A 72,089-nucleotide genomic window follows, 5' to 3' on the forward strand; every position below is an offset into this window, starting at 1 on the left:
ACATGACATTTTATGCACTTGCCTAAAGAAAGGAGTTTGCTTTTCACAAAACCATTTTTACTATGATTTGCTTGGTCTATTGCATACAAATTCCACACCACTTTGTCCGGATATGACTGCATGAAACAGGAAATATCCGGTTTTGTTTTGGCTAACTCAATCCCAGATATTGCCACAGCCCCTGTGTTTGTGTTTTCTGGATATTATCAATGGTCATTATTGTTTTGAACGTTTTTTTTTAATCAGGGAGCATTTAATTTTGTACAGGGAAACAATCACTGGTTCCACATGCAGAAACCAGTTCTTCCTATTCGTGTATTCTAGGGAGAAAACTAGAGGAACTGCGGCAAACAAACATGATATTTCTGTTTGTATACATGACATTTTATGCACTTGCCTAAAGAAAGGACTTTGCTTTTCTCCAAAACCATTTTTACTATGATTTGCTTGGTCTATTGCATACAAATTCCACACCACTTTGTCCGGATATGACTGCATGAAACCGGAAATATCCGGTTTTCTTTTGGCTAACTCAATCCCAGATATTGCCACAGCCCTGTGTTTGTGTTTTCTGGATATTATCAATGGTCATTATTGTTTGGAACGTTTTTTTTTTAATCAGGGAGCATTTAATTTTGTACAGGGAAACAATCACTGGTTCCACATGCAGAAACCAGTTCTTCCTATTCGTGTATTCTTGGGAGAAAACTAGAGGAACTGCGGCAAGCAAACATGATATTTCTGTTTGTATACATGACATTTTATGCACTTGCCTAAAGAAAGGAGTTTGCTTTTCTCCAAAACCATTTTTACTATGATTTGCTTGGTCTATTGCATACAAATTCCACACCACTTTGTCCGGATATGACTGCATGAAACAGGAAATATCCGGTTTTGTTTTGGCTAACTCAATCCCAGATATTGCCACAGCCCCTGTGTTTGTGTTTTCTGGATATTATCAAAGGACTTTATTGTTTTGAAACATTTTTTTTTATCAGGGAACATTTAATTTTGTACTGGGAAACCCTCAGTGGTTCCACATGGAGAAACCAGCTCTAAACATTTGTAAATTATACGGAGAATGCTAGAGGAACTGCAGCAAACAAACATGATAATTCTGTTTGTATACATGACATTTTATGCACCTGCCTAATGAAATGACTTTGCTTTTCTCCAAAACCATTTTACTATGATTTGCTTGGTCTATTGCATACAAATTCCACACCACTTTGTCCGGATATGACTGGATGAAAGGGGAAATATCCGCTTTTGTTTTGGCTAACTCAATCCCAGATATTGCGACAGCCTCTGTGTTTGTGTTTTCTGGATATTATCAAAGGACTTTATTGTTTTGAATGTTTTTTATCAGGGAACATTTAATTTTGTACTGCGAAACTCTAATTGGTTCCACATGCAGAAACCAGTTCTTCCTATTCGTGTATTCTTGGGAGAAAACTAGAGGAACTGCGGCAAGCAAACATGATATTTCTGTTTGTATACATGACATTTTATGCACTTGCCTAAAGAAAGGAGTTTGCTTTTCTCCAAAACCATTTTTACTATGATTTGCTTGGTCTATTGCATACAAATTCCACACCACTTTGTCCGGATATGACTGCATGAAACCGGAAATATCCGGTTTTTTTTTGGCTAAATCAATCCCAGATATTGCCACAGCCCTGTGTTTGTGTTTTCTGGATATTATCAATGGTCATTGTTGTTTGGAACGATTTTTTTTTTTAAATCAGGGAGCATTTAATTTTCTACTGGGAAACAATCACTGGTTCCAAATGCAGAAACCAGTTCTTCCTATTCGTGTATTCTAGGGAGAAAACTAGAGGAACTGCGGCAAGCAAACATGATATTTCTGTTTGTATACATGACATTTTATGCACTTTGCTAAAGAAAGGACTTTGCTTTTCTCCAAAACCATTTTTACTATGATTTGCTTGGTTTATTGCATACAAATTCCACACCACTTTGTCCGGATATGACTGCATGAAACCGGAAATATCCGGTTTTTTTTTTTGCTAAATGAATCCCAGATATTGCCACAGCCCCTGTGTTTGTGTTTTCTGGATATTATCAATGGTCATTATTGTTTTGAACGTTTTTTTTAATCAGGGAGCATTTAATTTTGTACAGGGAAACAATCACTGGTTCCACATGCAGAACCAGTTCTTCCTATTTGGGTATTCTAGGGAGAAAACTAGAGGAACTGCGGCAAACAAACATGATATCTCTGTTTGTATACATGACATTTTATGCACTTGCCTAAAGAAAGGACTTTGCTTTTCTCCAAAACCATTTTACTATGATTTGCTTGGTCTATTGCATACAAATTCCACACCACTTTGTCCGGATATGACTGCATGAAACCGGAAATATCCGGTTTTGTTTTGGCTAACTCAATTCCAGATATTGCCACAGCCTCTGTGTTTGTGTTTTCTGGATATTATCAATGGTCATTATTGTTTGGAACGTTTTTTTTAAATCAGGGAGCACTTAATTTTCTACTGGGAAACAATCACTGGTTCCACATGCAGAAACCAGTTCTTCCTATTCGTGTATTCTAGGGAGAAAACTAGAGGAACTGCGGCAAACAAACATGATATCTCTGTTTGTATACATGACATTTTATGCACTTGCCTAAAGAAAGGACTTTGCTTTTCTCCAAAACCATTTTACTATGATTTGCTTGGTCTATTGCATACAAATTCCACACCACTTTGTCCGGATATGACTGGATGAAAGGGGAAATATCCGCTTTTGTTTTGGCTAACTCAATCCCAGATTGCCACAGCCTCTGTGTTTGTGTTTTCTGGATATTATCAAAGGACTTTATTGTTTTGAATGTTTTTTATCAGGGAACATTTAATTTTGTACTGGGAAACTCTAATTGGTTCCACATGGAGACACCAGCTCTACACATTCGTTTTTTCTAGGAGAAAGCTAGAAGAACTGCGGCAAACAAACATGATATTTCTGTTTGTATACATGACATTTTATGCACTTGTCCAACGAAAAGACTTTGCTTTTCTCCAAAACCATTTTTACTATGATTTGCTTGGTCTATTGCATACAAATTCCACACCACTTTGTCCGGATATGACTGCATGAAACTGGAAATATCCGGTTTTGTTTTGGCTAACTCAATCCCAGATTGCCACAGCCTCTGTGTTTGTGTTTTCTGGATATTACCAATGGTCATTATTGTTTTGAACGTTTTTTTTTTATCAGTGAGCATTTAATTTTGCACAGGGAAAGAATCACTGGTTCCACATGCAGAAACCAGTTCTTCCTATTCGTGTATTCTAGGGAAAAAACTAGAGGAACTGCGGCAAACAAACATGATATTTCTGTTTGTATACATGACATTTTATGCACTTGCCTAAAGAAAGGAGTTTGCTTTTCACAAAACCATTTTTACTATGATTTGCTTGGTCTATTGCATACAAATTCCACACCACTTTGTCCGGATATGACTGCATGAAACCGGAAATATCCGGTTTTGTTTTGGCTAACTCAATCCCAGATTGCCACAGCCTCTGTGTTTGTGTTTTCTGGATATTACCAATGGTCATTATTGTTTTGAATGTTTTTTTTTAATCAGTGAGCATTTAATTTTGCACAGGGAAAGAATCACTGGTTCCACATGCAGAAACCAGTTCTTCCTATTCGGGTATTCTTGGGAAAAAACTAGAGGAACTGCGGCAAACAAACATGATATTTCTGTTTGTATACATGACATTTTATGCACTTGCCTAAAGAAAGGAGTTTGCTTTTCTCCAAAACCATTTTTACTATGATTTGCTTGGTCTATTGCATACAAATTCCACACCACTTTGTCCAGATATGACTGCATGAAACCGGAAATATCCGGTTTTGTTTTGGCTAACTCAATCCCAGATTGCCACAGCCTCTGTGTTTGTGTTTTCTGGATATTATCAATGGTCATTATTGTTTTGAACGTTTTTTTTTTAATCAGGGAGCATTTAATTTTGTACAGGGAAACAATCACTGGTTCCACATGCAGAAACCAGTTCTTCCTATTCGTGTATTCTAGCGAGAAAACTAGAGGAACTGCGGCAAACAAACATGATATTTCTGTTTGTATACATGACATTTTATGCACTTGCCTAAAGAAAGGACTTTGCTTTTCTCCAAAACCATTTTTACTATGATTTGCTTGGTCTATTGCATACAAATTCCACACCACTTTGTCCAGATATGACTGCATGAAACAGGAAATATCCGGTTTTCTTTTGGCTAACTCAATCCCAGATATTGCCACAGCCCCTGTGTTTGTGTTTTCTGGATATTATCAAAGGACTTTATTGTTTTGAAACATTTTTTTTTATCAGGGAACATTTAATTTTGTACTGGGAAACACTCAGTGGTTCCACATGGAGAAACCAGCTCTAAACATTTGTAAATTATACGGAGAATGCTAGAGGAACTGCGGCAAACAAACATGATAATTCTGTTTGTATACATGACATTTTATGCACCTGCCTAATGAAATGACTTTTCTTTTCTCCAAAACCATTTTACAATGATTTGCTTGGTCTATTGCATACAAATTCCACACCACTTTGTCCGGATATGACTGGATGAAAGGGGAAATATCCGCTTTTGTTTTGGCTAACTCAATCCCAGATATTGCGACAGCCTCTGTGTTTGTGTTTTCTGGATATTATCAAAGGACTTTATTGTTTTGAATGTTTTTTATCAGGGAACATTTAATTTTGTACTGCGAAACTCTAATTGGTTCCACATGGAGACACCAGCTCTACACATTCGTATTTTCTATCAGAAAGCTAGAAGAACTGCGGCAAACAAACATGATATTTCTGTTTGTATACATGACATTTTATGCACTTGCCTAAAGAAAGGAGTTTGCTTTTCTCCAAAACCATTTTTACTATGATTTGCTTGGTCTATTGCATACAAATTCCACACCACTTTGTCCGGATATGACTGCATGAACCCGGAAATATCCGGTTTTGTTTTGGCTAAATCAATCCCAGATATTGCCACAGCCCCTGTGTTTGTGTTTTCTGGATATTATCAAAGGACTTTATTGTTTTGAAACATTTTTTTTAATCAGGGAACATTTAATTTTGTACTGGGAAACCCTCAGTGGTTCCACATGGAGAAACCAGCTCTAAACATTTGTAATTTATACGGAGAATGCTAGAGGAACTGCAGCAAACAAACATGATAATTCTGTTTGTATACATGACATTTTATGCACTTGCCTAATGAAATGACTTTGCTTTTCTCCAAAACCATTTTTACTATGATTTGCTTGGTCTATTGCATACAAATTCCACACCACTTTGTCCGGATATGACTGGATGAAAGGGGAAATATCCGCTTTTGTTTTGGCTAACTCAATCCCAGATATTGCGACAGCCTCTGTGTTTGTTTTTTCTGGATATTATCAAAGGACTTTATTGTTTTGAATGTTTTTTATCAGGGAACATTTAATTTTGTACTGGGAAACTCTAATTGGTTCCCCATGGAGACACCAGCTCTACACATTCGTATTTTCTAGGAGAAAGCTAGAAGAACTGCGGCAAACAAACATGATATTTCTGTTTGTATACATGATATTTTATGCACTTGCCTAAAGAAAGTAGTTTGCTTTTCACAAAACCATTTTTACTATGATTTGCTTGGTCTATTGCATACAAATTCCACACCTCTTTGTCCGGATATGACTGCATGAAACCGGAAATATCCGGTTTTGTTTTGGCTAACTCAATCCCAGATTGCCACAGCCTCTGTGTTTGTGTTTTCTGGATATTACCAATGGTCATTGTTGTTTTGAATGTTTTTTTTTAATCAGTGTGCATTTAATTTTGAACAGGGAAAGAATCACTGGTTCCACATGCAGAAACCAGTTCTTTCTAATCGTGTATTCTAGGGAAAAAACTAGAGGAACTGCGGCAAACAAACATGATATTTCTGTTTGTATACATGACATTTTATGCACTTGCCTAAAGAAAGGATTTTGCTTTTCTCCAAAACCATTTTTACTATGATTTGCTTGGTCTATTGCATACAAATTCCACAACACTTTGTCCGGATATGACTGCATGAAACCGGAAATATCCGGTTTTGTTTTGGCTAACTCAATCCCAGATTGCCACAGCCTCTGTGTTTGTGTTTTCTGGATATTATCAATGGACATTATTGTTTTGAATTTTTTTTAATCAGGGAGCATTTAATTTTGTACTGGGAAACAATCACTGGTTCCACATGCAGAAACCTGTTCTTCCTATTCGTGTATTCTAGGGAGAAAACTAGAGGAACTGCGGCAAACAAACATGATATCTCTGTTTGTATACATGACATTTTATGCACTTGCATAAAGAAAGGACTTTGCTTTTTTCCAAAACCATTTTAATATGATATGCTTGGTCTATTGCATACAAATTCCACACCACTTTGTCCAGATATGACTGGATGAAAGGGGAAATATCCGCTGATGTTCTGGCTAACTCAATCACAGATATTGCGACAGCCTCTGTGTTTGTGTTTTCTGGATATTATCAAAGGACTTTATTGTTTTGAATGTTCTTTATGAGGGAACATTTAATTTTGTACTGGGAAACTCTAATTGGTTCCACATGGAGACACCAGCTCTACACATTCGTATTTTCTAAGCGAGAAACTAGAGGAACTGCGGCAAACAAACATGATATTTCTGTTTGTATACATGTCATTTTATGCACTTGTCTAAAGAAAGGAGTTTGCTTTTCTCCAAAACCATTTTTACTATGATTTGCTTGGTCTATTGCATACAAATTCCACACCACTTTGCCCGGATATGACTGCATGAAACTGGAAATATCCGGTTTTGTTTTGGCTAACTCAATCCCAGATATTGCCACAGCCCCTGTGTTTGTGTTTTCTGGATATTATCAAAGGACTTTATTGTTTTCAAACATTTTTTAATCAGGGAACATTTAATTTTGTACTGGGAAACCCTCAGTGGTTCCACATGGAGAAACCAGCTCTAAACTTTTGTAAATTATACGGAGAATGCTAGAGAGACTGCAGCAAACAAACATCATAATTCTGTTTGTATACATGACATTTTATGCACCTGCCTAATGAAATGACTTTGCTTTTCTCCAAAACCATTTTTACTATGATTTGCTTGGTCTATTGCATACAAATTCCACACCACTTTGTCCGGATATGACTGGATGAAAGGGGAAATATCCGCTGATGTTCTGGCTAACTCAATCACAGATATTGCGACAGCCTCTGTGTTTGTGTTTTCTGGATATTATCAAAGGACTTTATTGTTTTGAATGTTCTTTATGAGGGAACATTTAATTTTGTACTGGGAAACTCTAATTGGTTCCACATGGAGACACCAGCTCTACACATTCGTATTTTCTAAGCGAGAAACTAGAGGAACTGCGGCAAACAAACATGATATTTCTGTTTGTATACATGTCATTTTATGCACTTGTCTAAAGAAAGGAGTTTGCTTTTCTCCAAAACCATTTTTACTATGATTTGCTTGGTCTATTGCATACAAATTCCACACCACTTTGCCCGGATATGACTGCATGAAACTGGAAATATCCGGTTTTGTTTTGGCTAACTCAATCCCAGATATTGCCACAGCCCCTGTGTTTGTGTTTTCTGGATATTATCAAAGGACTTTATTGTTTTCAAACATTTTTTAATCAGGGAACATTTAATTTTGTACTGGGAAACCCTCAGTGGTTCCACATGGAGAAACCAGCTCTAAACTTTTGTAAATTATACGGAGAATGCTAGAGAGACTGCAGCAAACAAACATCATAATTCTGTTTGTATACATGACATTTTATGCACCTGCCTAATGAAATGACTTTGCTTTTCTCCAAAACCATTTTTACTATGATTTGCTTGGTCTATTGCATACAAATTCCACACCACTTTGTCCGGATATGACTGGACGAAAGGGGAAATATCCGCTGATGTTCTGGCTAACTCAATCACAGATATTGCGACAGCCTCTGTGTTTGTGTTTTCTGGATATTATCAAAGGACTTTATTGTTTTGAATGTTCTTTATGAGGGAACATTTAATTTTGTACTGGGAAACTCTAATTGGTTCCACATGGAGACACAAGCTCTACACATTCGTATTTTCTAGGAGAATGCTAGAAGAACTGCGGCAAACAAACATGATATTTCTGTTTGTATACATGACATTTTATGCACTTTGCTAAAGAAAGGACTTTGCTTTTCTCCAAAACCATTTTTACTATGATTTGCTTGGTCTATTGCATACAAATTCCACACCACTTTGTCCGGATATGACTGCATGAAACTGGAAATATCCGGTTTTGTTTTGGCTAACTCACTCCCAGATTGCCACAGCCTCTGTGTTTGTGTTTTCTGGATATTACCAATGGTCATTATTGTTTTGAATGTTTTTTTTTTAATCAGTGAGCATTTAATTTTGCACAGGGAAAGAATCACTGGTTCCACATGCAGAGACCAGTTCTTCCTATTCGTGTATTCTAGGGAAAAAACTAGAGGAACTGCGGCAAACAAACATGATATTTCTGTTTGTATACATGACATTTTATGCACTTGCCTAAAGAAAGGATTTTGCTTTTCTCCAAAACCATTTTTACTATGATTTGCTTGGTCTATTGCATACAAATTCCACACCACTTTGTCTGGATATGACTGCATGAATCCGGAAATATCCGGTTTTGTTTTGGCTTACTCAATCCCAGATTGCCACAGCCTCTGTGTTTGTGTTTTCTGGATATTATCCATGATCATTATTGTTTTGAAAGTTTTTTTTTTATCAGGGAACATTTAATTTTGTACTGGGAAACACTCAGTGGTTCCACATGGAGACACCAGCTCTACACATTCGTATTTTCTAAGCGAGAAACTAGAGGAACTGCGGCAAACAAACATGATATTTCTGTTTGTATACATGTCATTTTATGCACATGTCTAAAGAAAGGAGTTTGTTTTTCTCCAAAACCATTTTACTATGATTTGCTTGGTCTATTTCATACAAATTCCACACCACTTTGCCCGGATATGACTGCATGAAACTGGAAATACCCGGTTTTGTTTTGGCTAAATCAATCCCAGATATTGCCACAGCCCCTGTGTTTGTGTTTTCTGGATATTATCAATGGTCATTATTGTTTTGAACGTTTTTTTTAATCAGGGAGCATTTAATTTTGTACAGGGAAACAATCACTGGTTCCACATGCAGAAACCAGTTCTTCCTATTTGGGTATTCTAGGGAGAAAACTAGAGGAACTGCGGCAAACAAACATGATATCTCTGTTTGTATACATGACATTTTATGCACTTGCCTAAAGAAAGGACTTTGCTTTTCTCCAAAACCATTTTACTATGATTTGCTTGGTCTATTGCATACAAATTCCACACCACTTTGTCCGGATATGACTGCATGAAACCGGAAATATCCGGTTTTGTTTTGGCTAACTCAATTCCAGATATTGCCACAGCCTCTGTGTTTGTGTTTTCTGGATATTATCAATGGTCATTATTGTTTGGAACGTTTTTTTTAAATCAGGGAGCACTTAATTTTCTACTGGGAAACAATCACTGGTTCCACATGCAGAAACCAGTTCTTCCTATTCGTGTATTCTAGGGAGAAAACTAGAGGAACTGCGGCAAACAAACATGATATCTCTGTTTGTATACATGACATTTTATGCACTTGCCTAAAGAAAGGACTTTGCTTTTCTCCAAAACCATTTTACTATGATTTGCTTGGTCTATTGCATACAAATTCCACACCACTTTGTCCGGATATGACTGGATGAAAGGGGAAATATCCGCTTTTGTTTTGGCTAACTCAATCCCAGATTGCCACAGCCTCTGTGTTTGTGTTTTCTGGATATTATCAAAGGACTTTATTGTTTTGAATGTTTTTTATCAGGGAACATTTAATTTTGTACTGGGAAACTCTAATTGGTTCCACATGGAGACACCAGCTCTACACATTCGTTTTTTCTAGGAGAAAGCTAGAAGAACTGCGGCAAACAAACATGATATTTCTGTTTGTATACATGACATTTTATGCACTTGTCCAACGAAAAGACTTTGCTTTTCTCCAAAACCATTTTTACTATGATTTGCTTGGTCTATTGCATACAAATTCCACACCACTTTGTCCGGATATGACTGCATGAAACTGGAAATATCCGGTTTTGTTTTGGCTAACTCAATCCCAGATATTGCCACAGCCCCTGTGTTTGTGTTTTCTGGATATTATCAAAGGACTTTATTGTTTTGAAACATTTTTTTTTATCAGGGAACATTTAATTTTGTACTGGGAAACACTCAGTGGTTCCACATGGAGAAACCAGCTCTAAACATTTGTAAATTATACGGAGAATGCTAGAGGAACTGCGGCAAACAAACATGATAATTCTGTTTGTATACATGACATTTTATGCACCTGCCTAATGAAATGACTTTTCTTTTCTCCAAAACCATTTTACAATGATTTGCTTGGTCTATTGCATACAAATTCCACACCACTTTGTCCGGATATGACTGGATGAAAGGGGAAATATCCGCTTTTGTTTTGGCTAACTCAATCCCAGATATTGCGACAGCCTCTGTGTTTGTGTTTTCTGGATATTATCAAAGGACTTTATTGTTTTGAATGTTTTTTATCAGGGAACATTTAATTTTGTACTGCGAAACTCTAATTGGTTCCACATGGAGACACCAGCTCTACACATTCGTATTTTCTATCAGAAAGCTAGAAGAACTGCGGCAAACAAACATGATATTTCTGTTTGTATACATGACATTTTATGCACTTGCCTAAAGAAAGGAGTTTGCTTTTCTCCAAAACCATTTTTACTATGATTTGCTTGGTCTATTGCATACAAATTCCACACCACTTTGTCCGGATATGACTGCATGAACCCGGAAATATCCGGTTTTGTTTTGGCTAAATCAATCCCAGATATTGCCACAGCCCCTGTGTTTGTGTTTTCTGGATATTATCAAAGGACTTTATTGTTTTGAAACATTTTTTTTAATCAGGGAACATTTAATTTTGTACTGGGAAACCCTCAGTGGTTCCACATGGAGAAACCAGCTCTAAACATTTGTAATTTATACGGAGAATGCTAGAGGAACTGCAGCAAACAAACATGATAATTCTGTTTGTATACATGACATTTTATGCACTTGCCTAATGAAATGACTTTGCTTTTCTCCAAAACCATTTTTACTATGATTTGCTTGGTCTATTGCATACAAATTCCACACCACTTTGTCCGGATATGACTGGATGAAAGGGGAAATATCCGCTTTTGTTTTGGCTAACTCAATCCCAGATATTGCGACAGCCTCTGTGTTTGTTTTTTCTGGATATTATCAAAGGACTTTATTGTTTTGAATGTTTTTTATCAGGGAACATTTAATTTTGTACTGGGAAACTCTAATTGGTTCCCCATGGAGACACCAGCTCTACACATTCGTATTTTCTAGGAGAAAGCTAGAAGAACTGCGGCAAACAAACATGATATTTCTGTTTGTATACATGATATTTTATGCACTTGCCTAAAGAAAGTAGTTCGCTTTTCACAAAACCATTTTTACTATGATTTGCTTGGTCTATTGCATACAAATTCCACACCACTTTGTCCGGATATGACTGCATGAAACCGGAAATATCCGGTTTTGTTTTGGCTAACTCAATCCCAGATTGCCACAGCCTCTGTGTTTGTGTTTTCTGGATATTACCAATGGTCATTGTTGTTTTGAATGTTTTTTTTTAATCAGTGTGCATTTAATTTTGCACAGGGAAAGAATCACTGGTTCCACATGCAGAAACCAGTTCTTTCTATTCGTGTATTCTAGGGAAAAAACTAGAGGAACTGCGGCAAACAAACATGATATTTCTGTTTGTATACATGACATTTTATGCACTTGCCTAAAGAAAGGACTTTGCTTTTCTCCAAAACCATTTTTACTATGATTTGCTTGGTCTATTGCATACAAATTCCACACCACTTTGTCCGGATATGACTGCATGAAACCGGAAATATCCGCTTTTGTTTTGGCTAACTCAATCCCAGATTGCCACAGCCTCTGTGTTTGTGTTTTCTGGATATTATCAATGGACATTATTGTTTTGAATTTTTTTTAATCAGGGAGCATTTAATTTTGTACTGGGAAACAATCACTGGTTCCACATGCAGAAACCTGTTCTTCCTATTCGTGTATTCTAGGGAGAAAACTAGAGGAACTGCGGCAAACAAACATGATATCTCTGTTTGTATACATGACATTTTATGCACTTGCATAAAGAAAGGACTTTGCTTTTCTCCAAAACCATTTTAATATGATATGCTTGGTCTATTGCATACAAATTCCACACCACTTTGTCCGGATATGACTGGATGAAAGGGGAAATATCCGCTTTTGTTTTGGCTAACTCAATCACAGATATTGCGACAGCCTCTGTGTTTGTGTTTTCTGGATATTATCAAAGGACTTTATTCTTTTGAATGTTTTTTATCAGGGAACATTTAATTTTGTTCTGGGAAACTCTAACTGGTTCCACATGGAGACACCAGCTCTACACATTCGTATTTTCTAGGAGAATGCTAGAAGAACTGCGGCAAACAAACATGATATTTCTGTTTGTATACATGACATTTTATGCACTTGTCCAACGAAAAGACTTTGCTTTTCTCCAAAACCATTTTTACTATGATTTGCTTGGTCTATTGCATACAAATTCCACACCACTTTGTCCGGATATGACTGCATGAAACCGGAAATATCCGGTTTTTTTTTGGCTAACTCAATCCAAGATATTGCCACAGCCCCTGTGTTTGTGTTTTCTGGATATTATCAATGGTCATTATTGTTTGGAACATTTTTTTTAAATCAGGGAGCATTTAATTTTCTACTGGGAAACAATCACTGGTTCCAAATGCAGAAACCAGTTCTTCCTATTCGAGTATTCTAGGGAGAAAACTAGAGGAACTGCGGCAAGCAAACATGATATTTCTGTTTGTATACATGACATTTTATGCACTTTGCTAAAGAAAGGACTTTGCTTTTCTCCAAAACCATTTTTACTATGATTTGCTTGGTCTATTGCATACAAATTCCACACCACTTTGTCCGGATATGACTGCATGAAACCGGAAATATCCGGTTTTGTTTTGGCTAAATCAATCCCAGATATTGCCACAGCCTCTGTGTTTGTGTTTTCTGGATATTATCAATGGTCATTATTGTTTTGAACGTTTTTTTTAAATCAGGGAGCATTTAATTTTGTACAGGGAAACAATCACTGGTTCCACATGCAGAAACCAGTTCTTCCTATTCGTGTATTCTTGGGAGAAAACTAGAGAAACTGTGGCAAACAAACATGATATCTCTGTTTGTATACATGACATTTTATGCACTTGCCTAAAGAAAGGACTTTGCTTTTCACAAAACCATTTTTACTATGATTTGCTTGGTCTATTGCATACAAATTCCACACCACTTTGTCCGGATATGACTGGATGAAAGGGGAAATATCCGCTTTTGTTTTGACTAACTCAATCACAGATATTGCGACAGCCTCTGTGTTTGTTTTTTCTGCATATTATCAAAGGACTTTATAGTTTTGAATGTGTTTTATCAGGGAACATTTAATTTTGTACTGGGAAACTCTAATTGGTTCCAGATGGACACACCAGCTCTACACATTCTTATTTTCTAGGAGAAAGCTAGAAGAACTGCGGCAAACAAACATGATATTTCTGTTTGTATACATGACATTTTATGCACTTTGCTAAAGAAAGGACTTTGCTTTTCTCAAAAACCATTTTTACTATGATTTCCTTGGTCTATTGCATACAAATTCCACACCACTTTGTCCGGATATGACTGCATGAAACCGGAAATATCCGGTTTTGTTTTGGCTAACTCAATCCCAGATATTGCCACAGCCTCTGTGTTTGTGTTTTCTGGATATTACCAATGGTCATGATTGTTTTGAAAGTTTTTATTTTTTTTATCAGGGAACATTTAATTTTGTACTGGGAAACTCTAATTGGTTCCACATGGAGACACCAGCTCTACACATTCGTATTTTCTAGGAGAAAGCTAGAAGTACTGCGGCAAACAAACATGATATTTCTGTTTGTATACATGACATTTTATGCACTTGTCCAACGAAAAGACTTTGCTTTTCTCCAAAACCATTTTTACTATGATTTGCTTGGTCTATTGCATACAAATTCCAGACCACTTTGTCCGGATATGACTGCATGAAACCGGAAATATCCGGTTTTGTTTTGGCTAACTCAATCCCAGATATTGCCACAGCCTCTGTGTTTGTGTTTTCTGGATATTACCAATGGTCATTATTGTTTTGAAAGTTTTTTTTTTTTTTTCATCAGGGAACATTTAATTTTGTACTGGGAAACACTCACTGGTTCCACATGGAGACACCAGCTCTACACATTCGTATATTCTAAGCAAGAAACTAGAGGAACTGCAGCAAAAAACATGATATTTCTGTTTGTATACATGACATTTTATGCACTTGCCTAAAGAAAGCACTTTGCTTTTCTCCAAAACCATTTTTACTATGATTTGCTTGGTCTATTGCATACAAATTCCACACCACTTTGTCCGGATATGACTGGATGAAAGGGGAAATATCCGCTTTTGTTTTGGCTAACTCAATCACAGATATTGCGACAGCCTCTGTGTTTGTGTTTTCTGGATATTATCAAAGGACTTTATTGTTTTGAATGTTTTTTATCAGGGAACATTTAATTTTGTACTGGGAAACTCTAATTGGTTCCACATGGAGACACCAGCTCTACACATTCTTATTTTCTAGGAGAAAGCTAGAAGAACTGCGGCAAACAAACATGATATTTCTGTTTGTATACATGACATTTTATGCACTTTGCTAAAGAAAGGACTTTGCTTTTCTCAAAAACCATTTTTACTATGATTTCCTTGGTCTATTGCATACAAATTCCACACCACTTTGTCCGGATATGACTGCATGAAACCGGAAATATCCGGTTTTGTTTTGGCTATCTCAATCCCAGATATTGCGACAGCCTCTGTGTTTGTGTTTTCTGGATATTACCAATGGTCATGATTGTTTTGAAAGTTTTTATTTTTTTTATCAGGGAACATTTAATTTTGTACTGGGAAACACTCAGTGGTTCCACATGGAGACACCAGCTCTACACATTCGTATATTCTAAGCGAGAAACTAGAGGAACTGCAGCAAAAAACATGATATTTCTGTTTGTATACATGACATTTTATGCACTTGCCTAAAGAAAGCACTTGGCTTTTCTCCAAAACCATTTTTACTATGATTTGCTTGGTCTATTGCATACAAATTCCACACCACTTTGTCCGCATATGACTGCATGAAACCGGAAATATCCGGTTTTGTTTTGCTAACTCAATCCCAGATATTGCCACAGCCCCTGTGTTTGTGTTTTCTGGATATTATCAATGGTCATTATTGTTTGGAACGTTTTTTTTATCAGGGAGCATTTAATTTTGTACAGGGAAACAATCACTGGATCCACATGCAGAAACCAGTTCTTCCTATTCGAGTATTCTAGGGAGAAAACTAGAGGAACTGCGGCAAACAAACATGATATTTCTGTTTGTATACATGACATTTTATGCACTTGCCTAAAGAAAGGACTTTGCTTTTCTCCAAAACCATTTTTACTGTGATTTTCTCGGTTCATTGCATGTTAATTCCACACCACTTTTTCCGGATATGACTGGATGAAACCGGAAATATCCTGTTTTGTTTTGGCTAACTCAATCCAAGCTATTGCCACAGCCCCTGTGTTTGTGTTTTCTGGATATTATCAAAGGACTTTATTGTTTTGAAACTTTTTTTTTATCAGGGAACATTTAATTTTGTACTGGGAAACCCTCAGTGGTTCCACATGGAGAAACCAGCTCTAAACATTTGTAATTTATACGGAGAATGCTAGAGGAACTGCAGCAAACAAACATGATAATTCTGTTTGTATACATGAGATTTTATGCACCTGCCTAATGAAATGACTTTGCTTTTCACAAAACCATTTTTACTATGATTTGCTTGGTCTATTGCATACAAATTCCACACCACTTTGTCCGGATATGACTGGATGAAAGGGGAAATATCCGCTTTTGTTTTGACTAACTCAATCACAGATATTGCGACAGCCTCTGTGTTTGTGTTTTCTGGATATTATCAAAGGACTTTATTGTTTTGAATTTTTCTTTATCAGGGAACATTTAATTTTGTACTGGGAATCTCTAATTGGTTCCACATGGAGACACCAGCTCTACATATTCGTATTTTCTAAGCGAGAAACTAGAGGAACTGCGGCAAACAAACATCATATTTCTGTTTGTATAGATGGAATTTTATGCACTTGTCCAACGAAAAGACTTTGCTTTTCTCCAAAACCAATTTTGCTATGATTTGCTTGGTCTATTGCATACAAATTCCACACCACTTTGTCCGGACATGACTGCATGAAACCGGAAATATCCGGTTTTTTTTGGCTAACTCAATCCCAGATTGCCACAGCCTCTGTGTTTGTGTTTTCTGGATATTATCAATGGTCATTATTGTTTTGAATTTTTTTTATCAGGGAACATTTAATTTTGTACTGGGAAACTCTAATTGGTTCCACATGGAGACACCAGCTCTACACATTCGTATTTTCTAAGCGAGAAACTAGAGAAACTGCGGCAAACAAACATGATATTTCTGTTTGTATACATGACATTTTATGCACCTGCCTAAAGAAAGGACTTTGCTTTTCTCCAAAACCATTTTTACTATGATTTGCTTGGTCTATTGCATACAAATTCCACACCACTTTGTCCGGATATGACTGCATGAAACCGGAAATATCCGGTTTTGTTTTGGCTAAATCAATCCCAGATATTGCCACAGCCCCTGTGTTTGTGTTTTCTGGATATTATCAATGGTCATTATTGTTTTGAACGTTTTTTTTTAATCAGGGAGCATTTAATTTTGTACAGGGAAACAATAACTTGTTCCACATGCAGAAACCAGTTCTTCCTATTCGTGTATTCTAGGGAGAAAACTAGAGGAACTGAGGCACACAAACATGATATTTCTGTTTGTATCCATGACATTTTATGCACTTGCCTAAAGAAAGGACTTTGCTTTTCTCCAAAACCATTTTTACTATGATTTTCTCAGTTCATTGCATAGGAATTCCACACCACTTTGTCCGGATATGACTGCATGAAACCGGAAATATCCGGTTTTGTTTTGGCTAACTCAATCCCAGATATTGCCACAGCCCCTGTGTTTGTGTTTTCTGGATATTATCAAAGGACTTTATTGTTTTGAAACATTTTTTTTTATCAGGGAACATTTAATTTTGTACTGGGAAACCCTCAGTGGTTCCAGATGGAGAAACCAGTTCTAAACATTTGTAATTTATACGGAGAATGCTAGAGGAACTGCAGCAAAAAAACATGATATTTCTGTTTGTATACATGGCATTTTATGCACCTGCCTAATGAAATGACTTTGCTTTTCTCCAAAACCATTTTACTATGATTTGCTTGGTCTATTGCATACAAATTCCACACCACTTTGTCCGGATATGACTGGATGAAAGAGGAAATATCCGGTTTTGTTTTGGCTAACTCAATCCCAGATATTGCGACAGCCTCTGTGTTTGTGTTTTCTGGATATTATCAAAGGACTTTATTGTTTTGAATATTTTTTATCAGGGAACATTTAATTTTCTACTGGGAAACGCTAATTGGTTCCACATGGAGACACCAGCTCTACACATTCGTATTTTCTAAGAGAAAGCTAGAAGAACAGCGGCAAACAAACATGATATTTCTGTTTGTATACATGACATTTTATGCACTTGCCTAAAGAAGGAGTTTGCTTTTCTCCAAAACCATTTTTACTATGATTTGCTTGGTCTATTGCATACAAATTCCACACCACTTTCTCTGGATATGACTGCATGAAACCGGAAATATCAGGTTTTGTTTTGGCTAACTCAATCCCAGATTGCCACAGCCTCTGTGTTTGTGTTTTCTGGATATTATCAATGGTCATTATTGTTTTGATTTTTTTTTATCAGGGAACATTTAATTTTGTACTGGGAAACTCTAATTGGTTCCACATGGAGACAACAGCTCTACGCATTCGTATTTTCTAAGCGAGAAACTAGAGGAACTGCGGCAAACAAACATGATATTTCTGTTTGTATACATGACATTTTATGCACTTGCCTAAAGAAAGGACTTTGCTTTTCTCCAAAACCATTTTACTATGATTTACTTGGTCTATTGCATACAAATTCCACAACACTTTGCCCGGATATGACTGCATGAAACCGGAAATATCCGGTTTTGTTTTGGCTAACTCAATCCCAGATATTGCCAAAGGCCCTGTGTTTGTATTTTCTGGATATTATCAAAGGACTTTATTGTTTTGAAACATTTTTTTTATCAGGGAACATTTAATTTTGTACTGGGAAACCCTCAGTGGTTCCACATGGAGAAACCAGCTCTAAACATTTGTAAATTATACGGAGAATGCTAGAGGAACTGCAGCAAACAAACATGATAATTCTGTTTGTATACATGACATTTTATGCACCTGCCTAATGAAATGACTTTGCTTTTCTCCAAAACCATTTTTACTATGATTTGCTTGGTCTATTGCATAGAAATTCCACACCACTTTGTCCGGATATGACTGGATGAAAGGGGAAATATCCGCTTTTGTTTTGGCTAACTCAATCCCAGATATTGCGACAGCCTCTGTGTTTGTGTTTTCTGGATATTATAAAAGGACTTTATTGTTTTGAATGTTTTTTATCAGGGAACATTTAATTTTGTACTGGGAAACTCTAATTGGTTCCACATGGAGACACCAGCTCTACACATTCGTATTTTCTAGGAGAAAGCTAGAAGAACTGCGGCAAACAAACATGATATTTCTGTTTGTATACATGACATTTTATGCACTTGTCCAAGGAAAAGACTTTGCTTTTCTCCAAAACCATTTTTACTATGATTTGCTTGGTCTATTGCATACAAATTCCACACCACTTTGTCCGGATATGACTGCATGAAACCGGAAATATCCGGTTTTGTTTTGGCTAACTCAATCCCAGATTGCCACAGCCTCTGTGTTTGTGTTTTCTGGATATTACCAATGGTCATTATTGTTTTGAATGTTTTTTTTTAATCAGTGAGCATTTAATTTTGCACAGGGAAAGAATCACTGGTTCCACATGCAGAAACCAGTTCTTCCTATTCGTGTATTCTAGGGAAAAAACTAGAGGAACTGCGGCAAACGAACATGATATTTCTGTTTGTATACATGACATTTTATGCACTTGTCCAACGAAAAGACTTTGCTTTTCTCCAAAAACATTTTTACTATGATTTTCTTGGTCTATTGCATACAAATTGCACACCACTTTGTCCGGATATGACTGCATGAAACCGGAAATATCCGGTTTTGTTTTGGCTAAATCAATCCCAGATATTGCCACAGCCCCTGTGTTTGGGTTTTCTGGATATTATCAATGGTCATTATTGTTTTGAACGTTTTTTTTTAATCAGGGAGCATTTAATTTTGTACTGGGAAACAATCACTGGTTCCACATGCAGAAATCAGTTCTTCCTATTCGTGTATTCTAGGGAGAAAACTAGAGGAACTGCGGCAAACAAACATGATATTTCTGTTTGTATACATGACATTTTATGCACTTGCCTAATGAAAGGAGTTTGCTTTTCACAAAACCATTTTTAGTATGAATTGCTTGGTCTATTGCATACAAATTCCACACCACTTTGTCCGGATATGACTGCATGAAACCGGAAATATCCGGTTTTGTTTTGGCTAAATCAATCCCAGATATTGCCACAGCCTCTGTGTTTGTGTTTTCTGGATATTACCAATGGTCATGATTGTTTTGAAACATTTTTTTATCAGGGAACATTTAATTTTGTACTGGGAAACCCTCAGTGGTTCCAGATGGAGAAACCAGTTCTAAACATTTGTAATTTATACGGAGAATGCTAGAGGAACTGCAGCAAAAAAACATGATATTTCTGTTTGTATACATGGCATTTTATGCACCTGCCTAATGAAATGACTTTGCTTTTCTCCAAAACCATTTTACTATGATTTGCTTGGTCTATTGCATACAAATTCCACACCACTTTGTCCGGATATGACTGGATGAAAGGGGAAATATCCGGTTTTGTTTTGGCTAACTCAATCCCAGATATTGCGACAGCCTCTGTGTTTGTGTTTTCTGGATATTATCAAAGGACTTTATTGTTTTGAATATTTTTTATCAGGGAACATTTAATTTTGTACTGGGAAACTCTAATTGGTTCCACATGGAGACACCAGCTCTACACATTCGTATTTTCTAGGAGAAAGCTAGAAGAACTGCGGCAAACAAACATGATATTTCTGTTTGTATACATGACATTTTATGCACTTGTCCAACGAAAAGACTTTGCTTTTCTCCAAAACCATTTTTACTATGATTTGCTTGGTCTATTGCATACAAATTCCACACCACTTTGTCCGGATATGACTGGATGAAAGGGGAAATATCCGGTTTTGTTTTGGCTAACTCAATCCCAGATATTGCGACAGCCTCTGTGTTTGTGTTTTCTGGATATTATCAAAGGACTTTATTGTTTTGAATATTTTTTATCAGGGAACATTTAATTTTGTACTGGGAAACTCTAATTGGTTCCACATGGAGACACCAGCTCTACACATTCGTATTTTCTAGGAGAAAGCTAGAAGAACTGCGGCAAACAAACATGATATCTCTGTTTGTATACATGATATTTTATGCACTTGCCTAAAGAAAGGACTTGCTTTTCTCCAAAACCATTTTTACTATGATTCTCTCGGTCCATTACATAGGATTTCTCACCACTATGTCCGGATATGACTGCATGAAACCGGAAATATCCGGTTTTGTTTTGCTAACTCAATCCCAGACACTGCCACAGCCCCTGTGTTTGTGTTTTCTGGATATTATCAATGGTCATTATTGTTTTGAACGTTTTTTTTATCAGGGAGCATTTAATTTTGTACAGGGAAACAATCACTGGATCCACATGCATAAACCAGTTCTTCCTATTCGGGTATTCTAGGGAGAAAACTAGAGGAACTGCGGCAAACAAACATGATATTTCTGTTTGTATACATGACATTTTATGCACTTGCCTAAAGAAAGGACTTTGCTTTTCTCCAAAACCATTTTTACTGTGATTTTCTCGGTTCATTGCATAGGAATTCCACACGACTTTTTCCGGATATGACTGGATGAAACCGGAAATATCCGGTTTTGTTTTGGCTAACTCAATCCAAGCTATTGCCACAGCCCCTGTGTTTGTGTTTTCTGGATATTATCAAAGGACTTTATTGTTTTGAAACTTTTTTTTTATCAGGGAACATTTAATTTTGTACTAGGAAACCCTCAGTGGTTCCACATGGAGAAACCAGCTCTAAACATTTGTAATTTATACGGAGAATGCTAGAGGAACTGCAGCAAACAAACATGATAATTCTGTTTGTATACATGAGATTTTATGCACCTGCCTAATGAAATGACTTTGCTTTTCTCCAAAACCATTTTACTATGATTTGCTTGGTCTATTGCATACAAATTCCACACCACTTTGTCCGGATATGACTGGATGAAAGGGGAACTATCCGGTTTTGTTTTGACTAACTCAATCACAGATATTGCGACAGCCTCTGTGTTTGTGTTTTCTGGATATTATTAAAGGACTTTATTGTTTTGAATTTTTTTATCAGGGAACATTTAATTTTGTACTGGGAATCTCTAATTGGTTCCACATGGAGACACCAGCTCTACACATTCGTATTTTCTAAGCGAGAAACTAGAGGAACTGCGGCAAACAAACATCATATTTCTGTTTGTATAGATGGCATTTTATGCACTTGTCCAACGAAAAGACTTTGCTTTTCTCCAAAACCATTTTTACTATGATTTGCTTGGTCTATTGCATACAAATTCCACACCACTTTGTCCGGATATGACTGCATGAAACAGGAAATATCCGGTTTTGTTTTGGCTAACTCAATCCCAGATATTGCCACAGCCCCTGTGTTTGTGTTTTCTGGATATTATCAATGGTCATTATTGTTTTGAACGTTTTTTTTTATCAGGGAGCATTTAATTTTGTACAGGGAAACAATCACTGGATCCACATGCAGAAACCAGTTCTTCCTATTCGGGTATTCTAGGGAGAAAACTAGCGGAACTGCGGCAAACAAACATGATATTTCTGTTTGTATACATGACATCTTATGCACTTGCCTAAAGAAAGGACTTTGCTTTTCTCCAAAACCATTTTTACTGTGATTTTCTCAGCTCATTGCATAGGATTTCCACACCACTTTTTCCAGATATGACTGGATGAAAGGGGAAATATCCGGTTTTGTTTTGGCTAACTCAATCACAGATATTACCACAGCCTCTGTGTTTGTGTTTTCTGGATATTATCAAAGGACTTTATTGTTCTGAATGTTTTTTATCAGGGAACATTTAATTTTGTACTGGGAAACTCTAATTGGTTCCACATGGAGACACCAGCTCTACACATTCGTATTTTCTAGGAGAAAGCTAGAAGAACTGCGGCAAACAAACATGATATTTCTGTTTGTATACATGACATTTTATGCACTTGCCTAAAGAAGGAGTTTGCTTTTCTCCAAAACCATTTTTACTATGATTTGCTTGGTCTATTGCATACAAATTCCACACCACTTTGTCCGGATATGACTGCATGAAACCGGAAATATACGGTTTTGTTTTGGCTAACTCAATCCCAGATTGCCACAGCCTCTGTGTTTGTGTTTTCTGGATATTATCAATGGTCATTATTGTTTTGATTTTTTTTTAATCAGGGAACATTTAATTTTGTACTGGGAAACTCTAATTGGTTCCACATAGAGACACCAGCTCTACACATTCGTATTTTCTACGCGAGAAACTAGAGGAACTGCGGCAAACAAACATGATATTTCTGTTTGTATACATGACATTTTATACACTTGCCTAAAGAAATGAGTTTGCATTTCTCCAAAACCATTTTTACTATGATTTGCTTGGTCTAATGCATACAAGTTCCACACCACTTTGTCCGGATATGACTGCATGAAACCGGAAATATCCGGTTTTGTTTTGGCTAACTCAATCCCAGATATTGCCACAGCCCCTGTGTTTGTGTTTTCTGGATATTATCAATGGTCATTATTGTTTTGAACGGTTTTTTAATCAGGGAGCATTTAATTTTGTACAGGGAAACAATCACTGGTTCCACATGCAGAAACCAGTTCTTCCTATTCGTGTATTCTAGGGAGAAAACTAGAGGAACTGCGGCAAACAAACATGATGTCTCTGTTTGTATACATGATATTTTATGCACTTTGCTAAAGAAAGGACTTTGCATTTCTCCAAAACCATTTTTACTATGATTTTCTCGGTCCATTACATAGGAATTCCACAACACTTTGTCCGGATATGACTGCATGAAACCGGAAATATCCGGTTTTGTTTTGCTATCTCAATCCCAGATATTGCCACAGCCCCTGTGTTTGTGTTTTCTGGATATTATCAATGGTAATTATTGTTTTGAACGTTTTTTTTAACAGGGAGTATTTAATTTTGTACCGTGAAACAATCACTGGATCCACATGCAGAAACCAGTTCTTCCTATTCGTGTATTCTAGGGAGAAATCTAGAGGAACTGCTGCAAACAATCATGATATTTCTGTTTGTATACATGACATTTTATGCACTTGCCTAAAGAAAGGACTTTGCATTTCTGTAAAACCATTTTTACTATGATTTTCTCGGTTCATTGCATAGGAATTCCACACCACTTTGTCCGGATATGACTGCATGAAACCGGAAATATCCGGTTTTGTTTTGGCTAACTCTATCCCAGATATTGCCATAGCCCCAGTGTTTGTGTTTTCTGGATATTATCAAAGGACTTTATTGTTTTGAAACATTTTTTTTATCAGGGAACATTTAATTTTGTACTGGGAAACCCTCAGTGGTTCCACATGGAGAAACCAGCTCTAAACATTTGTAAATTATACGGAGAATGCTAGAGGAACTGAAGCAAACAAACATGATATTTCTGTTTTTATACATGATATTTTATGCACCTGCCTAATGAAATGACTTTGCTTTTCTCCAAAACCATTTTACTATGATTTGCTTGGTCTATTGCATACAAATTCCACACCTCTTTGTTCGGATATGACTGGATGAAAGGGGAAATATCCGCTTTTGTTTTGGCTAACTCAATCACAGATATTGCGACAGCCTCTGTGTTTGTGTTTTCTGGATATTATCAAAGGACTTTATTGTTTTGAATGTTTTTTATCAGGGAACATTTAATTTTGTACTGGGAAACTCTAATTGGTTCCACATGGAGACACCAGCTCTACACATTCGTATTTTCTAGGAGAAAGCTAGAAGACCTGCGGCAAACAAACATGATATTTCTGTTTGTATACATGACATTTTATGAACTTGTCCAACGAAAAGACTTTGCTTTTCTCCAAAAACATTTTACTATGATTTACTTGTTCTATTGCATACAAATTGCACACCACTTTGTCCGGATATGACTGCATGAAACCGGAAATATCCGGTTTTGTTTTGGCTAACTCAATCCCAGATTGCCACAGACTCTGTGTTTGTGTTTTCTGGTTATTATCAAAGGACTTTATTGTTTTGAATGTTTTTTATCAGGGAACATTTAATTTTGTACTGGGAAACTCTAATTGGTTCCACATGGAGACACCAGCTCTACACATTCGTATTTTCTAGGAGAAAGCTAGAAGACCTGCGGCAAACAAACATGATATTTCTGTTTGTATACATGACATTTTATGAACTTGTCCAACGAAAAGACTTTGCTTTTCTCCAAAAACATTTTACTATGATTTACTTGTTCTATTGCATACAAATTGCACACCACTTTGTCCGGATATGACTGCATGAAACCGGAAATATCCGGTTTTGTTTTGGCTAACTCAATCCCAGATTGCCACAGACTCTGTGTTTGTGTTTTCTGGTTATCATCAAAGGACTTTATTGTTTTGAATGTTTTTTATCAGGGAACATTTAATTTTGTACTGGGAAACTCTAATTGGTTCCACATGGAAACACCAGCTCTACACATTCGTATTTTCTAAGCGAGAAACTAGAGGAACTGCGGCAAACAAACATGATATTTCTGTTTGTATACATGACATTTTATGCACTTGCCTAAAGAAAGGAGTTTGCTTTTCTCCAAAACCATTTTTACTATGATTTGCTTGGTCTATTGCATACAAATTCCACACCACTTTGTCCGGATATGACTGCATGTAACCGGAAATATCCGGTTTTGTTTTGGCTAACTCAATCCCAGATATTGCCACAGCCCCTGTGTTTGTGTTTTCTGGATATTATCAATGGTCATTATTGTTTTGAACGTATATTTTTTTAATCTGGGAGCATTTAATTTTGTACAGGGAAACAATCACTGGATCCACATGCAGAAACCAGTTCTTCCTATTCCTGTATTCTAGGGAGAAAACTAGAGGAACTGCGGCAAACAAACATGATATTTCTGTTTGTATACATGACATTTTATGCACTTGCCTAAAGAAAGGACTTTGCTTTTCTCCAAAACCATTTTTATTATGATTTTCTCGGTTCATTGCATAGGAATTCCACACCACTTTGTCCGGATATGACTGCATGAAACCGGAAATGTCCGGTTTTGCTTTGCTATCTCAATCCCACATATTGCCATAGCCCCTGTGTTTGTGTTTTCTGGATATTATCAAAGGTCTTTATTGTTTTGAAACATTTTTTTAATCAGGGAACATTTAATTTTGTACTGGGAAACCCTCAGTGGTTCCACATGGAGAAACCAGCTCTAAACATTTGTAAATTATACGGAGAATGCTAGAGGAACTGCGGCAAACAAACATGATATTTCTGTTTGTATACATGACATTTTATGCACCTGCCTAATGAAATGACTTTGCTTTTCTCCAAAACCATTTTACTATGATTTGCTTGGTCTATTGCATACAAATTCCACACCTCTTTGTTCGGATATGACTGGATGAAAGGGGAAATATCCGCTTTTGTTTTGGCTAACTCAATCCCAGATATTGCGACAGCCTCTGTGTTTGTGTTTTCTGGATATTATCAAAGGACTTTATTGTTTTGAATGTTTTTTATCAGGGAACATTTAATTTTGTACTGGGAAACTCTAATTGGTTCCACATGGAAACACCAGCTCTACACATTCGTATTTTCTAAGCGAGAAACTAGAGGAACTGCGGCAAACAAACATGATATTTCTGTTTGTATACATGACATTTTATGCACTTGTCCAACGAAAAGACTTTGCTTTTCTCCAAAACCATTTGTACTATGATTTGCTTGGTCTATTGCATACAAATTCCACACCACTTTGTCCAGATATGACTGCATGAAACTGGAAATATCCGGTTTTGTTTTGGCTAACTCAATCCCAGATATTGCCACAGCCCCTGTGTTTGTGTTTTCTGGATATTATCAATGGTCATTATTGTTTTGAACGTCTTTTTTAATCAGGCAGCATTTAATTTTGTACCGTGAAACAATCACTGGTTCCACATGCAGAAACCAGTTCTTCCTATTCGTGTATTCTAGGGAGAAACCTAGAGGAACTGCGGCAAACAAACATGATATCTCTGTTTGTATACATGACATTTTATGCACTTGCCTAAAGAAAGGACTTTGCTTTTCTCCAAAACAATTTTTACTATGATTTTCTCGGTCCATTACATAGGATTTCTCACCACTATGTCCGGATATGACTGCATGAAACCGGAAATATCCGGTTTTGTTTTGCTAACTCAATCCCAGATATTGCCACAGCCCCTGTGTTTGTGTTTTCTGGATATTATCAATGGTCATTATTGTTTTGAACGTTTTTTTTTATCAGGGAGCATTTAATTTTGTACTAGGAAACCCTCAGTGGTTCCACATGGAGAAACCAGCTCTACACATTCGTATTTTCTAAGCGAGATTCTATAGGAACTGCGGCAAGCAAACATGATATTTCTGTTTGTATACATGACATTTTATGCACCTGCCTAATGAAATGACTTTGCTTTTCTCCAAAACCATTTTACTATGATTTGCTTGGTCTATTGCATACAAATTCCACACCACTTTGTCCGGATATGACTGGATGAAAGGGGAAATATCCGCTTTTGTTTTGGCTAACTCAATCACAGATATTGCGACAGCCTCTGTGTTTGTGTTTTCTGGATATTACCAAAGGACTTCATTGTTTTGAATGTTTTTTATGAGGGAACATTTAATTTTGTAGTGGGAAACTCTAACTGGTTCCACATGGAGACACCAGCTCTACACATTCGTATTTTCTAAGCGAGAAACTAGAGGAACTGCGGCAAACAAACATGATATTTCTGTTTGTATACATGACATTTTATGCACTTGCCTAAAGAAAGGACTTTGCTTTTCTCCAAAACCATTTTTACTATGATTTGCTTGGTCTATTGCATACAAATTCCACACCACTTTGTCCAGATATGACTGTAGGAAACCGGAAATATCCGGTTTTGTTTTGGCTAACTCAATCCCAGATTGCCACAGCTTCTGTGTTTGTGTTTTCTGGATATTATCAATGGTCATTATTGTTTTGAACGTATTTTTTTTAATCTGGGAGCATTTAATTTTGTACAGGGAAACAATCACTGGATCCACATGCAGAAACCAGTTCTTCCTATTCGTGTATTCTAGGGAGAAAACTAGAGGAACTGCGGCAAACAAACATGATATTTCTGTTTGTATACATGACATTTTATGCACTTGCCTAAAGAAAGGACTTTGCTTTTCTCCAAAACCATTTTTATTATGATTTTCTCGGTTCATTGCATAGGAATTCCACACCACTTTGTCCGGATATGACTGCATGAAACCGGAAATATCCGGTTTTGCTTTGCTATCTCAATCCCACATATTGCCATAGCCCCTGTGTTTGTGTTTTCTGGATATTATCAAAGGTCTTTATTGTTTTGAAACATTTTTTTTATCAGGGAACATTCAATTTTGTACTGGGAAACCCTCAGTGGTTCCACATGGAGAAACCAGCTCTAAACATTTGTAAATTATACGGAGAATGCTAGAGGAACTGCGGCAAACAAACATGATATTTCTGTTTCTATACATGACATTTTATGCACCTGCCTAATGAAATGACTTTGCTTTTCTCCAAAACCATTTTACTATGATTTGCTTGGTCTATTGCATACAAATTCCACACCTCTTTGACCGGATATGACTGGATGAACGGGGAAATATCCGCTTTTGTTTTGGCTAACTCAATCACAGATTTTGCGACAGCCTCTGTGTTTGTTTTTTCTGGATATTACCAAAGGACTTCATTGTTTTGAATGTTTTTTATCAGGGAACATTTAATTTTGTAGTGGGAAACTCTAATTGGTTCCACATGGAGACACTAGCTCTACACATTCGTATTTTCTAAGCGAGAAACTAGAGGAACTGCGGCAAACAAACGTGATATTTCTGTTTGTACACATGACATTTTCTGCACTTGCCTAAAGAAAGCACTTTGCTTTTCTCCAAAACCATTTTTACTATGATTTGCTTGTTCTATTGCATACAAATTCCACACCACTTTGTCCGGATATGACTGCATGAAACCGGAAATATCCGGTTTGTTTTGGCTAACTCAATCCCAGATATTGCCACAGCCCCTGTGTTTGTGTTTTCTGGATATTTTCAGTGGTCATTATTGTTTTGAATTTTTTTTTATCAGGGAACATTTAATTTTGTACTGGGAAACTCTAATTGGTTCCACATGGAGACACCAGCTCTACACATTCGTATTTTCTAGGAGAATGCTAGAAGAACTGCGGCAAACAAACATGATATTTCTGTTTGTATACATGACATTTTATGCACTTGTCCAACGAAAAGGCTTTGCTTTTCTCCAAAACCATTTATACTGTGATTTTCTCGGTTCATTGCATAGGAATTCCAGAACACTTTGTCCGGATATGACTGTATGAAACCGGAAATATCCGGTTTTGTTTTGGCTAACTCAATCCCAGATATTGCCACAGCACCTGTGTTTGTGTTTTCTGAATATTATCAATTGTCATTATTGTTTGGAACATTTTTTTTTATCAGGGAGCATTTAATTTTGTACAGGGAAAGAATCACTGGATCCACATGCAGAAACCATTTCTCCTATTCGTGTATTCTAGGGAGAAAACTAGAGGAACTGCGGCAAACAAACATGATATCGCTGTTTGTATACATGACATTTTATGCACTTGCCTAAAGAAAGGACTTTGCTTTTCTCCAAAACCATTTTTTCTATTATTTTCTCGGTCCATTACATATGATTTCTCACCACTATGTCCGGATATGACTGCATGAAACCGGAAATATCCGGTTTTGTTTTGGCTAACTCAATCCCAGATTGCCACAGCCTCTGTGTTTTTGTTTTCTGGATATTATCAATGGTCATTATTGTTTTGAATTTTTTTTTTATCAGGGAGCATTTAATTTTGTACTAGGAAACCCTCAGTGGTTCCACATGGAGAAACCAGCTCTACACATTCGTATTTTCTAAGCGAGAAACTAGAGGAACTGCGGCAAGCAAACATGATATTTCTGTTTGTATACATGACATTTTATGCACCTGCCTAATGAAATGACTTTGCTTTTCTCCAAAAGCATTTTACTATGATTTGCTTGGTCTATTGCATACAAATTCCACACCACTTTGTCCGGATATGACTGCATGAAAGGGGAAATATCCGGTTTTGTTTTGGCTAACTCAATCCCAGATTGCCACAGCCTCTGTGTTTTTGTTTTCTGGATATTATCAATGGTCATTATTGTTTTGAATTTTTTTTTTATCATGGAACATTTAATTTTGTACTGGTAAACACTCAGTGGTTTCACATGGAGACACCAGCTCTACACATTCGTATTTTCTAAGCGAGAAACTAGAGGAACTGCGGCAAGCAAACATGATATTTCTGTTTGTATACATGACATTTTATGCACTTGTCCAACGAAAAGACTTTGCTTTTCTCCAAAACCATTTTTACTATGATTTGCTTGGTCTATTGCATACAAATTCCACACCACTTTGTCCAGATATGACTGCATGAAACCGGAAATATCCGGTTTTTTTTGGCTAACTCAATCCCAGATATTGCCACAGCCCCTGTGTTTGTGTTTTCTGGATATTATCAAAGGACTTTATTGTTTTGAAACATTTTTTTTTATCAGGGAACATTTAATTTTGTACTGGGAAACCCTCAGTGGTTCCACATGGAGAAATCAGCTCTAAACATTTGTAATTTATACGGAGAATGCTAGAGGAAATGCAGCAAAAAACATGATATTTCTGTTTTATACATGATATTTTATGCACCTGCCTAATGAAATGACTTTGCTTTTCTCCAAAACCATTTTACTATGATTTGCTTGGTCTATTGCATAAAAATTCCACACCACTTTGTCCGGATATGACTGCATGAAACCGGAAATATCCGGTTTTGTTTTGGCTAACTCAATCCCAGATTGCCACAGCCTCTGTGTTTGTGTTTTCTGGATATTATCAAAGGACTTTATTGTTTTGAATGTTTTTTATCAGGGAACATTTAATTTTGTACTGGAAACTCTAATTGGTTCCACATGGAGACACCAGCTCTACACATTCGTATTTTCTAGGAGAAAGCTAGAAGAACTGCGGCAAACAAACATGATATTTCTGTTTGTATACATGACATTTTATGCACTTGTCCAACGAAAAGACTTTGCTTTTCTCCAAAAACATTTTTACTATGATTTGCTTGGTCTATTGCATACAAATTGCACACCACTTTGTCCGGATATGACTGCATGAAACCGGAAATATCCGGTTTTGTTTTGGCTAACTCAATCCCAGATATTGCCACAGCCTCTGTGTTTGTGTTTTCTGGATATTACCAATGGTCATGATTGTTTTGAAAGTTTTTTTTTTTCATCAGGGAACATTTAATTTTGTACTGGGAAACACTCAGTGGTTCCACATGGAGACACCAGCTCTACACATTCTTATTTTCTAAGCGATAAACTAGAGGAACTGCGGCAAACAAACATGATATTTCTGTTTGTATACATGACATTTTATGCACTTGCCTAAAGAAAGGAGTTTGCTTTTCTCCAAAACCATTTTTAGTATGAATTGCTTGGTCTGTAGCATACAAATTCCACACCACTTTGTCCGGATATGACTGCATGAAACCGGAAATATCCGGTTTTGTTTTGGCTAAATCAATCCCAGATATTGCCACAGCCCCTGTGTTTGGGTTTTCTGGATATTATCAATGGTCATTATTGTTTTGAACGTTTTTTTTTAATCAGGGAGCATTTAATTTTGTACTGGGAAACAATCACTGGTTCCACATGCAGAAATCAGTTCTTCCTATTCGTGTATTCTAGGGAGAAAACTAGAGGAACTGCGGCAAACAAACATGATATTTCTGTTTGTATACATGACATTTTATGCACTTGCCTAAAGAAAGGAGTTTGCTTTTCACAAAACCATTTTTAGTATGAATTGCTTGGTCTATTGCATACAAATTCCACACCACTTTGTCCGGATATGACTGCATGAAACCGGAAATATCCGGTTTTGTTTTGGCTAACTCAATCCCAGATATTGCCACAGCCCCTGTGTTTGTGTTTTCTGGATATTATCAATGGTCATTATTGTTTTGAATGATTTTTTTAATCAGGGAGCATTTAATTTTCTACTGGGAAACAATCACTGGTTCCAAATGCAGAAACCAGTTCTTCCTATTCGTGTATTCTAGGGAGAAAACTAGAGGAACTGCGGCAAGCAAACATGATATTTCTGTTTGTATACATGACATTTTATGCACTTTGCTAAAGAAAGGACTATGCTTTTCTCCAAAACCATTTTTACTATGATTTGCTTGGTCTATTGCATACAAATTCCACACCACTTTGTCCGGATATGACTGCATGAAACCGGAAATATCCGGTTTTGTTTTGGCTAACTCAATCCCAGATATTGCCACAGCCTCTGTGTTTGTGTTTTCTGGATATTACCAATGGTCATGATTGTTTTGAAACATTTTTTTAATCAGGGAACATTTAATTTTGTAGTGGGAAACTCTAATTGGTTCCACATGGAGACACCAGCTCTACACATTCGTATTTTCTAGGAGAAAGCTAGAAGAACTGCGGCAAACAAACATGATATTTCTGTTTGTATACATGACATTTTATGCACTTGCCTAAAGAAGGAGTTTGCTTTTCTCTAAAACCATTTTTACTATGATTTGCTTGGTCTATTGCATACAAATTCCACACCACTTTCTCCGGATATGACTGCATGAAACCGGAAATATCCGGTTTTGTTTTGGCTAACTCAATCCCAGATATTGCCACAGGCCCTGTGTTTGTATTTTCTGGATATTATCAAAGGACTTTATTGTTTTGAAACATTTTTTTATCAGGGAACATTTAATTTTGTACTGGGAAACCCTCAGTGGTACCACATGGAGAAACCAGCTCTAAACATTTGTAAATTATACGGAGAATGCTAGAGGAACTGCAGCAAACAAACATGATAATTCTGTTTGTATACATGACATTTTATGCACCTGCCTAATGAAATGACTTTGCTTTTCTCCAAAACCATTTTACTATGATTTGCTTGGTCTATTGCATACAAATTCCACACCACTTTGTCCGGATATGACTGGATGAAAGGGGAAATATCCGGTTTTGTTTTGGCTAACTCTATCCCAGATATTGCGACAGCCTCTGTGTTTGTGTTTTCTGGATATTATCAAAGGACTTTATTGTTTTGAATGTTCTTTATCAGGGAACATTTAATTTTGTACTGTGAAACTCTAATTGGTTCCACATGGAGACACCAGCTCTACACATTCGTATTTTCTAGGAGAAAGCTAGAAGAACTGCGGCAAACAAACATGATATCTCTGTTTGTATACATGATATTTTATGCACTTGCCTAAAGAAAGGACTTGCTTTTCTCCAAAACCATTTTTACTATGATTCTCTCGGTCCATTACATAGGATTTCTCACCACTATGTCCGGATATGACTGCATGAAACCGGAAATATCCGGTTTTGTTTTGCTAACTCAATCCCAGACACTGCCACAGCCCCTGTGTTTGTGTTTTCTGGATATTATCAATGGTCATTATTGTTTTGAACGTTTTTTTTATCAGGGAGCATTTAATTTTGTACAGGGAAACAATCACTGGATCCACATGCATAAACCAGTTCTTCCTATTCGGGTATTCTAGGGAGAAAACTAGAGGAACTGCGGCAAACAAACATGATATTTCTGTTTGTATACATGACATTTTATGCACTTGCCTAAAGAAAGGACTTTGCTTTTCTCCAAAACCATTTTTACTGTGATTTTCTCGGCTCATTGCATAGGAATTCCACACGACTTTTTCCAGATATGACTGGATGTAAGGGGAAATATCCGGTTTTGTTTTGGCTAACTCAATCACAGATATTGCCACAGCCTCTGTGTTTGTGTTTTCTGGATATTATCAAAGGACTTTATTGTTTTGAATGTTTTTTATCAGGGAACATTTAATTTTGTACTGGGAAACTCTAATTGGTTCCACATGGAGACACCAGCTCTACACATTCGTATTTTCTACGCGAGAAACTAGAGGAACTGCGGCAAACAAACATGATATTTCTGTTTGTATACATGACATTTTATGCACTTGCCTAAAGAAAGCACTTTGCTTTTCTCCAAAACCATTTTTACTATGATTTGCTTGGTCTATTGCATACAAATTCCACACCACTTTGTCCGGATATGACTGCATGAAACCGGAAATATCCGGTTTTGTTTTGCTAACTCAATCCCAGATATTGCCACAGCCCCTGTGTTTGTGTTTTCTGGATATTATCAATGGTCATTATTGTTTTGAACGTTTTTTTTATCAGGGAGCATTTAATTTTGTGCAGGGAAAGAATCACTGCATCCACATGCAGAAACCAGTTCTTCCTATTCGAGTATTCTAGGGAGAAAACTAGAGGAACGGCGGCAAACAAACATGATATTTCTGTTTGTATACATGACATTTTATGCACTTGCCTAAAGAAAGGACATTGCTTTTCTCCAAAACCATTTTTACTGTGATTTTCTCGGTTCATTGCATAGGAATTCCACACGACTTTTTCCGGATATGACTGGATGAAACCGGAAATATCCGGTTTTGTTTTGGCTAACTCAATCCAAGCTATTACCACAGCCCCTGTGTTTGTGTTTTCTGGATTTTATCAAAGGACTTTATTGTTTTGAAACTTTTTTTTATCAGGGAACATTTAATTTTGTACTGGGAAACCCTCAGTGGTTCCACATGGAGAAACCAGCTCTAAACATTTGTAATTTATACGGAGAATGCTAGAGGAACTGCAGCAAACAAACATGATAATTCTGTTTGTATACATGAGATTTTATGCACCTGCCCAATGAAATGACTTTGCTTTTCTCCAAAACCATTTTACTATGATTTGCTTGGTCTATTGCATACAAATTCCACACCACTTTGTCCGGATATGACTGGATGAAAGGGGAAATATCCGCTTTTGTTTTGACTAACTCAATCACAGATATTGCGACAGCCTCTGTGTTTGTGTTTTCTGGATATTATTAAAGGACTTTATTGTTTTGAATTTTTTTTATCAGGGAACATTTAATTTTGTACTGGGAATCTCTAATTGGTTCCACATGGAGACACCAGCTCTACACATTCGTATTTTCTAAGCGAGAAACTAGAGGAACTGCGGCAAACAAACATCATATTTCTGTTTGTATAGATGGCATTTTATGCACTTGTCCAACGAAAAGACTTTGCTTTTCTCCAAAACCATTTTTACTATGATTTGCTTGGTCTATTGCATACAAATTCCACACCACTTTGTCCGGATATGACTGCATGAAACCGGAAATATCCGGTTTTGTTTTGGCTAACTCAATCCCAGATATTGCCACAGCCCCTGTGTTTGTGTTTTCTGGATATTATCAATGGTCATTATTGTTTTGAACGTTTTTTTTTATCAGGGAGCATTTAATTTTGTACAGGGAAACAATCACTGGATCCACATGCAGAAACCAGTTCTTCCTATTCGGGTATTCTAGGGAGAAAACTAGCGGAACTGCGGCAAACAAACATGATATTTCTGTTTGTATACATGACATCTTATGCACTTGCCTAAAGAAAGGACTTTGCTTTTCTCCAAAACTATTTTTACTGTGATTTTCTCGGCTCATTGCATAGGAATTCCACACCACTTTTTCCAGATATGACTGGATGAAAGGGGACATATCCGGTTTTGTTTTGGCTAACTCAATCACAGATATTACCACAGCCTCTGTGTTTGTGTTTTCTGGATATTATCAAAGGACTTTATTGTTCTGAATGTTTTTTATCAGGGAACATTTAATTTTGTACTGGGAAACTCTAATTGGTTCCACATGGAGACACCAGCTCTACACATTCGTATTTTCTAGGAGAAAGCTAGAAGAACTGCGGCAAACAAACATGATATTTCTGTTTGTATACATGACATTTTATGCACTTGCCTAAAGAAGGAGTTTGCTTTTCTCCAAAACCATTTTTACTATGATTTGCTTGGTCTATTGCATACAAATTCCACACCACTTTGTCCGGATATGACTGCATGAAACCGGAAATATCCGGTTTTGTTTTGGCTAACTCAATCCCAGATTGCCACAGCCTCTGTGTTTGTGTTTTCTGGATATTATCAATGGTCATTATTGTTTTGATTTTTTTTTAATCAGGGAACATTTAATTTTGTACTGGGAAACTCTAATTGGTTCCACATAGAGACACCAGCTCTACACATTCGTATTTTCTACGCGAGAAACTAGAGGAACTGCGGCAAACAAACATGATATTTCTGTTTGTATACATGACATTTTATACACTTGCCTAAAGAAATGAGTTTGCATTTCTCCAAAACCATTTTTACTATGATTTGCTTGGTCTAATGCATACAAGTTCCACACCACTTTGTCCGGATATGACTGCATGAAACCGGAAATATCCGGTTTTGTTTTGGCTAACTCAATCCCAGATATTGCCACAGCCCCTGTGTTTGTGTTTTCTGGATATTATCAATGGTCATTATTGTTTTGAACGGTTTTTTAATCAGGGAGCATTTAATTTTGTACAGGGAAACAATCACTGGTTCCACATGCAGAAACCAGTTCTTCCTATTCGTGTATTCTAGGGAGAAAACTAGAGGAACTGCGGCAAACAAACATGATGTCTCTGTTTGTATGCATGATATTTTATGCACTTTGCTAAAGAAAGGACTTTGCATTTCTCCAAAACCATTTTTACTATGATTTTCTCGGTCCATTACATAGGAATTCCACAACACTTTGTCCGGATATGACTGCATGAAACCGGAAATATCCGGTTTTGTTTTGCTATCTCAATCCCAGATATTGCCACAGCCCCTGTGTTTGTGTTTTCTGGATATTATCAATGGTAATTATTGTTTTGAACGTTTTTTTTAACAGGGAGTATTTAATTTTGTACCGTGAAACAATCACTGGATCCACATGCAGAAACCAGTTCTTCCTATTCGTGTATTCTAGGGAGAAATCTAGAGGAACTGCTGCAAACAATCATGATATTTCTGTTTGTATACATGACATTTTATGCACTTGCCTAAAGAAAGGACTTTGCATTTCTGTAAAACCATTTTTACTATGATTTTCTCGGTTCATTGCATAGGAATTCCACACCACTTTGTCCGGATATGACTGCATGAAACCGGAAATATCCGGTTTTGTTTTGGCTAACTCTATCCCAGATATTGCCATAGCCCCTGTGTTTGTGTTTTCTGGATATTATCAAAGGACTTTATTGTTTTGAAACATTTTTTTATCAGGGAACATTTAATTTTGTACTGGGAAACCCTCAGTGGTTCCACATGGAGAAACCAGCTCTAAACATTTGTAAATTATACGGAGAATGCTAGAGGAACTGAAGCAAACAAACATGATATTTCTGTTTTTATACATGATATTTTATGCACCTGCCTAATGAAATGACTTTGCTTTTCTCCAAAACCATTTTACTATGATTTGCTTGGTCTATTGCATACAAATACCACACCTCTTTGTTCGGATATGACTGGATGAACGGGGAAATATCCGCTTTTGTTTTGGCTAACTCAATCACAGATATTGCGACAGCCTCTGTGTTTGTGTTTTCTGGATATTATCAAAGGACTTTATTGTTTTGAATGTTTTTTATCAGGGAACATTTAATTTTGTACTGGGAAACTCTAATTGGTTCCACATGGAGACACCAGCTCTACACATTCGTATTTTCTAGGAGAAAGCTAGAAGACCTGCGGCAAACAAACATGATATTTCTGTTTGTATACATGACATTTTATGAACTTGTCCAACGAAAAGACTTTGCTTTTCTCCAAAAACATTTTACTATGATTTACTTGTTCTATTGCATACAAATTGCACACCACTTTGTCCGGATATGACTGCATGAAACCGGAAATATCCGGTTTTGTTTTGGCTAACTCAATCCCAGATTGCCACAGACTCTGTGTTTGTGTTTTCTGGTTATTATCAAAGGACTTTATTGTTTTGAATGTTTTTTATCAGGGAACATTTAATTTTGTACTGGGAAACTCTAATTGGTTCCACATGGAAACACCAGCTCTACACATTCGTATTTTCTAAGCGAGAAACTAGAGGAACTGCGGCAAACAAACATGATATTTCTGTTTGTATACATGACATTTTATGCACTTGCCTAAAGAAAGGAGTTTGCTTTTCTCCAAAACCATTTTTACTATGATTTGCTTGGTCTATTGCATACAAATTCCACACCACTTTGTCCGGATATGACTGCATGTAACCGGAAATATCCGGTTTTGTTTTGGCTAACTCAATCCCAGATATTGCCACAGCCCCTGTGTTTGTGTTTTCTGGATATTATCAATGGTCATTATTGTTTTGAACGTTTTTTTTTAATCAGGGAGCATTTAATTTTGTACAGGGAAACAATCACTGGATCCACATGCAGAAACCAGTTCTTCCTATTCGTGTATTCTTTGGAGAAAACTAGAGGAACTGCGGCAAGCAAACATGATATTTCTGTTTGTATACATGACATTTTATGCACTTGCCTAAAGAAAGGACTTTGCTTTTCTCCAAAACCATTTTTACTATGATTTGCTTGGTCTATTGCATACAAATTCCACACCACTTTGTCCGGATATGACTGGATGAAAGGGGAAATATCCGGTTTTGTTTTGGCTAACTCAATCCCAGATTGCCACAGCTTCTGTGTTTGTGTTTTCTGGATATTATCAATGGTCATTATTGTTTTGAACGTATATTTTTTTAATCTGGGAGCATTCAATTTTGTACAGGGAAACAATCACTGGATCCACATGCAGAAACCAGTTCTTCCTATTCCTGTATTCTAGGGAGAAAACTAGAGGAACTGCGGCAAACAAACATGATATTTCTGTTTGTATACATGACATTTTATGCACTTGCCTAAAGAAAGGACTTTGCTTTTCTCCAAAACCATTTTTATTATGATTTTCTCGGTTCATTGCATAGGAATTCCACACCACTTTGTCCGGATATGACTGCATGAAACCGGAAATATCCGGTTTTGCTTTGCTATCTCAATCCCACATATTGCCATAGCCCCTGTGTTTGTGTTTTCTGGATATTATCAAAGGTCTTTATTGTTTTGAAACATTTTTTTTATCACGGAACATTTAATTTTGTACTGGGAAACCCTCAGTGGTTCCACATGGAGAAACCAGCTCTAAACATTTGTAAATTATACGGAGAATGCTAGAGGAACTGCGGCAAACAAACATGATATTTCTGTTTGTATACATGACATTTTATGCACCTGCCTAATGAAATGACTTTGCTTTTCTCCAAAACCATTTTACTATGATTTGCTTGGTCTATTGCATACAAATTCCACACCTCTTTGTTCGGATATGACTGGATGAAAGGGGAAATATCCGCTTTTGTTTTGGCTAACTCAATCCCAGATATTGCGACAGCCTCTGTGTTTGTGTTTTCTGGATATTATCAAAGGACTTTATTGTTTTGAATGTTTTTTATCAGGGAACATTTAATTTTGTACTGGGAAACTCTAATTGGTTCCACATGGAAACACCAGCTCTACACATTCGTATTTTCTAGGAGAAAGCTAGAAGACCTGCGGCAAACAAACATGATATTTCTGTTTGTATACATGACATTTTATGCACCTGCCTAATGAAATGACTTTGCTTTTCTCCAAAACCATTTGTACTATGATTTGCTTGGTCTATTGCATACAAATTCCACACCACTTTGTCCAGATATGACTGCATGAAACTGGAAATATCCGGTTTTGTTTTGGCTAACTCAATCCCAGATATTGCCACAGCCCCTGTGTTTGTGTTTTCTGGATATTATCAATGGTCATTATTGTTTTGAACGTCTTTTTTAATCAGGCAGCATTTAATTTTGTACCGTAAAACAATCACTGGTTCCACATGCAGAAACCAGTTCTTCCTATTCGTGTATTCTAGGGAGAAACCTAGAGGAACTGCGGCAAACAAACATGATATCTCTGTTTGTATACATGACATTTTATGCACTTGCCTAAAGAAAGGACTTTGCTTTTCTCCAAAACAATTTTTACTATGATTTTCTCGGTCCATTACATAGGATTTCTCACCACTATGTCCGGATATGACTGCATGAAACCGGAAATATCCGGTTTTGTTTTGCTAACTCAATCCCAGATATTGCCACAGCCCCTGTGTTTGTGTTTTCTGGATATTATCAATGGTCATTATTGTTTTGAACGTTTTTTTTTTATCAGGGAGCATTTAATTTTGTACTAGGAAACCCTCAGTGGTTCCACATGGAGAAACCAGCTCTACACATTCGTATTTTCTAAGCGAGATTCTATAGGAACTGCGGCAAGCAAACATGATATTTCTGTTTGTATACATGACATTTTATGCACCTGCCTAATGAAATGACTTTGCTTTTCTCCAAAACCATTTTACTATGATTTGCTTGGTCTATTGCATACAAATTCCACACCACTTTGTCCGGATATGACTGGATGAAAGGGGAAATATCCGCTTTTGTTTTGGCTAACTCAATCACAGATATTGCGACAGCCTCTGTGTTTGTGTTTTCTGGATATTACCAAAGGACTTCATTGTTTTGAATGTTTTTTATGAGGGAACATTTAATTTTGTAGTGGGAAACTCTAACTGGTTCCACATGGAGACACCAGCTCTACACATTCGTATTTTCTAAGCGAGAAACTAGAGGAACTGCGGCAAACAAACATGATATTTCTGTTTGTATACATGACATTTTATGCACTTGCCTAAAGAAAGGACTTTGCTTTTCTCCAAAACCATTTTTACTATGATTTGCTTGGTCTATTGCATACAAATTCCACACCACTTTGTCCGGATATGACTGTAGGAAACCGGAAATATCCGGTTTTGTTTTGGCTAACTCAATCCCAGATTGCCACAGCTTCTGTGTTTGTGTTTTCTGGATATTATCAATGGTCATTATTGTTTTGAACGTATTTTTTTTAATCTGGGAGCATTTAATTTTGTACAGGGAAACAATCACTGGATCCACATGCAGAAACCAGTTCTTCCTATTCCTGTATTCTAGGGAGAAAACTAGAGGAACTGCGGCAAACAAACATGATATTTCTGTTTGTATACATGACATTTTATGCACTTGCCTAAAGAAAGGACTTTGCTTTTCTCCAAAACCATTTTTATTATGATTTTCTCGGTTCATTGCATAGGAATTCCACACCACTTTGTCCGGATATGACTGCATGAAACCGGAAATATCCGGTTTTGCTTTGCTATCTCAATCCCACATATTGCCATAGCCCCTGTGTTTGTGTTTTCGGATATTATCAAAGGTCTTTATTGTTTTGAAACATTTTTTTTATCAGGGAACATTCAATTTTGTACTGGGAAACCCTCAGTGGTTCCACATGGAGAAACCAGCTCTAAACATTTGTAAATTATACGGAGAATGCTAGAGGAACTGCGGCAAACAAACATGATATTTCTGTTTGTATACATGACATTTTATGCACCTGCTTAATGAAATGACTTTGCTTTTCTCCAAAACCATTTTACTATGATTTGCTTGGTCTATTGCATACAAATTCCACACCTCTTTGTCCGGATATGACTGGATGAACGGGGAAATATCCGCTTTTGTTTTGGCTAACTCAATCACAGATATTGCGACAGCCTCTGTGTTTGTGTTTTCTGGATATTATCAAAGGACTTTATTGTTTTGAATGTTTTTTATCAGGGAACATTTAATTTTGTACTGGGAAACTCTAATTGGTTCCACATGGAGACACCAGCTCTACACATTCGTATTTTCTAGGAGAAAGCTAGAAGACCTGCGGCAAACAAACATGATATTTCTGTTTGTATACATGACATTTTATGCACTTGTCCAACGAAAAGACTTTGCTTTTCTCCAAAACCATTTTTACTATGACTTGCTTGGTCTATTGCATACAAATTGCACACCACTTGTCCGGATATGACTGCATGAAACCGGAAATATCCGGTTTTGTTTTGGCTAACTCAATCCCAGATTGCCACAGCCTCTGTGTTTGTGTTTTCTGGTTATTATCAAAGGACTTTATTGTTTTGATTTTTTTTATCAGGGAACATTTAATTTTGTACTGGGAAACTCTAATTGGTTCCACATGGAGACACCAGCTCTAAACATTCGTATTTTCTAAGCGAGAAACTAGAGGAACTGCGGCAAACAAACATGATATTTCTGTTTGTATACATGACATTTTATGCACTTGTCCACGAAAAGACATTGCTTTTCTCCAAAACCATCTGTACTATGATTTGCTTGGTTTATTGCATACAAATTCCACACCACTTTGTCCAGATATGACTGCATGAAACTGGAAATATCCGGTTTTGTTTTGGCTAACTCAATCCCAGATATTGCCACAGCCCCTGTGTTTGTGTTTTCTGGATATTATCAATGGTCATTATTGTTTTGAACGTCTTTTTTAATCAGGGAGCATTTAATTTTGTACCGTGAAACAATCACTGGTTCCACATGCAGAAACCAGTTCTTCCTATTCGTGTATTCTAGGGAGAAAACTAGAGGAACTGCGGCAAAAAAACATGATATCTCTGTTTGTATACATGACATTTTATGCACTTGCCTAAAGAAAGGACTTTGCTTTTCTCCAAAACCATTTTTACTATGATTTTCTCGGTCCATTACATAGGATTTCTCACCACTATGTCCGGATATGACTGCATGAAACCGGAAATATCCGGTTTTGTTTTGCTAACTCAATCCCAGATATTGCCACAGCCCCTGTGTTTGTGTTTTCTGGATATTATCAATGGTCATTATTGTTTTGAACGTTTTTTTTTTATCAGGGAGCATTTAATTTTGTACTGGGAAACCCTCAGTGGTTCCACATGGAGAAACCAGCTCTACACATTCGGATTTTCTAAGCGAGATTCTATAGGAACTGCGGCAAGCAAACATGATATTTCTGTTTGTATACATGACATTTTATGCACCTGCCTAATGAAATGACTTTGCTTTTCTCCAAAACCATTTTACTATGATTTGCTTGGTCTATTGCATACAAATTCCACACCACTTTGTCCGGATATGACTGCATGAAACCGGAAATATCCGCTTTTGTTTTGGCTAACTCAATCACAGATATTGCGACAGCCTCTGTGTTTGTGTTTTCTGGATATTACCAAAGGACTTCATTGTTTTGAATGTTTTTATCAGGGAACATTTAATTTTGTAGTGGGAAACTCTAATTGGTTCCACATGGAGACACCAGCTCTACACATTCGTATTTTCTAAGCGAGAAACTAGAGGAACTGCGGCAAACAAACGTGATATTTCTGTTTGTACACATGACATTTTCTGCACTTGCCTAAAGAAAGCACTTTGCTTTTCTCCAAAACCATTTTTACTATGATTTGCTTGGTCTATTGCATACAAATTCCACACCACTTTGTCCGGATATGACTGCATGAAACCGGAAATATCCGGTTTTGTTTTGGCTAACTCAATCCCAGATATTGCCACAGCCCCTGTGTTTGTGTTTTCTGGATATTATCAATGGTCATTATTTTTTTGAACGTTTTTTTTAATCAAGGAGCATTTAATTTTGTACAGGGAAACAATAACTGGTTCCACATGCAGAAACCAGTTCTTCCTATTCGTGTATTCTAGGGAGAAAACTAGAGGAACTGCGGCAAACAAACATGATATCGCTGTTTGTATACATGACATTTTATGCACTTGCCTAAAGAAAGGACTTTGTTTTTCTCCAAAACCATTTTTACTATGATTTTCTCGGTCCATTACATAGGATTTCTCACCACTATGTGCGGATATGACTGCATGAAACCAGAAATATCCGCTTTTGTTTTGCTAACTCAATCCCAGATATTGCCACAGCCCCTGTGTTTGTGTTTTCTGGATATTATCAATGGTCATTATTGTTTTGAACGTTTTTTTTTATCAGGGAGCATTTAATTTTGTACTGGGAAACCCTCAGTGGTTCCACATGGAGAAAACAGCTCTACACATTCGTATTTTCTAAGCGAGAAACTAGAGGAACTGCGGCAAGCAAACATGATATTTCTGTTTGTATACATGATATTTTATGCACCTGCCTAATGAAATGACTTTGCTTTTCTCCAAAAGCATTTTACTATGATTTGCTTGGTCTATTGCATACAAATTCCACACCACTTTGTCCGGATATGACTGGATGAAAGGGGAAATATCCGCTTTTGTTTTGGCTAACTCAATCACAGATTTTGCGACAGCCTCTGTGTTTGTTTTTTCTGGATATTACCAAAGGACTTCATTGTTTTGAATGTTTTTTATCAGGGAACATTTAATTTTGTAGTGGGAAACTCTAATTGGTTCCACATGGAGACACTAGCTCTACACATTCGTATTTTCTAAGCGAGAAACTAGAGGAACTGCGGCAAACAAACGTGATATTTCTGTTTGTACACATGACATTTTCTGCACTTGCCTAAAGAAAGCACTTTGCTTTTCTCCAAAACCATTTTTACTATGATTTGCTTGTTCTATTGCATACAAATTCCACACCACTTTGTCCGGATATGACTGCATGAAACCGGAAATATCCGGTTTGTTTTGGCTAACTCAATCCCAGATATTGCCACAGCCCCTGTGTTTGTGTTTTCTGGATATTTTCAGTGGTCATAATTGTTTTGAATTTTTTTTATCAGGGAACATTTAATTTTGTACTGGGAAACTCTAATTGGTTCCACATGGAGACACCAGCTCTACACATTCGTATTTTCTAGGAGAATGCTAGAAGAACTGCGGCAAACAAACATGATATTTCTGTTTGTATACATGACATTTTATGCACTTGTCCAACGAAAAGGCTTTGCTTTTCTCCAAAACCATTTATACTGTGATTTTCTCGGTTCATTGCATAGGAATTCCAGAACACTTTGTCCGGATATGACTGTATGAAACCGGAAATATCCGGTTTTGTTTTGGCTAACTCAATCCCAGATTGCCACAGCCTCTGTGTTTTTGTTTTCCGGATATTATCAATGGTCATTATTGTTTTGAATTTTTTTTTATCATGGAACATTTAATTTTGTACTGGTAAACACTCAGTGGTTTCACATGGAGACACCAGCTCTACACATTCGTATTTTCTAAGCGAGAAACTAGAGGAACTGCGGCAAGCAAACATGATATTTCTGTTTGTATACATGACATTTTATGCACTTGTCCAACGAAAAGACTTTGCTTTTCTCCAAAACCATTTTTACTATGATTTGCTTGGTCTATTGCATACAAATTCCACACCACTTTGTCCAGATATGACTGCATGAAACCGGAAATATCCGGTTTTGTTTTGGCTAACTCAATCCCAGATATTGCCACAGCCCCTGTGTTTGTGTTTTCTGGATATTATCAAAGGACTTTATTGTTTTGAAACATTTTTTTTTATCAGGGAACATTTAATTTTGTACTGGGAAACCCTCAGTGGTTCCACATGGAGAAATCAGCTCTAAACATTTGTAATTTATACGGAGAATGCTAGAGGAAATGCAGCAAAAAACATGATATTTCTGTTTTATACATGATATTTTATGCACCTGCCTAATGAAATGACTTTGCTTTTCTCCAAAACCATTTTACTATGATTTGCTTGGTCTATTGCATAAAAATTCCACACCACTTTGTCCGGATATGACTGCATGAAACCGGAAATATCCGGTTTTGTTTTGGCTAACTCAATCCCAGATTGCCACAGCCTCTGTGTTTGTGTTTTCTGGATATTATCAATGGTCATTATAGTTTTGAATTTTTTTTAATCAGGGAGCATTTAATTTTGTACTGGGAAACTCTAATTGGTTCCACATGGAGACACCAGCTCTACACATTCGTATTTTCTAAGCGAGAAACTAGAGGAACTGCGGCAAACAAACATGATATTTCTGTTTGTATACATGACATTTTATGCACTTGCCTAATGAAATGACTCTGCTTTTCTCCAAAACCATTTTTACAATGATTTGCTTCTTCTATTGCATACAAATTCCAAACCACTTTGTCTGGATATGACTGGATAAAAGGGGAAATATCTGCTTTTGTTTTGGCTAACTCAATCACAGATATTGCCACAGCCCCTGTGTTTGTGTTTTCTGGATATTATCAAAGGACTTTATTGTTTTGAATGTTTTTTTTTAATCAGTGAGCATTTAATTTTGTACTGGGAAACTCTAATTGGTTCCACATGGAGACACCAGCTCTACACATTCGTATTTTCTAGGAGAAAGCTAGAAGAACTGCGGCAAACAAACATGATATTTCTGTTTGTATACATGACATTTTATGCACTTGTCCAAAGAAAGGAGTTTGCTGTTCTCCAAAACCATTTTTACTATGATTTGCTTCATCTATTGCATACAAATTCCACACCACTTTGCCCGGATATGACTGCATGAAACCGGAAATATCCGGTTTTGTTTTGGTTAACTCAATCCCAGATATTGCCACAGCCTCTGTGTTTTTGTTTTCTGGATATTACCAATGGTCATTATTGTTTTGAACGTTTTTTTTATCAGGGAGCATTTCATTTTTTACAGGGAAACAATCACTGGTTCCACATGCAGAAACCAGTTCTTCCTATTCGGGTATTCTAGGGAGAAATCTAGAGGAACTGCGGCAAACAAACATGATATTTCTGTTTGTATAGATGACATTTTATGCACTTGCTTGAATAAAGGAGTTTGCTTTTCTCCAAAACCATTTTTACTATGATTTGCTTGGTCTATTGCATGCATATTCCACACCACTTTGTCCGGATATGACTGGATGGAACCGGAAATATCCGGTTTTGTTTTGGCTAACTCAATCCCAGATATTGCCACAGCCACTGTGTTTGTGTTTTCTGGATATTATCAATGGTCATTATTGTTTTGAACGTTTTTTTTTTTATCAGGGAGCATTTAATTTTGTACAGGGAAACCCTCAGTGGTTCCACATGGAGACACCAGCTCTACACATTCGTATTTTCTAGCGAGAAAACTAGAGGAACTGCGGCAAGCAAACATGATATTTCTGTTTGTATACATGACATTTTATGCACTTGCCTAAAGAAAGGACTTTGCTTTTCTCCAAAACCATTTTTACTGTGATTTTCTCGGTTCATTGCATAGCAATTCCAGAACACTTTGTCCGGATATGACTGTATGAAAATGGAAATATCCCTTTTGTTTTGGCTAATTCAATCCCAGATTGCCACAGCCTCTGTGTTTGTGTTTTCTGGATATTATCAATGGTCATTATTGTTTGGAACGTTTTTTTTTTAATCAGGGAGCATTTAATTTTGTACAGGGAAACAATCACTGGTTCCACATGCAGAAACCAGTTCTTCCTATTCGTGTATTCTTGGGAGAAAACTAGAGGAACTGCGGCAAGCAAACATGATATTTCTGTTTGTATACATGACATTTTATGCACTTGCCTAAAGAAAGGACTTTGCTTTTCTCCAAAGCCATTTTTCCTGTGAATTTCTCAGTTCATTGCATAGCAATTCCAGACCACTTTGTCCGGATATGACTGCATGAAACCGGAAATATCCGGTTTTGTTTTGGCTAACTCAATCCCAGATATTGCCACAGCCCCTGTGTTTGTGTTTTCTGGATATTATCAAAGGACTTTATTGTTTTGAAACATTTTTTTATCAGGAAACATTTAATTTTGTACTGGGAAACCCTCATTGTTTTCACTTGGAGAAACCAGCTCTAAACATTTTTAAATTATACGGAGAAAACTAGAGGAACTGCAGCAAACAAACATGATAATTCTGTTTGTATACATGACATTTTATGCACCTGCCTAATGAAATGACTTTGCTTTTCTCCAAAACCATTTTTACTATGATTTGCTTGGTCTATTGCATACAAATTCCACACCACTTTGTCCGGATATGACTGGATGAAAGGGGAAATATCCGCTTTTGTTTTGGCTAACTCAATCACAGATATTGCGACAGCCTCTGTGTTTGTGTTTTCTGCATATTATCAAAGGACTTTATAGTTTTGAATGTTTTTATCAGGGAACATTTAATTTTGTACTGGGAAACTCTAATTGGTTCCACATGGAGACACCAGCTCTACACATTCGTATTTTCTAGGAGAAAGCTAGAAGAAATGCGGCAAACAAACATGATATTTCTGTTTGTATACATGACATTTTATGCACTTGCCTAAAGAAAGGACTTTGCTTTTCTCCAAAACCATTTTTACTATGATTTGCTTGGTCTATTGCATACAAATTCCACACCACTTTGTCCGGATATGACTGCATGAAACCGGAAATATCCGGTTTTCTTTTGGCTAACTCAATCCCAGATATTGCCACAGCCCCTGTGTTTGTGTTTTCTGGATATTATCAATGGTCATTATTGTTTTGAATGTTTTTTTTTTAATCAGGGAGCATTTAATTTTGTACAGGGAAACAATCACTGGTTCCACATGCAGAAACCAGTTCTTCCTATTCGTGTATTCTTGGGAGAAAACTAGAGGAACTGCGGCAAGCAAACATGATATTTCTGTTTGTATACATGACATTTTATGCACTTGCCTAAAGAAAGGACTTTGCTTTTCTCCAAAGCCATTTTTCCTGTGAATTACTCAGTTCATTGCATAGCAATTCCAGACCACTTTTTCCGGATATGACTGCATGAAACCGGAAATATCCGGTTTTCTTTTGGCTAACTCAATCCCAGATATTGCCACAGCCCCTGTGTTTGTGTTTTCTGGATATTATCAAAGGACTTTATTGTTTTGAAACATTTTTTTATCAGGAAACATTTAATTTTGTACTGGGAAACCCTCATTGTTTTCACTTGGAGAAACCAGCTCTAAACATTTTTAAATTATACGGAGAAAACTAGAGGAACTGCAGCAAACAAACATGATAATTCTGTTTGTATACATGACATTTTATGCACTTGCTTGAATAAAGGAGTTTGCTTTTCTCCAAAACCATTTTTACTATGATTTGCTTGGTCTATTGCATGCATATTCCACACCACTTTGTCCGGATATGACTGGATGGAACCGGAAATATCCGGTTTTGTTTTGGCTAACTCAATCCCAGATATTGCCACAGCCACTGTGTTTGTGTTTTCTGGATATTATCAATGGTCATTATTGTTTTGAACGTTTTTTTTTTTATCAGGGAGCATTTAATTTTGTACAGGGAAACCCTCAGTGGTTCCACATGGAGACACCAGCTCTACACATTCGTATTTTCTAGCGAGAAAACTAGAGGAACTGCGGCAAGCAAACATGATATTTCTGTTTGTATACATGACATTTTATGCACTTGCCTAAAGAAAGGACTTTGCTTTTCTCCAAAACCATTTTTACTGTGATTTTCTCGGTTCATTGCATAGCAATTCCAGAACACTTTGTCCGGATATGACTGTATGAAAATGGAAATATCCCTTTTGTTTTGGCTAATTCAATCCCAGATTGCCACAGCCTCTGTGTTTGTGTTTTCTGGATATTATCAATGGTCATTATTGTTTGGAACGTTTTTTTTTTAATCAGGGAGCATTTAATTTTGTACAGGGAAACAATCACTGGTTCCACATGCAGAAACCAGTTCTTCCTATTCGTGTATTCTTGGGAGAAAACTAGAGGAACTGCGGCAAGCAAACATGATATTTCTGTTTGTATACATGACATTTTATGCACTTGCCTAAAGAAAGGACTTTGCTTTTCTCCAAAGCCATTTTTCCTGTGAATTTCTCAGTTCATTGCATAGCAATTCCAGACCACTTTGTCCGGATATGACTGCATGAAACCGGAAATATCCGGTTTTGTTTTGGCTAACTCAATCCCAGATATTGCCACAGCCCCTGTGTTTGTGTTTTCTGGATATTATCAAAGGACTTTATTGTTTTGAAACATTTTTTTATCAGGAAACATTTAATTTTGTACTGGGAAACCCTCATTGTTTTCACTTGGAGAAACCAGCTCTAAACATTTTTAAATTATACGGAGAAAACTAGAGGAACTGCAGCAAACAAACATGATAATTCTGTTTGTATACATGACATTTTATGCACCTGCCTAATGAAATGACTTTGCTTTTCTCCAAAACCATTTTTACTATGATTTGCTTGGTCTATTGCATACAAATTCCACACCACTTTGTCCGGATATGACTGGATGAAAGGGGAAATATCCGCTTTTGTTTTGGCTAACTCAATCACAGATATTGCGACAGCCTCTGTGTTTGTGTTTTCTGCATATTATCAAAGGACTTTATAGTTTTGAATGTTTTTATCAGGGAACATTTAATTTTGTACTGGGAAACTCTAATTGGTTCCACATGGAGACACCAGCTCTACACATTCGTATTTTCTAGGAGAAAGCTAGAAGAACTGCGGCAAACAAACATGATATTTCTGTTTGTATACATGACATTTTATGCACTTGCCTAAAGAAAGGAGTTTGCTTTTCTCCAAAACCATTTTTACTATGATTTGCTTGGTCTATTGCATACAAATTCCACACCACTTTGTCCGGATATGACTGCATGAAACCGGAAATATCCGGTTTTCTTTTGGCTAACTCAATCCCAGATATTGCCACAGCCCCTGTGTTTGTGTTTTCTGGATATTATCAATGGTCATTATTGTTTTGAATGTTTTTTTTTTAATCAGGGAGCATTTAATTTTGTACAGGGAAACAATCACTGGTTCCACATGCAGAAACTAGTTCTTCCTATTCGTGTATTCTTGGGAGAAAACTAGAGGAACTGCGGCAAGCAAACATGATATTTCTGTTTGTATACATGACATTTTATGCACTTGCCTAAAGAAAGGACTTTGCTTTTCTCCAAAGCCATTTTTCCTGTGAATTTCTCAGTTCATTGCATAGCAATTCCAGACCACTTTGTCCGGATATGACTGCATGAAACCGGAAATATCCGGTTTTGTTTTGGCTAACTCAATCCCAGATATTGCCACAGCCCCTGTGTTTGTGTTTTCTGGATATTATCAAAGGACTTTATTGTTTTGAAACATTTTTTTATCAGGAAACATTTAATTTTGTACTGGGAAACCCTCATTGTTTTCACTTGGAGAAACCAGCTCTAAACATTTTTAAATTATACGGAGAAAACTAGAGGAACTGCAGCAAACAAACATGATAATTCTGTTTGTATACATGACATTTTATGCACCTGCCTAATGAAATGACTTTGCTTTTCTCCAAAACCATTTTTACTATGATTTGCTTGGTCTATTGCATACAAATTCCACACCACTTTGTCCGGATATGACTGGATGAAAGGGGAAATATCCGCTTTTGTTTTGGCTAACTCAATCACAGATATTGCGACAGCCTCTGTGTTTGTGTTTTCTGCATATTATCAAAGGACTTTATAGTTTTGAATGTTTTTATCAGGGAACATTTAATTTTGTACTGGGAAACTCTAATTGGTTCCACATGGAGACACCAGCTCTACACATTCGTATTTTCTAGGAGAAAGCTAGAAGAACTGCGGCAAACAAACATGATATTTCTGTTTGTATACATGACATTTTATGCACTTGCCTAAAGAAAGGACTTTGCTTTTCTCCAAAACCATTTTTACTATGATTTGCTTTGTCTATTGCATACAAATTCCACACCACTTTGTCCGGATATGACTGCATGAAACCGGAAATATCCGGTTTTCTTTTGGCTAACTCAATCCCAGATATTGCCACAGCCCCTGTGTTTGTGTTTTCTGGATATTATCAATGGTCATTATTGTTTTGAATGTTTTTTTTTAATCAGGGAGCATTTAATTTTGTACAGGGAAACAATCACTGGTTCCACATGCAGAAACCAGTTCTTCCTATTCGTGTATTCTTGGGAGAAAACTAGAGGAACTGCGGCAAGCAAACATGATATTTCTGTTTGTATACATGACATTTTATGCACTTGCCTAAAGAAAGGAATTTGCTTTTCTCCAAAACCATTTTTCCTGTGAATTTCTCGGTTCATTGCATAGCAATTCCAGAACACTTTGTCCGGATATGACTGCATGAAACCGGAAATATCCGGTTTTCTTTTGGCTAACTCAATCCCAGATATTGCCACAGCCCCTGTGTTTGTGTTTTCTGGATATTATCAAAGGACTTTATTGTTTTGAAACATTTTTTTATCAGGGAACATTTAATTTTGTACTGGGAAACCCTCATTGTTTTCACTTGGAGAAACCAGCTCTAAACATTTGTAAATTATACGGAGAAAACTAGAGGAACTGCAGCAAACAAACATGATAATTCTGTTTGTATACATGACATTTTATGCACCTGCCTAATGAAATGACTTTGCTTTTCTCCAAAACCATTTTTACTATGATTTGCTTGGTCTATTGCATACAAATTCCACACCACTTTGTCCGGATATGACTGGATGAAAGGGGAAATATCTGCTTTTGTTTTGGCTAACTCAATCACAGATATTGCGACAGCCTCTGTGTTTGTTTTTTCTGCATATTATCAAAGGACTTTATAGTTTTGAATGTTTTTTATCAGGGAACATTTAATTTTGTACTGGGAAACTCTAATTGGTTACACATGGAGACACCAGCTCTACACATTCGTATTTTCTAGGAGAAAGCTAGAAGAACTGCGGCAAACAAACATGATATTTCTGTTTGTATACATGACATTTTATGCACTTGCCTAAAGAAAGGAGTTTGCTTTTCTCCAAAACCATTTTTACTATGATTTGCTTGGTCTATTGCATACAAATTCCACACCACTTTGTCCGGATATGACTGCATGAAACCGGAAATATCCGGTTTTGTTTTGGCTAACTCAATCCCAGATATTGCCACAGCCCCTGTGTTTGTGTTTTCTGGATATTATCAATGGTCATTATTGTTTTGAATGTTTTTTTTTAATCAGGGAGCATTTAATTTTGTACAGGGAAACAATCACTGGTTCCACATGCAGAAACCAGTTCTTCCTATTCGGGTATTCTAGGGAGAAATCAAGAGGAATGGCGGCAAACAAACATGATATTTCTGTTTGTATACATGACATTTTATGCACTTGCCTGAAGAAAGGAGTTTGCTTTTCTCCAAAACCATTTTTACTATGATTTGCTTGGTCTATTGCATACAAATTCCAGACCACTTTGTCCGGATATGACTGCATGAAACCGGAAATATCCGGTTTTGTTTTGGCTAACTCAATCCCAGATTGCCACAGCCTCTGTGTTTGTGTTTTCTGGATATTATCAATGGTCATTATTGTTTTGAATTTTTTTATCAGGGAACATTTAATTTTGTACTGGGAAACACTCAGTGGTTCCACATGGAGACACCAGCTCTACACATTCTTATTTCCTAAGCGAGAAACTAGAGGAACTGCCGCAAACAAAGATGATATCTCTGTTTGTATACATGACATTTTATGCACTTGCCTAAAGAAAGGACTTTGCTTTTCTCCAAAACCATTTTACTATGATTTGCTTGGTCTATTGCATATAAATTCCACACCACTTTGTCCGGATATGACTGGATGAAAGGGGAAATATCCGCTTTTGTTTTGGCTAACTCAATCTCAGATATTGCGACAGCCTCTGTGTTTGTGTTTTCTGGATATTTTCAAAGACTTTATTGTTTTGAATGTTTTTTATCAGGGAACATTTAATTTTGTACTGGGAAACTTTAATTGGTTCCACATGGAGACACCAGCTCTACACATTCGTATTTTCTAGGAGAAAGCTAGAAGAACTGCGGCAAACAAACATGATATTTCTGTTTGTATACATGACATTTTATGCACTTGCCTAAAGAAAGGAGTTTGCTTTTCTCCAAAACCATTTTTACTATGATTTGCTTGGTCTATTGCATACAAATTCCACACCACTTTGTCCGGATATGACTGCATGAAACCGGAAATATCCGGTTTTGTTTTGGCTAACTCAATCCCAGATTGCCACAGCCTCTGTGTTTGTGTTTTCTGGATATTATCAATGGTCATTATTGTTTTGAACATTTATTTTTATCAGGGAGCATTTAATTTTGTACTGGGAAACACTCAGTGGTTCCACATGGAGACACCAGCTCTACACATTCGTATTTTCTAAGCGAGAAACTCGAGGAACTGCGGCAAACAAACATGATATTTCTGTTTGTATACATGACATTTTATGCACTTTCCTAAAGAAAGGACTTTGCTTTTCTCCAAAATGATTTTTACTATGATTTGCTTGGTCTATTGCATACAAATTCCACACCACTTTGTCCGGATATGACTGCATGAAACCGGAAATATCCGGTTTTGTTTTGGCTAACTCAATCCCAGATATTGCCACAGCCCCTGTGTTTGTGTTTTCTGGATATTATCAATGGTCATTATTGTTTTGAACGTTTTAATCAGGGAGCATTTAATTTTGTACAGGGAAACAATCACTGGTTCCACATGGAGAAACCAGTTTTTCCTATTCGTGTATTCTAGGGAGAAAACTAGAGGAACTGCGGCAAACAAACATGATATCTCTGTTTGTATACATGACATTTTATGCACTTGCCTAAAGAAAGGAGTTTGCTTTTCTCCAAAACCATTTTTACTATGATTTGCTTGGTCTATTGCATACAAATTCCAGACCACTTTGTCCGGATATGACTGCATGAAACCGGAAATATCCGGTTTTGTTTTGGCTAACTCAATCCCAGATATTGCCACAGCCCCTGTGTTTGTGTTTTCTGGATATTATCAATGGTCATTATTGTTTTGAATGTTTTTTTTTAATTAGGGAGCATTTAATTTTGTACAGGGAAACAATAACTGGTTCCACATGCAGAAACCAGTTCTTCCTATTCGGGTATTCTAGGGAGAAATCTAGAGGAACTGCGGCAAACAAACTTGATATTTCTGTTTGTATACATGACATTTTATGCACTTGCCTGAAGAAAGGAGTTTGCTTTTCTCCAAAACCATTTTTACTATGATTTGCTTGGTCTATTGCATACAAATTCCACACCACTTTGTCCGGATATGACTGCATGAAACCGGAAATATCCGGTTTTGTTTTGGCTAACTCAATCCCAGATTGCCACAGCCTCTTTGTTTGTGTTTTCTGGAAATTATCAATGGTCATTATTGTTTTGAATGTTTTTTTATCAGGGAACATTTAATTTTGTACTGGGAAACCCTCAGTGGTTCCACATGGAGAAACCAGCTCTAAACATTTGTAAATTTTACGGAGAATGCTAGAGGAACTGCAGCAAACAAACATGATATTTCTGTTTGTATACATGACATTTTATGCACTTGCCTAATGAAATGACTTTGCTTTTCTCCAAAACCATTTTTACTATGATTTGCTTGGTCTATTGCATACAAATTCCACACCACTTTGTCTGGATATGACTGCATGAAACCGGAAATATCCGCTTTTGTTTTGGCTAACTTAATCACAATATTGCGACAGCCTCTGTTTTTGTGTTTTCTGGATATTATCAAAGGACTTTATTGTTTTGAATGTTTTTTATCAGGGAACATTTAATTTTGTACTGGGAAACTCTAATTGGTTCCACATGGAGACACCAGCTCTACACATACGTATTTTCTAAGCAAGAAACTAGAGGAACTGCGGCAAACAAACATGATATTTCTGTTTGTATACATGACATTTTATGCACTTGCCTAAAGAAAGGAGTTTGCTTTTCTCCAAAACCATATTTACTATGATTTGCTTGGTCTATTGCATACAAATTCCACACCACTTTGTCCGGATATGACTGCATGAAACCGGAAATATCCGGTTTTGTTTTGGCTAACTCAATCCCAGATTGCCACAGCCTCTGTGTTTGTGTTTTCTGGATATTATCAATGGTCATTATTGTTTTGAACATTTATTTTTATCAGGGAGCATTTAATTTTGTACTGGGAAACACTCAGTGGTTCCACATGGAGACACCAGCTCTACACATTCGTATTTTCTAAGCAAGAAACTAGAGGAACTGCGGCAAACAAACATGATATTTCTGTTTGTATACATGACATTTTATGCACTTGCCTAAAGAAAGGACTTTGCTTTTCTCCAAAACCATTTTTACTATGATTTGCTTGGTCTATTGCATACAAATTCCACACCACTTTGTCTGGATATGACTGTATGAAACCGGAAATATCCGGTTTTGTTTTGGCTAACTCAATCCCAGATATTGCCACAGCCCCTGTGTTTGTGTTTTCTGGATATTATCAATGGTCATTATTGTTTGGAACGTTTTTTTTTTAATCAGGGAGCATTTAATTTTGTACAGGGAAACAATCACTGGTTCCACATGCAGAAACCAGTTCTTCCTATTCGTGTATTCTAGGGAGAAATCTAGAGGAACTGCGGCAAACAAACATGATATCTCTGTTTGTATACATGACATTTTATGCACTTGCCTAAAGAAAGCACTTTGCTTTTCTCCAAAACCATTTTTACTATGATTTTCTCGGTCCATTGCATAGGAATTCCACACCACTTTGTCTGGATATGACTGGATGAAACCGGAAATATCTGGTTTTCTTTTGGCTAACTCAATCCCAGATATTGCCACAGCCCCTGTGTTTGTGTTTTCTGGATATTATCAAAGGACTTTATTGTTTTGAACCATTTTTTTTTATCAGGGAACATTTAATTTTCTACTGGGAAACTCCAATTGGTTCCACATGGAGACACCAGCTCTACACATTCGTATTTTCTAGGAGAAAGCTAGAAGAACTGCAGCAAAAAAATGATATTTCTGTTTGTATACATGACATTTTATGCACTTGTCCAACGCAAAGACTTTGCTTTTCTCCAAAACCATTTTTACTATGATTTGCTTGGTCTGTTGCATACAAATTCCACACCACTTAGTCCGGATATGACTGCATGAAACAGGAAATATCCGGTTTTTTTTTGGCTAACTCAATCCCAGATATTGCAACAGCCTCTGTGTTTGTGTTTTCTGGATATTATCAATGGTCATTATTGTTTTGAACGTTTTTTTTTAATCAGCGAGCATTTAATTTTATACAGGGAAACAATCACTGGTTCCACATGCAGAAACCAGTTCTTCCATTTCGAGTATTCTAGGTAGAAAACTAGAGGAACTGTGGCAAACAAACATGATATTTCTGTTTGTATACATGACATTTTATGCACTTGCCTAAAGAAAGGACTTTGCTTTTCTCCAAAACCATTTTTACTATGATTTTCTCCGTGCATTGCATAGCAATTCCACACCACTTTGTCCGGATATGACTGGATGAACGGGGAAATATCCGCTTTTGTTTTGGCTAACTCCATCACAGATATTGCAACAGCCTCTGTGTTTGTGTTTTCTGAATATTATCAAAGGACTTTATTGTTTTGAAAGTTTTTTATCAGGGAACATTTAATTTTGTACTGGGAAACTCTAATTGGTTCCACGTGGAGACACCAGCTCTACACATTCGTATTTTCTAGGAGAAAACTAGAGGAACTGCGGCAAACAAACATGATATCTCTGTTTGTATACATGACATTTTATGCACTTGCCTAAAGAAAGGACTTTGCTTTTCTCCAAAACTATTTTACTATGATTTGCTTGGTCTATTGCATATAAATTCCACACCACTTTGTCCGGATATGACTGGATGAAAGGGGAAATATCCGCTTTTGTTTTGGCTAACTCAATCCCAGATATTGCGACAGCCTCTGTGTTTGTGTTTTCTGGATATTATCAAAGGACTTTATTGTTTTGAATGTTTTTTATCAGGGAACATTTAATTTTGTACTGGGAAACACTCAGTGGTTCCACTTGGAGACACCAGCTCTACACATTCGTATTTTCTAAGCAAGAAACTAGAGGAACTGCGGCAAACAAACATGATATTTCTGTTTGTATACATGACATTTTATGCACTTGCCTAAAGAAAGGAGTTTGCTTTTCTCCAAAACCATTTTTACTATGATTTGCTTGGTCTATTGCATACAAATTCCACACCACTTTGTCCGGATATGACTGGATGAAAGGGGAAATATCCGCTTTTGTTTTGGCTAACTCAATCCCAGATATTGCCACAGCCCCTGTGTTTGTGTTTTCTGGATATTATCAATGGTCATTATTGTTTTGAATGTTTTTTTTTAATCAGGGAGCATTTAATTTTGTACAGGGAAACAATCACTGGTTCCACATGCAGAAACCAGTTCTTCCTACTCGGGTATTCTAGGGAGAAATCTAGAGGAACGGCGGCAAACAAACATGATATTTCTGTTTGTATACATGACATTTTATGCACTTGCCTGAAGAAAGGAGTTTGCTTTTCTCCAAAACCATTTTTACTATGATTTGCTTGGTCTATTGCATACAAATTCCACACCACTTTGTCTGGATATGACTGCATGAAACCGGAAATATCCGGTTTAGTTTTGGCTAACTCAATCCCAGATTGCCACAGCCTCTGTGTTTGTGTTTTCTGGATATTATCAATGGTCATTACTGTTTTGAATTTTTTTTATCAGGGAACATTTAATTTTGTACTGGGAAACACTCAGTGGTTCCACATGGAGACACCAGCTCTACACATTCGTATTTTCTAAGCGAGAAACTAGAGGAACTGCGGCAAACAAACATGATATTTCTGTTTGTATACATGACATTTTATGCACTTGCCTGAAGAAAGGAGTTTGCTTTTCTCCAAAACCATTTTTACTATGATTTGCTTGGTCTATTGCATACAAATTCCACACCACTTTGTCCGGATATGACTGCATGAAACCGGAAATATCCGGTTTTGTTTTGGCTAACTCAATCCCAGATTGCCACAGCCTCTGTGTTTGTGTTTTCTGGATATTATCAATGGTCATTATTGTTTTGAATTTTTTTTATCAGGGAACATTTAATTTTGTACTGGGAAACACTCAGTGGTTCCACATGGAGACACCAGCTCTACACATTCGTATTTTCTAAGCAAGAAACTAGAGGAACTGCGGCAAACAAACATGATATTTCTGTTTGTATACATGACATTTTATGCACTTGCCTAAAGAAAGGAGTTTGCTTTTCTCCAAAACCATTTTTACTATGATTTGCTTGGTCTATTGCATACAAATTCCACACCACTTTGTCCGGATATGACTGCATGTAACCGGAAATCTCCGGTTTTCTTTTGGCTAACTCAATCCCAGATATTGCAACAGCCTCTGTGTTTGTGTTTTCTGGATATTATCAATGGTCATTATTGTTTTGAACGTTTTTTTTTAATCAGCGAGCATTTAATTTTGTACAGGGAAACAATCACTGGATCCACATGCAGAAACCAGTTCTTCCATTTCGAGTATTCTAGGTAGAAAACTAGAGGAACTGTGGCAAACAAACATGATATTTCTGTTTGTATACATGACATTTTATGCACTTGCCTAAAGAAAGGACTTTGCTTTTCTCCAAAACCATTTTTACTATGATTTTCTCCGTGCATTGCATAGCAATTCCACACCACTTTGTCCGGATATGACTGGATGAAAGGGGAAATATCCGCTTTTGTTTTGGCTAACTCCATCACAGATATTGCAACAGCCTCTGTGTTTGTGTTTTCTGAATATTATCAAAGGACTTTATTGTTTTGAAAGTTTTTTATCAGGGAACATTTAATTTTGTACTGGGAAACTCTAATTGGTTCCACGTGGAGACACCAGCTCTACACATTCGTATTTTCTAGGAGAAAACTAGAGGAACTGCGGCAAACAAACATGATATTTCTGTTTGTATACATGACATTTTATGCACTTGCCTAAAGAAAGGACTTTGCTTTTCTCCAAAACCATTTTACTATGATTTGCTTGGTCTATTGCATATAAATTCCACACCACTTTGTCCGGATATGACTGGATGAAAGGGGAAATATCCGCTTTTGTTTTGGCTAACTCAATCCCAGATATTGCGACAGCTTCTGTGTTTGTGTTTTCTGGATATTATCAAAGGACTTTATTGTTTTGAATGTTTTTTATCAGGGAACATTTAATTTTGTACTGGGAAACTCTAATTGGTTCCACATGGAGACACCAGCTCTACACATTCGTATTTTCTAGGAGAATGCTAGAAGAACTGCTGCAAACAAACATGATATTTCTGTTTGTATACATGACATTTTATGCACTTGCCTAAAGAAAGGAGTTTGCTTTTCTCCAAAACCATTTTTACTATGATTTGCTTGGTCTATTGCATACAAATTCCACACCACTTTGTCCGGATATGACTGCATGAAACCGGAAATATCCGGTTTTGTTTTGGCTAACTCAATCCCAGATATTGCCACAGCCCCTGTGTTTGTGTTTTCTGGATATTATCAATGGTCATTATTGTTTTGAATGTTTTTTTTTTAATCAGGGAGCATTTAATTTTGTACAGGGAAAGAATCACTGGTTCCACATGTAGAAACCAGTTCTTCCTACTCAGGTATTCTAAGGAGAAATCTAGAGGAACGGCGGCAAACAAACATGATATTTCTGTTTGTATACATGTCATTTTATGCACTTGCCTGAAGAAAGGAGTTTGCTTTTCTCCAAAACCATTTTTACTATGATTTGCTTGGTCTATTGCATAGAAATTCCACACCACTTTGTCCGGGTATGCCTGCATGAAACCAGAAATATCCGGTTTTGTTTTGGCTAACGCAATCCCAGATATTGCCACAGCCCCTGTGTTTGTGTTTTCTGGATATTATCAATGGTCATTATTGTTTTGAATGTTTTTTTTTTAATCAGGGAGCATTTAATTTTGTACAGGGAAACAATCACTGGTTCCACATGCAGAAACCAGTTCTTCCTATTCGTGTATTCTAGGGAGAAATCTAGAGGAACGGCGGCAAACAAACATGATATTTCTGTTTGTATACATGACATTTTATGCACTTGCCTAAAGAAAGGAGTTTGCTTTTCTCCAAAACCATTTTTACTATGATTTGCTTGGTCTATTTCATACAAATTCCACACCGCTTTGTCCGGATATGATTGCATGAAACCGGAAATATCCGGTTTTGTTTTGGCTAACTCAATCCCAGATATTGCCGCAGCCCCTGTGTTTGTGTTTTCTGGATATTATCAATGGTCATTATTGTTTTGAACGTTTTTTTTTAATCAGGGAGCATTTAATTTTGTACAGGGAAACAATCAGTAGTTCCACATGGAGAAACCAGTTCTTCCTATTCGTGTATTCTGGGGCGAAAACTAGAGGAACTGCGGCAAACAAACATGATATCTCTGTTTGTATACATGACATTTTATGCACTTGCCTAAAGAAAGGACTTTGCTTTTCTCCAAAACCATTTTTACTATGATTTTCTCGGTCCATTGCATAGGAATTCCACACCACTTTGTCTGGATATGACTGGATGAAACCGGAAATATCTGGTTTTCTTTTGGCTAACTCAATCCCAGATATTGCCACAGCCCCTGTGTTTGGGTTTTCTGGATATTATCAAAGGACTTTATTGTTTTGAACCATTTTTTTTATCAGGGAACATTTAATTTTCTACTGGGAAACTCCAATTGGTTCCACATGGAGACACCAGCTCTACACATTCGTATTTTCTAGGAGAAAGCTAGAAGAACTGCAGCAAAAAAATGATATTTCTGTTTGTATACATGACATTTTATGCACTTGTCCAACGCAAAGACTTTGCTTTTCTCCAAAACCATTTTTACTATGATTTGCTTGGTCTGTTGCATACAAATTCCACACCACTTTGTCCGGATATGACTGCATGAAACAGGAAATATCCGGTTGTCTTTTGGCTAACTCAATCCCAGATATTGCCACAGCACGTGTGTTTGTGTTTTCTGGATATTATCAATGGTCATTATTGTTTGGAACGTTTATTTTAATCATTGAGCATTTAATTTTGTACAGGGAAACAATCACTGGTTCCACATGCAGAAACCAGTTCTTCCTATTCGTGTATTCTAGGGAGAAAACTAGAGGAACTGCGGCAAACAAACATGATATTTCTGTTTGTATACATGACATTTTATGCACTTGCCTAAAGAAAGGAGTTTGCTTTTCTCCAAAACCATTTTTACTATGATTTGCTTGGTCTATTGCATACAAATTCCACACCACTTTGTCCGGATATGACTGCATGTAACCGGAAATATCCGGTTTTCTTTTGGCTAACTCAATCCCAGATATTGCAACAGCCTCTGTGTTTGTGTTTTCTGGATATTATCAATGGTCATTATTGTTTTGAACATTTTTTTTAATCAGCGAGCATTTAATTTTGTACAGGGAAATAATCACTGGATCCACATGCAGAAACCAGTTCTTCCATTTCGAGTATTCTAGGTAGAAAACTAGAGGAACTGTGGCAAACAAACATGATATTTCTGTTTGTATACATGACATTTTATGCACTTGCCTAAAGAAAGGACTTTGCTTTTCTCCAAAACCATTTTTACTATGATTTTCTCCGTGCATTGCATAGCAATTCCACACCACTTTGTCCGGATATGACTGGATGAAAGGGGAAATATCCGCTTTTGTTTTGGCTAACTCCATCACAGATATTGCAACAGCCTCTGTGTTTGTGTTTTCGGAATATTATCAAAGGACTTTATTGTTTTGAAAGTTTTTTATCAAAGAACATTTAATTTTGTACTGGGAAACTCTAATTGGTTCCACGTGGAGACACCAGCTCTACACATTCGTATTTTCTAGGAGAAAACTAGAAGAACTGCGGCAAACAAACATGATATTTCTGTTTGTATAGATGGCATTTTATGCACTTGCCTAACGAAAAGACTTTGCTTTTCTCCAAAACCATTTTTACTATGATTTGCTTGGTCTATTGCATACAAATTCCACACCACTTTGTCCAGATATGACTGCATGAAACCGGAAATATCCGGTTTTGTTTTGGCTAACTCAATCACAGATATTGCGACAGCCTCTGTGTTTGTGTTTTCTGGATATTATCAATGGTCATTATTGTTTGGAACGTTTTTTTTTTTTAATCAGGGAGCATTTAATTTTGTACTGGGAAACTCTAATTGTTTTCACATGGAGACACCAGCTCTACACATTCCTATTTTCTAGGAGAAAGCTAGAAGAACTGCGGCAAACAAACATGATATTTCTGTTTGTATAGATGGCATTTTATGCACTTGCCTAACGAAAAGACTTTGCTTTTCTCCAAAACCATTTTTACTATGATTGGCTTGGTCTATTGCATACAAATTCCACACCACTTTGTCCGGATATGACTGCATGAAACTGGAAATATCCGGTTTTGTTTTGGCTAACTCAATCCCAGATATTGCCACACCCCCTGTGTTTGTGTTTTCTGGATATTATCAATGGTCATTATTGTTTTGAACGTTTTAATCAGGGAGCATTTAATTTTGTACAGGGAAACAATCACTGGTTCCACATGGAGAAACCAGTTTTTCCTATTCGTGTATTCTAGGGAGAAAACTAGAGGAACTGCGGCAAACAAACATGATATCTCTGTTTGTATACATGATATTTTATGCACTTGCCTAAAGAAAGGACTTTGCTTTTCTCCAAAACCATTTTACTATGATTTGCTTGGTCTATTGCATACAAATTCCACACCACTTTGTCCGGATATGACTGGATGAAAGGGGAAATATCCGCTTTTGTTTTGGCTAACTCAATCCCAGATATTGCGACAGCCTCTGTGTTTGTGTTTTCTGGATATTATCAAAGGACTTTATTGTTTTGAATGTTTTTTATCAGGGAACATTTAATTTTGTACTGGGAATCTCTAATTGGTTCCACATGGAGACACCACCACTACACATTCGTATTTTCTAGGAGAAAGCAAGAAGAACTGCTGCAAACAAACATGATATTTCTGTTTGTATACATGACATTTTATGCACTTGCCTAAAGAAAGGAGTTTGCTTTTCTCCAAAACCATTTTTACTATGATTTACTTGGTCAATTGCATACAAATTCCACACCACTTTCTCCGGATATGACTGCATGAAACCGGAAATATCCGGTTTTGTTTTGGCTAACTCAATCCCAGATATTGCCGCAGCCCCTGTGTTTGTGCTTTCTGGATATTATCAATGGTCATTATTGTTTTGAATGCTTTTTTTTAATCAGGGAGCATTTAATTTTCTACAGGGAAACAATCACTGGTTCCACATGCAGAAACCAGTTCTTCCTATTCGTGTATTCTAGGGAGAAATCTAGAGGAACGGCGGCAAACAAACATGATATTTCTGTTTGTATACATGACATTTTATGCACTTGCCTGAAGAAAGGAGTTTGCTTTTCTCCAAAACCATTTTTACTATGATTTGCTTGGTCTATTGCATACAAATTCCACACCACTTTGTCTGGATATGACTGCATGAAACCGGAAATATCCGGTTTTGTTTTGGCTAACTCAATCCCAGATTGCCACACCCTCTGTGTTTGTGTTTTCTGGATATTATCAATGGTCATTATTGTTTTGAATGTTTTTTTTATCAGGGAACATTCAATTTTGTACTGGGAAACCCTCAGTGGTTCCACATGGAGAAACCAGCTCTAAACATTTGTAAATTATACGGAGAATGCTAGAGGAACTGCAACAAACAAACATGATATTTCTGTTTGTATACATGACATTTTGTGTACCTGCCTAATGAAATGACTTTGCTTTTCTCCAAAACCATTTTTACTATGATTTGCTTGGTCTATTGCATACAAATTCCACACCACTTTGTCCGGATATGACTGCATGAAACCGGAAATATCCGCTTTTGTTTTGGCTATCTTAATCACAATATTGCGACAGCCACTGTGTTTGTGTTTTCTGGATATTATCAAAGGACTTTATTGTTTTGAATGTTTTTTATCAGGGAACATTTAATTTTGTACTGGGAAACTCTAATTGGTTCCACATGGAGACACCAGCTCTACAAATTCGTATTTTCTAAGCAAGAAACTAGAGGAACTGCGGCAAACAAACATGATATTTCTGTTTGTATACATGACATTTTATGCACTTGCCTAAAGAAAGGAGTTTGCTTTTCTCCAAAACCATTTTTACTATGATTTGCTTGGTCTATTGCATACAAATTCCACACCACTTTGTTCGGATATGACTGGATGAAAGGGGAAATATCCGCTTTTGTTTTGGCTAACTCAATCCCAGATATTGCCACAGCCCCTGTGTTTGTGTTTTCTGGATATTATCAATGGTCATTATTGTTTTGAATGCTTTTTTTTAATCAGGGAGCATTTAATTTTGTACAGGGAAACAATCACTGGTTCCACATGCAGAAACCAGTTCTTCCTATTCGTGTATTCTAGGGAGAAATCTAGAGGAACGGCGGCAAACAAACATGATATTTCTGTTTGTATACATGACATTTTATGCACTTGCCTGAAGAAAGGAGTTTGCTTTTCTCCAAAACCATTTTTACTATGATTTGCTTGGTCTATTGCATACAAATTCCACACCACTTTGTCTGGATATGACTGCATGAAACCGGAAATATCCGGTTTTGTTTTGGCTAACTCAATCCCAGATTGCCACACCCTCTGTGTTTGTGTTTTCTGGATATTATCAATGGTCATTATTGTTTTGAATTTTTTTTATCAGGGAACATTCAATTTTGTACTGGGAAACCCTCAGTGGTTCCACATGGAGGAACCAGCTCTAAACATTTGTAAATTATACGGAGAATGCTAGAGGAACTGCAGCAAACAAACATGATATTTCTGTTTGTATACATGACATTTTGTGTACCTGCCTAATGAAATGACTTTGCTTTTCTCCAAAACCATTTTTACTATGATTTGCTTGGTCTATTGCATACAAATTCCACACCACTTTGTCCGGAAATGACTGCATGAAACCGGAAATATCCGCTTTTGTTTTGGCTAACTTAATCACAATATTGCGACAGCCAATGTGTTTGTGTTTTCTGGATATTATCAAAGGACTTTATTGTTTTGAATGTTTTTTTATCAGGGAACATTTAATTTTGTACTGGGAAACTCTAATTGGTTCCACATGGAGACACCAGCTCTACACATTCGTATTTTCTAAGCAAGAAACTAGAGGAACTGCGGCAAACAAACATGATATTTCTGTTTGTATACATGATATTTTATGTACTTGCCTAAAGAAAGGAGTTTGCTTTTCTCCAAAACCATTTTTACTATGATTTGCTTGGTCTATTGCATACAAATTCCACACCACTTTGTCCGGATATGACTGCATGAAACCGGAAATATCCGGTTTTGTTTTGGCTAACTCAATCCCAGATTGCCACACCCTCTGTGTTTGTGTTTTCTGGATATTATCAATGGTCATTATTGTTTTGAACATTTATTTTTATCAAGGAGCATTTAATTTTGTACTGGGAAACACTCAGTGGTTCCACATGGAGACACCAGCTCTACACATTCGTATTTTCTAAGCGAAAAACTAGAGGAACTGCGGCAAACAAACATGATATTTCTGTTTGTATACATGACATTTTATGCACTTGCCTAAAGAAAGGACTTTGCTTTTCTCCAAAACCATTTTACTATGATTTGCTTGGTCTATTGCATATAAATTCCACACCACTTTGTCCGGATATGACTGGATGAAAGGGGAAATATCCGCTTTTGTTTTGGCTAACTCAATCCCAGATATTGCGACAGCTTCTGTGTTTGTGTTTTCTGGATATTATCAAAGGACTTTATTGTTTTGAATGTTTTTTATCAGGGAACATTTAATTTTGTACTGGGAAACTCTAATTGGTTCCACATGGAGACACCAGCTCTACACATTCGTATTTTCTAGGAGAATGCTAGAAGAACTGCTGCAAACAAACATGATATTTCTGTTTGTATACATGACATTTTATGCACTTGCCTAAAGAAAGGAGTTTGCTTTTCTCCAAAACCATTTTTACTATGATTTGCTTGGTCTATTGCATACAAATTCCACACCACTTTGTCCGGATATGACTGCATGAAACCGGAAATATCCGGTTTTGTTTTGGCTAACTCAATCCCAGATATTGCCACAGCCCCTGTGTTTGTGTTTTCTGGATATTATCAATGGTCATTATTGTTTTGAATGTTTTTTTTTTAATCAGGGAGCATTTAATTTTGTACAGGGAAAGAATCACTGGTTCCACATGTAGAAACCAGTTCTTCCTACTCAGGTATTCTAAGGAGAAATCTAGAGGAACGGCGGCAAACAAACATGATATTTCTGTTTGTATACATGTCATTTTATGCACTTGCCTGAAGAAAGGAGTTTGCTTTTCTCCAAAACCATTTTTACTATGATTTGCTTGGTCTATTGCATAGAAATTCCACACCACTTTGTCCGGGTATGCCTGCATGAAACCAGAAATATCCGGTTTTGTTTTGGCTAACGCAATCCCAGATATTGCCACAGCCCCTGTGTTTGTGTTTTCTGGATATTATCAATGGTCATTATTGTTTTGAATGTTTTTTTTTAATCAGGGAGCATTTAATTTTGTACAGGGAAACAATCACTGGTTCCACATGCAGAAACCAGTTCTTCCTATTCGTGTATTCTAGGGAGAAATCTAGAGGAACGGCGGCAAACAAACATGATATTTCTGTTTGTATACATGACATTTTATGCACTTGCCTAAAGAAAGGAGTTTGCTTTTCTCCAAAACCATTTTTACTATGATTTGCTTGGTCTATTTCATACAAATTCCACACCGCTTTGTCCGGATATGACTGCATGAAACCGGAAATATCCGGTTTTGTTTTGGCTAACTCAATCCCAGATATTGCCGCAGCCCCTGTGTTTGTGTTTTCTGGATATTATCAATGGTCATTATTGTTTTGAACGTTTTTTTTTAATCAGGGAGCATTTAATTTTGTACAGGGAAACAATCAGTAGTTCCACATGGAGAAACCAGTTCTTCCTATTCGTGTATTCTGGGGCGAAAACTAGAGGAACTGCGGCAAACAAACATGATATCTCTGTTTGTATACATGACATTTTATGCACTTGCCTAAAGAAAGGACTTTGCTTTTCTCCAAAACCATTTTTACTATGATTTTCTCGGTCCATTGCATAGGAATTCCACAGCACTTTGTCTGGATATGACTGGATGAAACCGGAAATATCTGGTTTTCTTTTGGCTAACTCAATCCCAGATATTGCCACAGCCCCTGTGTTTGGGTTTTCTGGATATTATCAAAGGACTTTATTGTTTTGAACCATTTTTTTTATCAGGGAACATTTAATTTTCTACTGGGAAACTCCAATTGGTTCCACATGGAGACACCAGCTCTACACATTCGTATTTTCTAGGAGAAAGCTAGAAGAACTGCAGCAAAAAAATGATATTTCTGTTTGTATACATGACATTTTATGCACTTGTCCAACGCAAAGACTTTGCTTTTCTCCAAAACCATTTTTACTATGATTTGCTTGGTCTGTTGCATACAAATTCCACACCACTTTGTCCGGATATGACTGCATGAAACAGGAAATATCCGGTTGTCTTTTGGCTAACTCAATCCCAGATATTGCCACAGCACGTGTGTTTGTGTTTTCTGGATATTATCAATGGTCATTATTGTTTGGAACGTTTATTTTAATCATTGAGCATTTAATTTTGTACAGGGAAACAATCACTGGTTCCACATGCAGAAACCAGTTCTTCCTATTCGTGTATTCTAGGGAGAAAACTAGAGGAACTGCGGCAAACAAACATGATATTTCTGTTTGTATACATGACATTTTATGCACTTGCCTAAAGAAAGGAGTTTGCTTTTCTCCAAAACCATTTTTACTATGATTTGCTTGGTCTATTGCATACAAATTCCACACCACTTTGTCCGGATATGACTGCATGTAACCGGAAATATCCGGTTTTCTTTTGGCTAACTCAATCCCAGATATTGCAACAGCCTCTGTGTTTGTGTTTTCTGGATATTATCAATGGTCATTATTGTTTTGAACATTTTTTTTAATCAGCGAGCATTTAATTTTGTACAGGGAAATAATCACTGGATCCACATGCAGAAACCAGTTCTTCCATTTCGAGTATTCTAGGTAGAAAACTAGAGGAACTGTGGCAAACAAACATGATATTTCTGTTTGTATACATGACATTTTATGCACTTGCCTAAAGAAAGGACTTTGCTTTTCTCCAAAACCATTTTTACTATGATTTTCTCCGTGCATTGCATAGCAATTCCACACCACTTTGTCCGGATATGACTGGATGAAAGGGGAAATATCCGCTTTTGTTTTGGCTAACTCCATCACAGATATTGCAACAGCCTCTGTGTTTGTGTTTTCGGAATATTATCAAAGGACTTTATTGTTTTGAAAGTTTTTTATCAGGGAACATTTAATTTTGTACTGGGAAACTCTAATTGGTTCCACGTGGAGACACCAGCTCTACACATTCGTATTTTCTAGGAGAAAACTAGAAGAACTGCGGCAAACAAACATGATATTTCTGTTTGTATAGATGGCATTTTATGCACTTGCCTAACGAAAAGACTTTGCTTTTCTCCAAAACCATTTTTACTATGATTTGCTTGGTCTATTGCATACAAATTCCACACCACTTTGTCCAGATATGACTGCATGAAACCGGAAATATCCGGTTTTGTTTTGGCTAACTCAATCACAGATATTGCGACAGCCTCTGTGTTTGTGTTTTCTGGATATTATCAATGGTCATTATTGTTTGGAACGTTTTTTTTTTTTAATCAGGGAGCATTTAATTTTGTACTGGGAAACTCTAATTGTTTTCACATGGAGACACCAGCTCTACACATTCCTATTTTCTAGGAGAAAGCTAGAAGAACTGCGGCAAACAAACATGATATTTCTGTTTGTATAGATGGCATTTTATGCACTTGCCTAACGAAAAGACTTTGCTTTTCTCCAAAACCATTTTTACTATGATTGGCTTGGTCTATTGCATACAAATTCCACACCACTTTGTCCGGATATGACTGCATGAAACTGGAAATATCCGGTTTTGTTTTGGCTAACTCAATCCCAGATATTGCCACACCCCCTGTGTTTGTGTTTTCTGGATATTATCAATGGTCATTATTGTTTTGAACGTTTTAATCAGGGAGCATTTAATTTTGTACAGGGAAACAATCACTGGTTCCACATGGAGAAACCAGTTTTTCCTATTCGTGTATTCTAGGGAGAAAACTAGAGGAACTGCGGCAAACAAACATGATATCTCTGTTTGTATACATGATATTTTATGACTTGCCTAAAGAAAGGACTTTGCTTTTCTCCAAAACCATTTTACTATGATTTGATTGGTCTATTGCATACAAATTCCACACCACTTTGTCCGGATATGACTGGATGAAAGGGGAAATATCCGCTTTTGTTTTGGCTAACTCAATCCCAGATATTGCGACAGCCTCTGTGTTTGTGTTTTCTGGATATTATCAAAGGACTTTATTGTTTTGAATGTTTTTTATCAGGGAACATTTAATTTTGTACTGGGAATCTCTAATTGGTTCCACATGGAGACACCACCTCTACACATTCGTATTTTCTAGGAGAAAGCAAGAAGAACTGCTGCAAACAAACATGATATTTCTGTTTGTATACATGACATTTTATGCACTTGCCTAAAGAAAGGAGTTTGCTTTTCTCCAAAACCATTTTTACTATGATTTACTTGGTCAATTGCATACAAATTCCACACCACTTTCTCCGGATATGACTGCATGAAACCGGAAATATCCGGTTTTGTTTTGGCTAACTCAATCCCAGATATTGCCGCAGCCCCTGTGTTTGTGCTTTCTGGATATTATCAATGGTCATTATTGTTTTGAATGCTTTTTTTTAATCAGGGAGCATTTAATTTTCTACAGGGAAACAATCACTGGTTCCACATGCAGAAACCAGTTCTTCCTATTCGTGTATTCTAGGGAGAAATCTAGAGGAACGGCGGCAAACAAACATGATATTTCTGTTTGTATACATGACATTTTATGCACTTGCCTGAAGAAAGGAGTTTGCTTTTCTCCAAAACCATTTTTACTATGATTTGCTTGGTCTATTGCATACAAATTCCACACCACTTTGTCTGGATATGACTGCATGAAACCGGAAATATCCGGTTTTGTTTTGGCTAACTCAATCCCAGATTGCCACACCCTCTGTGTTTGTGTTTTCTGGATATTATCAATGGTCATTATTGTTTTGAATGTTTTTTTTATCAGGGAACATTCAATTTTGTACTGGGAAACCCTCAGTGGTTCCACATGGAGAAACCAGCTCTAAACATTTGTAAATTATACGGAGAATGCTAGAGGAACTGCAACAAACAAACATGATATTTCTGTTTGTATACATGACATTTTGTGTACCTGCCTAATGAAATGACTTTGCTTTTCCCCAAAACCATTTTTACTATGATTTGCTTGGTCTATTGCATACAAATTCCACACCACTTTGTCCGGATATGACTGCATGAAACCGGAAATATCCGCTTTTGTTTTGGCTATCTTAATCACAATATTGCGACAGCCACTGTGTTTGTGTTTTCTGGATATTATCAAAGGACTTTATTGTTTTGAATGTTTTTTATCAGGGAACATTTAATTTTGTACTGGGAAACTCTAATTGGTTCCACATGGAGACACCAGCTCTACAAATTCGTATTTTCCTAGCAAGAAACTAGAGGAACTGCGGCAAACAAACATGATATTTCTGTTTGTATACATGACATTTTATGCACTTGCCTAAAGAAAGGAGTTTGCTTTTCTCCAAAACCATTTTTACTATGATTTGCTTGGTCTATTGCATACAAATTCCACACCACTTTGTCCGGATATGACTGCATGAAACCGGAAATATCCGGTTTTGTTTTGGCTAACTCAATCCCAGATTGCCACAGCCTCTGTGTTTGTGTTTTCTGGATATTATCAATGGTCATTATTGTTTTGAACGTTTTAATCAGGGAGCATTTAATTTTGTACAGGGAAACAATCACTGGTTCCACATGGAGAAACCAGTTTTTCCTATTCGTGTATTCTAGGGAGAAAACTAGAGGAACTGCGGCAAACAAACATGATATCTCTGTTTGTATACATGATATTTTATGACTTGCCTAAAGAAAGGACTTTGCTTTTCTCCAAAACCATTTTACTATGATTTGATTGGTCTATTGCATACAAATT

Source organism: Lepus europaeus, chromosome 21, assembly GCF_033115175.1.
Source record: "Lepus europaeus isolate LE1 chromosome 21, mLepTim1.pri, whole genome shotgun sequence".
Taxonomy (NCBI): domain Eukaryota; kingdom Metazoa; phylum Chordata; class Mammalia; order Lagomorpha; family Leporidae; genus Lepus; species Lepus europaeus.